The 60,948-nt window shown below is 34.6% G+C and overlaps 2 protein-coding genes and 1 long non-coding RNA gene across 6 annotated transcripts; all 3 read right to left on the reverse strand.

Moving 5' to 3' along the window:
• Positions 1-4,464: 4,464 nt before the first annotated feature.
• On the reverse strand, positions 4,465-15,386 carry LOC127879581 (uncharacterized). Of its 2 annotated transcripts, XM_052426528.1 has the most exons (6): positions 15,259-15,386; positions 9,877-10,025; positions 8,852-8,923; positions 8,177-8,428; positions 6,655-6,752; positions 4,465-4,659 (listed from the first exon to the last, which is right to left on the reverse strand). In XM_052426528.1, the coding sequence occupies exons 1-5, from the start codon at positions 15,302-15,304 to the stop codon at positions 6,657-6,659; spliced, it is 615 nt and encodes a 204-aa protein (XP_052282488.1). In that variant the 5' UTR covers positions 15,305-15,386; the 3' UTR covers positions 4,465-4,659; positions 6,655-6,656. The 2 variants fall into 2 exon arrangements, with proteins under 2 accessions (XP_052282488.1, XP_052282489.1); XM_052426529.1 differs by lacking the exons at positions 4,465-4,659; positions 6,655-6,752 and adding an exon at positions 7,133-7,908.
• Positions 15,387-28,090: 12,704 nt separating this feature from the next.
• On the reverse strand, positions 28,091-42,915 carry LOC127879657 (uncharacterized). 2 transcript variants are annotated; one of them, XR_008049189.1, is made up of 5 exons: positions 42,702-42,915; positions 38,912-39,059; positions 32,432-32,503; positions 31,963-32,228; positions 28,091-31,357 (listed from the first exon to the last, which is right to left on the reverse strand). It is a non-coding gene; the product is annotated as an uncharacterized LOC127879657 (long non-coding RNA). The 2 variants fall into 2 exon arrangements; XR_008049190.1 differs by having other exon boundaries at positions 32,055-32,228; positions 42,702-42,910.
• Positions 42,916-50,845: 7,930 nt separating this feature from the next.
• On the reverse strand, positions 50,846-57,132 carry LOC127879139 (uncharacterized). 2 transcript variants are annotated; one of them, XM_052425807.1, is made up of 5 exons: positions 56,975-57,132; positions 54,332-54,480; positions 52,515-52,586; positions 52,067-52,327; positions 50,846-51,557 (listed from the first exon to the last, which is right to left on the reverse strand). In XM_052425807.1, the coding sequence occupies exons 1-5, from the start codon at positions 57,093-57,095 to the stop codon at positions 51,435-51,437; spliced, it is 726 nt and encodes a 241-aa protein (XP_052281767.1). In that variant the 5' UTR covers positions 57,096-57,132; the 3' UTR covers positions 50,846-51,434. The 2 variants fall into 2 exon arrangements, with proteins under 2 accessions (XP_052281767.1, XP_052281766.1); XM_052425806.1 differs by having other exon boundaries at positions 50,846-51,563.
• Positions 57,133-60,948: the final 3,816 nt, after the last annotated feature.

Raw genomic sequence — 60,948 nt, forward strand, 5'->3', positions numbered from 1 at the left:
AAACACGTTAAAATATGGGAATTTTGGTTTATTTAAATAGATCATTTGTTGTAAGAGTGTGAATTTTAATAAAGTAGTGTCGAACTTTCATAATATGTGATCTTAAATGAACTTTAACACAGATTTGCATATTTTAATAATTCTCATAAAATATTTTTAATAACGAATTTAAAATGTTTGTAACATTATTAACTTGTTATAATATCAAGAAAATGGTAGAATCAAAATATAGATCATTCCCAACGTTTCAAACCCGGAATCTCAGGAAGAAAAGCCAAAGCGATACCATTGCGCCATGCATGCAATAATTTTTATCGCGAATTATACTCGCGATATTAATTACACATGTACATGACTGTTCAACGTGTCGAGGAATGGTTATTTTCATAATTTTTAAGTTAACGAATTTGAGGCAAATTATATTCCAAAAAGTGTGCACGAGAAAATCTAGTGTGTTTGGCGGTTTTTCATCATTCAGAATTGGGCATTCGAACTGTGAAGATATAGTCAAATTTGATTTCTTAAGTACGCGGCCGCGTGGTGCTTTTTTGCTTGGTTAAAAAACAAACACGAAGTAAAGAAAATATCAGATGTGGGGATTTTAATCCCGTACAATCACACTTAAAGGATATTTTATCTGAACTAACCAGTTTGAAGTAAAAATTAATGGTAATTCTCGTTCAATTTCTTCCGAAATGAAACAAACAAAAACAACTGAAGTTTGACAATGACATAAAATGGAGTTTTGAAAAAAAAATAGAGTTCAGTTCAGATTTAACAATGACATGACGTTAATCACGGGCACCACTTTTGCGATGCATTAATAAAAGAGCCAATGCAACTTCCAAAATACTCCATAACTCCGATAACTAAATTCTCATCATAGTCAAAATATTTATTCTACAAGAAATCTGTTTATGCATAAAGATAATTCACAAAATAATTAAAATATGTTACTTCTGCTTGAAACGACGAGTTTTGCCCCATAGTACAAATGCTTTGTTCACTAAAAGAAAAAGGTAACGAATTTTAATTATGCAAAAATATGTCGTTTGTTACCACTAACATCTTAAAAACGTTCGGTCTTTATTCGGTAACCTTTTTTATTTTACTCACGTTACTTTCCAGTTGTATAGTATATGCAATGAAAAATATATTGAAAATCTCTTCGCAACACATGTTTGTTCATCTTTATAGTTACATATTTACTTCACTTTTTCGGTAATTGCATTGTGATCGAACACCCAACATGGAACACCACACCAAAACTGTATGATCGGCATCGAAAATTAAAACAGAAAAACATGTGCTTTTCAACGGAAAAAAGGGAGACTTCTTCAGGACATCAGATGGCGTCTGTCAGGGCTAAATGCTCTCCCCCGTCCTGTTCGACATTTTTCTTGAGAAGATAATGCAGGAGACTATCCATGACCACCACATTTCTATCTCCATCGGTGGAGGACCCATCTCCAACTTGACCCCATGGGAGGCACCAGCAGTGAACTTCAAGATCTCACCAACAGACTCTGTGAAAGAGCGGGAGCATACGGGATGGAGGTCAGCACGGAGAAGTCAAAGATCATGGTGAACATTACGACCAACACCAGTGCAGACATCACCACCAAGAAAAGCTTTACAAATCCCTCGTAGGCTCCATCCTTCTCTACGGCAGCGAGATCTGGACCCTTCATGCGGACAAAGAAGGCAGGATACAGACAATTAAACATAAATGTCTCCGAAGACTGGTTCACAACTATTACACGGAGCACAAGACAAACGAGTACGTCCGGACATGACTGCAACACGTGTTGGTCGATAACAGCCCCTACTGGCGACCGTCAAACGACGAAAGGAGGCTTTAGTTTGAACAAGTCGCCAGGCAGGACTCTCTGTGCAAGACTGTTCTCCAGGGCACGCTTGAGGAAGGTCGAGGCCGTCAGAAAAGCTGGATGGACAATGTAAACGAGTGGACATCCCTTCCCATGGATGAATTACTCTCAGCAACACACAACACACAATAGACCTGACTGGAGGAGGATTTATGTATCGTTGTCAGTCATTCCCCCAACGGCCAAACCGGTCAAGGGATTGATGATGATATAGATGCTGCTGCTGCTGATGATGATGATGAAACATGTGCATTGATGCCATCGCCTATCATTAGCCCCATCTCTTTTGGAAGAATGCAAAATTATCTTTTAGATCGAAAATAATTCAATGGTTCTGTGCATGCAACAACTTACACATGTTAAAAGCAATGGTTTGAAAGCGTTAGCGATTTCGTTGGGTGGAAATGTGCTCGTCACACCATACATCAAGTTATAAAGGACATCACGTTTCCTAATTGGTTGTTATATGTGTCTTTACCTTTATGGATGAATAAATCTTCGCTAAGTCGTTCTATATTGCCCAATTTAAGAAAAGAGAAATAATGAGAAATATGATTATAAAAACATATACAACCTACTCAACATGTAGCATTACCCGTGAAATTTCACGACATCCGGTCCTTAGTGCCACATCGGAACTGGCATTGGCTTATTTATTGATGCATCGAAAAAATAGGTGGCGCTCGTTATAAAAAGCCGTGAGTGATATTTTTGGTAAAACAATCTTTATGGGCGATAGAAAACGGCCAACCGGAATTGCATCCGGTTCCGGATATAAGATTTCTTTCGGGTTTGCATGCGGAGAGTCAACCAACTTCCTGAGAAACTGCCCACATGTCAAAGCCTTTAGCAGCGTCGCAGAAACTTGAAATTACCGAAAGTGAATCCTCGTTGCTAGGCGAAGAATCCAACAAAGTAAAAGTATAGATGTTATACAAATTGGTTATAAAATTCAACTTTATACAGAGCCTTACAAAATATTTTGTAAGAATAATAAGTCTGCTTTTAATGATTTGTTAGTTAGAAGTTTAATTGAAAAATATGTCGAGGCCCCATTTGTTATAAATCGGTTAACCGGTTCGGTTCTTAGTACCGTAAAAAACGTATGGTATTGGATTTACGAAAAGTAAACAATCATTTATGGTAGCATTCAGTTTGAAGATTACTAAAATTGTTTTGGAATTTTATTTTATTTTTAAGAAAAGAAAAAAATGGTTCAATCCTGACAAAAATATGGTCTGATGCATTGGTTTCTTTTATGTTGATGTCTAAAGAGCATACAGAATGTTTTAATTTTGTTTATGTCAACTTGCGACATTAATGTGACCGTGTGTTGTTTACATGGTTTGCTTAAAGAATACTTAATGCTTGCGATAAAACGAAAGCTGCTTGTTTGTATATTTCTCTAAAATTAGAGGTTTCGGGAGGTGATGAAGGCACAATGACACCGGTTTTGAGCTATGGGTCCTCAAACGTTCACGTTCCAAATAAAGAAACAAGAAAGATGAGCAGTTGGGTTACGAATCACGCTCGCTGTTAAACCTAAATCGTTTATTCCTACCGATTATTGAATGGGGTGTGCGTGAAGTCATGTACACTTCTTTAAACTGGTTGTAATGGATGAATCTTGGAAATACTGCAGCTTCTTCAAACAAAACGAATGCTTTACTTTGTTAACTTTTAATATTAAAGTTTAGCCTTACCGTCTGATTTATATGAATAATAGTGCACTATTCGAATGTAACATACGGTCATTCTTAGTTATACATAAATAAATGTCCTACATAATTTACTTACTGTCGTTTCAGTTCTTTCGACATATGAAAAGGATGTCGCAACGTTACCGGGCTTCTCCGGGATTTGAGTTCCGGTAAACCAGATTTCGATTGGTTTGCGTCAGATTATAACGCTTACCTACTACACTTTTACTCTAGGTTTTGTAACCCTTCTTGTTCGGGGCTGATGCATTTTTAGAAGATTGAGGAACTTACTTTGGTTTATGTGTTCCTCATGCAGCTGTTATTCACATTAGTGTGCTTTGTCGACTGACAAGCAGTTAAGTGCAAACATGGAAAATTAATGTTTGGAAATACTGATTTGAATTTTCGAATGATTGCGCCCAATATTGATTGTCGTATATAAACATGAAAATACAAAAGTGGTATCACCATGAATATTGTGTTATGAAATCATGATAGTATTTGCTTTACATATTTTATGTAGAAGGCTGAGTCGCCAGGGATCCAGACACAAGCCCCCCAGGACAAACCCCCCCCCCCCCAATGAAAAAATGAACATTTGGACAATACCCCCCCAGTAGAAATGACAGGTAGGATATAAGCCCCCCAGTGCTTATTTTGCATCTGGAAATTTGCCCCCCCCCCAGTGCTTATTTTAGAAGTGGACATTTGCCCCCCAGTGCCTTATTTTCAATGACATTGACTCGATTGAGCAGATAATCATGTCCAATTATCACCACCTGATTACTCAAAACCTTTGAGATGATAAACCATTTCTCCAATTACCACCACTAAAAGGCTTAAAGAATGGAAGGGATAAATAAGAATATACGGTGTTAAAAAATGATCTTTATTTTGCAATTAAAAATACAATAGCAATTACAGTTGTACATACTTTAAAGCAGTTTATCACTTGGGTTCCCACGATTGTTGGCGACACTGGATTTGATCTCTTCTCTGACTTTCATACCTTCTATGGCTAAGTGGTCAGCATCATGACTGTGTGTTGTGGATGATGTGACCATAGTAACCTGACAATATTAAAACAATTATTTAATATTGTAACTAATGATAATAGCAATGAAACATTTAATTTATTATATATAAAATAATTTTGTACAGTTTTGTATAACTGTTTGGAATTAATTATGTAAAGCTTACAAATACTACATTTACCTTTACTTCAAATAATTACATTTGTGAAGTTATGCAATACTGTCTGGAATTAATTTTGTAAATTGCTATTTTCAAAGTTATGATAGCAAAGATAACAAATAGTATTTTATTATTATACTTATATCAAGATCAGTTGTCAAGGTTCCTTTACATGAAGCGCTTCTGAGCTTGGAACATTCCCAATGTATTGATTCTTTACGAGACTTCTTTTTGGTGTAAGAGTACCCATCCTTCAGTAATTTCACAGACCCTTTATTACTCTTAATAATTTCCATGATAAAATGTATCATTTGAAATGTTATTGTTCCTTATATACTAAATTTTTGTTAAATATCACTCAAACAATGTAACTACAAAAATAATTGCCTTTAAATGTTGTTATATGTGTTTACTTTAATTATCATTATTTGTACTAAATTATGATAATTATTATTGATAATCCTTTTGATTGATTAACTAAAGAAGCCTTTAATTTTCATCAACAAGTATATGATCAAAGCCACATGTCACACCTTTAACAAGCTGATAATCCCTTTGATTGATTAAATAAAGAACAATTAAAATTCTTTAAGATGTTTGTTTTACCTAAGATTAGGCAATTAAAGTGAGTTTCCTGACCTTTTTTATTTCAAATTATAATGATCCAAGTTTCTATGATTATATATTTATGAGATATGAAGCAATACTGAATCCAAATATAGAGATATACTAGTCTAATAGAAACAACATATGATATTAGCACTGGGGGCAAATGTCCTACTTCTAAAAAAATGCACTGGGGGGCAAATTTCCAGATGCAAAATAAGCACTGGGGGGCTTATATCCTACCTGTCATTTCTACTGGGGGGGGGGGGTATTGTCCAAATGTTCATTTTTTCATTGGGGGGGGGGTTTGTCCTGGGGGCTTATGCCGTGCAAAAATGGAAAATAGATGTTTAGAAATACGGATATGAAATTTCGACTGATTTCGCTCAAGATTGATTGTCGCATATTAACCCAAAAATCTAAAAGCTGGTATCATCTTGTATATATAGGATTTGGCACGAGTTGTCATATTATACCATATTTTATTGAACGAGTTCAGGTATTTTGTTAGTAAGCGAGCCTTTGGCGAGCTTACTAACGAATTTCCTGGACGAGTTTAATAAAATATGGTATGATATGACAACGAGTGTCAGATCTTTTTTATCATATGCTTTTAAATGAGCAAATTAAATAAATATTTACGCAAACACAATGATAAATCCCGAATGTTGTTTACATTTCGTGACGTCATTTGACGTTGCAACGTCATTTCAGCAAAATAACAAAATGCGATTGGTCATTTACGAAAACTAAGCCAATGAAAACGTTTAAAAATGTTGTATTACATATGTGTATTAAAAAAAATAAATATGTAATGGTTGTATAACATGGGAAACAGGGTACTAGCAAGTGATTAAAAGTGTTATGCACCCATTGTATTATTTGCTTGAAAATTTGAGTTAGAAGGCGGTATAGCAAATTTTTGATGATTGTCATTGAGGTATCGCAAGAATGACACGGATACTTGTGTTTGTAGTTTATAAGTTTGGTCATATGACAGTCATACAGCATTGTTGCTGAAACAAGTTAATGATAGTAAGTTAATATTATTGACACACAACTCGGAATCGGCAACGGCTGTATTTAATATATATCGTACGATGATATATAATGTATGTATTATAGTGGTTGGACAGTTGTTAAATGTTATTAGTATTGATATAAAATGTGTTCATTGTGGCATTGGAAATTTTATATAAAAATTGGATAGTTATATGTTTATTTTGATATGTGTATGGTGTTGTTCATTAAGAAAATGTATATACGTTCATTTTTGCAGATCCACAGGGAAGAGGTTAACTGCCTTCTGAATGTGTTTGCGGAGAAGTGTCCTTGCTCCCAGACCTTCTACTCCAGTCGCGCGCTGAAAAGCACGGACACAAAATATCACAGCGTTTTCATGCGTTTTCATTGTGTAATGAGTTGGGGAATGGGGACACTTAAACGCTAAGACTATATTGGTTGCTATTTAGTTGGCATCTTTGATTCAAACATTTAATACGTCATCTCCTGTTATTGAAAATTGTTCAGATTAAGCACCCATTAAATAGCACGCTTTAAAAAAATATATTATTATAATAACATGGTTTTGCTGGTCTAATATTAAAATAATAAGATACTACATTTGGTATATGCCTCCCGCATCTAGATACATGTTGTGATAAATTAAATGTCATATGTCTGACGCATAAAATCACACCAACGTTACTCATAAGCTATTCAGTTTATTTAAATAAAATAAAAAGATCACCAATTCAACAAAATAAAATGGGTTGATTTCGTAATTGGATTCATTAGTATAGATAAACTCAAATTAAAATCGCATAATTGACGTCGTAACTGTGAACAAGGAAACCATTGAGATTTCAGGAACATTAGGATTCATATATCATCAATATTATGCGACTTTATAAATAAAACGGGTACAATGACTTTAATAAAACGAGAGATACACATAGATCAACATCACGCCTATTCAATTTGTTCCGGTGATATATAAGCAAGATTATCGAACCTGAATTCCAGAGGAATATTTCGAAATGATATCAAAAATAGAAAAGATATACAGTAAGATAATTACGCCTCTCAAAGCAATTTATACTTAACTTATGAGACTCTCACATCAGTTTACGTCAAGCAATACGAGTTGCGCCCATTTGCGAATTCATATTCAAGGTTCGAGTACGCTGAATATCGATTTATATTTCAGTGGTAAAGTAATTTCAGTGGTAAAGTAATTTCAGTGGTAAAGCAATTAAGTAAAGCCAGAAAAAAAAACAAATAAATAACATTGAATTCTTAAAACAAACTACCAATGGCAGACGGGGGAAAATTATGTCCATGCAAATTGTCATTCAGCACACAATGCCAAGTAGTTATAAATGATTCCCTCGTTGCTTCTCAGCGGCGAATGACCGCACGTGCTCTCCGGGCTGAACAGGTACCGAATATTGAGGCGGATAAAATTTTACTCTGGCTTCCGGCACGCTGACTTAAATGCTCTCCTCCGCAGGTTCCACCTGATCAATTTTTGTTTGAAAGAATTAAGTACTCACCATGTAACAAAACGCTAACACGTGGGAATACATAATAATTATAAACATTCGTTTTCGAAGAGGTTTTCATATTACAACTAAGGGTAATCTATTGAAAGATATAAACATGCACGAACAGACGGACTCTTCAAATTAATTAACAAGACATTTTGGTTTGAGATACGCTAAGCTCAAACAAAACAGTCATTGTTTAACTCATGCATTACATTAAAGCAAATTAAGAATACGTTACCGTCGCTGTCGCCATTTCGAGGTCCTGTCTGAGACTGTACATGAAGCAGCAGCCGTACTTGTACAGTACACAGAACGTGTACAGGTTCACCACCGTGAAAACGAGGGACGTAACAAGGTAGACGATTAACAGAATGAAAACGACGGCTGGAGTGTGGTAGTAGATGGAGTGGATGAACATAAAGATAAATAGAGGGTTCAGAGTGCAGTTCAGTACGAAGAGCCAAACATACAGAGCCAACTTTCCGTAAATCTGCAAAACATTATATAAAGGGTATTATCGAAACTCATGTGCCTTTTTTATTTTATGGCGCCGTGTAATTTTTTTCTCCGACATAGTTTGAATAATCTTTTAAATTAAGCAACGAAAATACATGCCTTTGGTTTTACGTGTGAAATTTCTAATTGAAATAAGATAATAAGTCATAACCTCATAATTTTGCATAATCCGTGAAAAATATCAGTCGTCTATAGTGTGTTATTTTTTCAGAGAAATATTACAAAACCATGAAGATTAATAACTTGCAAGACGGCCTGATACGTTTATAGAACGCTTTACAACAAATAAGACAATCACGTATTCTGATTTAAGAAGGGCAGTTGCTAATGTAAATTATAAGTGCATTATCTACAAGGAAAAATGATATAAAATACATAGATAAAGAATGAGAATTACCCGACAAGGCTTGTTGCCGATTTCTGGTTTCTGGGAGAAAACGCAGGGCAGATGCATGGGGTGACAAAGGGCCTATGGAAAAATAAATAAAATTTATACGTTGTGTGCGTTTCTTATCTACGTGTGTGTTTTGTCTAGTCCTTTTGTAATATGTCTTACTGTTTGGCGATGGGTCCCAGGCCATAAATAAAGAACAGCAATGTATACTAAGGCTTCGTCTGCTGCTTTTACAGCTGAAAGTTCCATTGTGCATATTTGTCAGCAACAAATTATACTTTGTTGAATTAGCAACGAAACAATTAAAATATATTTCGGAATATGGGTCATGCATAATTGGACATTTCAGTAAGAGCGATGTATTGTATTGAAATGTTCAACCAATTATTCGATTTCGTTAATATTGTTTATGGCCATAATCGTTGTCATGCGATACTTTGAAAAAAAAAATATGATGTTTAACATTTCGAAAACAAAAGAAAAAAAATGAGTATTGCATATTGTTGGTATTGTTTTTTGAAGCATTTGATTAAGATTGCATTCAGGTCAGAGTTCCGTTACTAAAATTGTGTTCACTTAAATTACTCGTTTTTCGTACTTTTGTTTCAAATTTGCCGTAATTATTTATATAGTTTCTAATCTAAGCCCTATTGAGTTTATTTTAATTATTATTTAATCTGTGGTTACGTCAAGTAAATCTCACTTTGGCAAGTGTTAATCAATGTTCACAATCGTTTATAGGCCATTTATTCATGTGACGACGCGTCAACCGCGGCATTATATATTATATCTGCCAAACGGGGACCAATATGCTTTTTGCATGCACTTGGTAACTTGTTATTGTAAGAATAAGTAAAAGATGGCAGTAAATGTATTGTTATTTTGAAATGAGAGACAACATACTTCCGCTCAGTTTTAAAGTTTAAATGATTACTCGTTTTGTTTTATTTGTTAAAATAAGTGACACAATCTTATGGGTGCACGTCTAACATATAGAAGAAAGATCTCATCAACTTAAGAATTCTTACCGCCAAGGTGTTAATCACCAGTACTATTCCCAACCAGTCCATCCCTTTGAAGTACAGACTCAATCCCCCCGCAACTATGTCCAAGATCATAATGAACCGCACTATCCACGATATTGCCGTCACATTAGTCAGAGCCCTGTTGGCGACCCCTGCAATATAACTCGGCGCCTTACTTGTATATAAATGGCTCTCTAAATTAATATTTATCATACCACCGAATTGATATCTGCCTGATATAACGTTGCCTGATATATTTGTTTATATCATACAGGTCAACAGAAAGTTCTTATATCAGTCATATGTGGTGGATGGTCATATTTCTCGGAATCAACTATAAAGTAATCATTTTTAGTAAAAATTTGATACCAAGATGTAATATATTTTAAACACAAAATGCAACACAAATAGCAAAAACATTTTAAACAAATATTTAGCGCTTTTAGTTTTGTTTATATTATTTCTATAAATTCGGGGACGTAGAGGTATTATAAACAGAAAACACAGGTTACTGCCTGATCTTTTTGAAGCAAGCCTCGCCGTTATATTAATCTAAGCCTTGCCTGATATATTACAAAACGATTAGGCAGTAACATTTTATTCTCTATATATTATACATACCAGCATAGTTAGTAATAGTTTTGATAACTATGTACCGATGATGTATTCGATTGTCAACTGCTCAGGATCCGCCTAGCAAACGTTGTAATATTTCAGGGCGCCATAATTATATTTGATTTACACGCATATTAATATAAGCATACTTGACAAAAAATCATAGCTATAATTGTGTTCCCATATCGGTCGCCGACAATAATTTAATGTGAGGCGGGGTCCACATGGTTAAATTTGTTTACCTATATAAACATTAACATATAAACGTAACTATATTTATCGACAAACCAGTGCATATCATATCCCATGCTGCTTAAAACGCCTGCGCGCGAGTCAACAAAAGCAAAATTCCCTTCTATACCCTTTCAAATTCCCGAGTTCCGTCGGAGGTGCCTCCCATGATCAATAGAATCGAGAGAGAGGCTGTCGATGTGAAAGCTTGAACTGCCATGATTGATAGCCTAACTGTGATGGACGTCATTATGTCGTAAATTTAAAAACATCAACAAATATTTAAGACTACAATTGTATTGTTACAGTTAATTTACAAAAGCTATTATAAGGGAGTTTGGTTACAAATGGTAGGGTAAGTTTTGGCAAAACAAGCGTAAACTTTATGTCAGTGTTTATGTTCTATCAGAGATAAGAGCTGATAGAGAATACTTGGTACACGCTACATTTGCAAAAAAGTGTGTGATACAAAAGGAACTCCGTACACGTTTATTTATAATTGCGTATTGTACAGTTTAGTTGTATTCCTTAATTATTCCATTCAAATAATGCTATACTTCTTTTGTTTCATTTTGCACTGTCTTACAAAAAATACATTGACATTAAATGTGTTCCTTACTTCTTCTTTTCTCTTCCGATTAAGTCATGGGAGGTAGATAGTACCTAGGACAGAGTCATTTTGGGCCACCTAAAATGTGTCATGTGCAGACGACTAGTTGTGGCGTTCAACAAGGATTTCCTGTCTTCTGTTGCTGAGAAAACTTGTAATTCACTTCAGTAGGTCATTGCGGATCACATAGTGGTCAAGCTTAGCTGAGAGTCGCTTACGGGGTTACATAAATTGAATCAATGTCGGCCAACCTTAGGCAATATCTTGTTAGGTTAGTGCAAGCTGACTTTCGCTGGAACGTCGTTTTCTGAAATTAAGCTGACTGTCTAAAAATATGTCATGGCGCTCCAGTTGTTTCATGTGGACGATATGCTCCTTGGTCTTTAAACAGACTGAGTTTAGGGAAACATGTAATGGCCTGTAATTTGCAGGAGGTGTGCGGTAACAACCATTGCTTGAAGATTTGAATGACCACATCGTGTTTTAAGTTACCGGGTACTCAACATTGCGTTAGGAAGGCTTGAAACAATATAGTGAGTGCAGTTTCAATCTCACATGTACATTCCGTCACGAATCTTGGTGTCAGTTCTTCTGGTTCGTGTGCCTTATGGGGGTTGAGGTCTGGCAAGAACTTTCTGGTTGAAGTGATGTGGAATGAATCTCCTATGAAGTATTTGTCTTAATCTATTGTTGGAGTGTTGCTGATGCTTTAGTTTATGTCATAACAACAATACCTATGACAAATTATGTAAAAAAACATTGTGTTGTTTCTCAATATAATTATCTTAAGAAAATTGTTTTAGGAGAGTTGTATATTGTTCTTGACAGTTTTGCTTTTGGTCAAATGTGGAAACACTCAGTAAACTTTTTTATGGTAACAAACAGGAATCATATATAAGACGTCAAATCTATCCATAGGTAAATAATTAAAAAAAACTACATGTTACCTCGAACATTGAAAGGTACGGAAATATTTTTGTATTAATAAATGCTTATAATACTACTATAAAACCCCCATTGGTTCGGCATTATATGCCACAACTTCTTCCTCTCAAATCACTTTTGACAAAAATGGTTTAATTGCGTGTCTGTTGTGTGACTCTTGTTTGTGTATATACTAAAAATTATCTAGCAATATAAACATATTAATTGATTCTGGTACAAACATTGTTACAATTAATTACAATATATTCATATATATTGAATAAAGTTCAATAGACTCAACAGTATGCTTACTTTATTCCGAACTAGACGCCACATGTTTACGTAGTTTACGTAAGTCATAATTAAGACAGTTACTCCTGAATAACTTCACAAATTGTGATGATGCCATGTTGGTTACGTAATTGCAACTTATCACTTTAATTGCAGGACCCAATTGTACACATTTTGGTCAGTGAGCGTTCGTGTATTCATATCAAATTATGATAGTATACAATAGTATATAAACAGTGTTTGACATCAAAACGTTGACTAAGGGTCTCATTTTAAGAACACTAGTCTTAATTGCATTGTTTCTCATTAGATACGTTAAACTTAAATAATGACGTTATTTTTTAATGTATGACTAAATGTTGTTTTTAAAAAGTATTTTAAATGCTTATTAAAATATCGCAAATGTACAATGACCATAAATGCAGATGTTGTAACCAATATATAACAGTTAGAGCTGCAAAGAGCCTCGTTTTGGAATAATGTACATATTTTTGCTTTGTTATGACTTCTTTAATTTGGTCTTTGAAAATATTCTTATGCGAAAAATCAATATGTGTGCTTATTATTTGTGTCAACCTTTAATCTTTTAAAAGTATTCATGGGCCATGCACTAGCCCGGGTAGCCCCAACAATTTTCTGTAAACCATAACGCCTTAATTTCAATTTCAAACATTTAATCGTATACCACGATTTGCATATGACACCACAGTAGAACACTGAATTAAATTTAAACTCTGATTAAAGATTGTTTATAATACCAATATAATGCCACCGAGCACTGATGTATTTTGATCAAAATTATCTCGTTGGCGAATAACCGGGCGGCCGAGGTAAATTTGACTAGCCACATTGCAGCCATGTGTAGTACTTGTGTACTGACAAAGATGCGTCACGAGAAAATCGCAGGTTACTTTGTAGTCGCCAAATTGTAATTTTCGCTGTCCAATGGTTCCGAGAATTTTTATGAGGACGGGGTTAACTGGCGACTATTATTTTTGTTTGACGTCGGTCAATGAAGTAAGCGTTAACCGCAGATGGCAGTTTTACCATTTACGTAATACAAAACGGTAACTAATACAGTACATTAAAGACAATGTCGGGCATTATCCTCACACATTTTAACTTTTAATTATAGTTACTTATGAAACAGCAAATGGTGAGCAATTGAATCATTATTGTGAGTAAGTTGTGAAAACAACAACCAATAAGAATCTACGCTGTAGCAATTTAATTTCAGTACATGTATATTTCGCTATATTTTGTATAGCAATTTGCTATATTTTGCGATATGATTTGTTAAAATTTGCTGATCCATTCGTACGCATCTAAAAAACGTGTTTTTCTAAGAGTTCGAAATTGTTGCTGTCGTCTGTTAAGTTTCACGCTTGAAAAGCGTGTTTGTTGCAACAGACCAGGTGCTGTAACTTAATATAGACGTGCAATTCAGTACATTGAGTATTTTAAGATGAAAAAAAATCGGAATAAAAGCACATTTTAAGAAAGTATTGACCCAATGAAACTATAGAAAAATGTATTGATCTTTGTGCATTATCGAGGATAAAGTTAGTTACATTTTGTGTATAAATATTGTTAATCGTCATGGTTAAATTAGTTCCACTGTACATGGAATAGCAATGGAAATACAGTTCGTGGTTCGAATGATGACAATATAGCGTTTGTAGTTATTGTGTTGAGTTTTGCCATCATGAGATAGAGCTGATTAGAATAAGATAGGCCTGAAAATTTTGTTCACCAGAATCACACGTGTTTATTTGTAAAATGTTATTACCCAGATGTCTGTCACAGTCGGAAATTGGGTGGATTTATCAGAAAAAAAAAGTAAAGAGAGAGAGGTAAGATACCAAGCATTTATAAAAAATCAGATGCTTAAGCATCACCAAACTAGGGATACTAAGAAAGTAAACAAAAGCAGATCACATCGAGTAGTATTAAAACTGAATGGTGACGCATACGAAAACTGGAGAAGGTGCTAGACAGATGTTGACCTAAAATATGCCCACTTAGCCTAAAACACTTTCTTGGAATCTCTTGAAATGTTGTTAAAACATGTTTTTAACAGCAAATATCAGTATACATGGTATCTTCTAGTCAAATATTAATAAGTAAATAAAGGTAATTTGAAGAAATGTTAATATTTGGAAAGAGATGTTACACTGGAATCAGCTATACACAATTTACAAAACATAAAAGCATGGGATAATGTGTATTAATAGGCATGTATTTATATATATTATTACATTTATATAAGTCTGTAAGTCACATACATACATACATGCATGCATATATACATCATTGAACGTCTAATTCACTTAACATATTCATGCTTCAGTCGAAAGCGAAAAAGAAGCACCGCCAATAAGTTCAATTTATGCATTTATTTATAAATGTGCAAAATGCATAATTGTTTATAATTTTAAATTATAGACCACTGTGATTAAGACCTTTAAGATGTGTATCAGGCAGCTGCTTTGTAACATACAGTCATGTTTCATGAAGGTACTTAACAGTGGGAATTTAAAGGTCTAAAGAAGTAATCAGTGTAACATTGCACTGACATAGTGTTTCCTAAGCAAACGCTTATCGATTTATTACGCTTCAAGCTTATATTTACGAGAGAATTATATATGCACATATATTTTACAGCAGTAACTTGTTCTATTTCCGTTTTAACAACGATGTAAGAAAACACATACCTTCAGATGACATAGTTCCTCTGTTTCTTTCATAATTAATATTCATTGTACCTTACAGTTTACTTTTTTCAGATGAATTTCCTTATCAGAGTTAACGGCTTCAGCAGAGAACGATGCGTTCAATAGACGTTGTTAAAGCTATTTATAGAAAAAACTTTAAGGTGAACGTACACTTATTTTCAACTTGCATTTATTTTAAACTCAACACTATGACTTAAAAATACCTTTTTAACTGTTGGGAGCTAAGAACGCTGGTAGGTAACTTTTATCTTAACTACTCGATTTTATTTATTTAGAAAGATAATTTTGTTCCCGTTTTACATTTAAAAAGAGCATATGTGCATATTTGTGTTCTTTATTTGGTGAATGGTCCCATACATGGCATTTTTGCGAACTCAGATAACGCTTGAAAATTAAATTACATAATAGAAAATTTGAAATTCCGCAAAGTTAATATTATTTTTGCATACGCATAACGTTAGCAAAATATAGTTTTCGTACAGTGACATAAAGGAATGGAAAGACGACACAAATACTTTGACATGTCTTCCTCACTGAATGTGTAGCAAGTATTTTTGTGTTGAAGCACTAATTCAATAATGTTGTTCCTATGAATAATGCTTGTTTTTTTCACATGTGTAACAACAATAACTAATTCTATATACGGCAATGACACCCTTTTTATAACGTTAAAAAACAAGTCAGTAGAGCTTAACTTTTTTATATTTAGCATTGATTTTCTATATTAATTCAATGTTTGATATAATAAGAATTGTCTGACTTTTGTTTACTCATATTGCTCGTATCCCATATAGGCTTACTTTATTATAACCTGAGCACTGTCCAGTCACAGTACAAATGCACGCCCCAATTTTGTAGTTTCCAAGTATCGAATTATATTCAGAATGGCGTTTGTTTATTTTACATATTCTTCTCAAACTACTATTTAGTGTACTTGAAGGTTAAATGTTTTAGGCTCCCTTTTAAATTTATGTAAAAAATCAAAAAAATCAATGCTTTCATGATAATGTTTCGCAAAATGTTTGCAAAAAAGTCATAGAAATGATGTACAGAAAGCAAGAATCCATTATTCTGGCATAACGTTGAGGTATAAAAAAATAATCAAGAAATAATTACTCAGGAGAGAAGTTTGTGTTTGTCATTTAATTCATTCAGATTACCAATGCTTGTCCATAACATGACAATTCATACAATATTAGACATAGACGTGATTAGATCTGCGCTCACACTAATTGAAAGGTCCATTAAAAGCTTTTGACGTTAAACACCGATTTAAATTTCACTATTAGAATGACCAATGCTTGAGCACTCATACTCGCTCATGTCTTCTAAACTATTTAAAGGAATTTTAAGGAGACATGATCAAAGCGACACTAAAGATATAGCATCTGTATGTAGTTTTTATTTGTCCAACTTTTGAGTGGATATAATAGCACCGGCTGTTTTAATTAAAGCATCACCTGATGTAGGCAGGGAGGATATTCTGCTAATTTGATATCACTAGCTTAATAGGGGATTTTGATCAGCTGTTTTGGGGATCTGTATATTAAAAAAAACAACAACGAAATAAAACTCGCTAAAAATTGCGCTTGTATTGTTTTGTCTATTCTATTAATACAGTGTCATCAAAGGCATTTCGTGAACACTTTATCTTTATTTGTGATTTTGGTGAATTAAAATCTCTTAACAATAGTTGGGAAATAGTTTACGAACTTTTCATTGCAAATCTCTTCTATAATGTTTGCTGCGAACAATTATAATTGTAATATACCTGTTTTACGTGAACTTGAATGAACACTCACGCCATAGTTTACGTATTTACTTATACAAGGAATGAAATTTAATTCAAACAATAATGAGTTTTATGGTATGAATTAACTTAAAGTCTATCACACAAGCCACTCGACTGATACAAACTCATGGAACAATTGACTAGCGTTATATTCCGTATGTATCCATAACTGTAGGGAAGTCACGTCAGAACGATTCATTTCATCGTGCCTCAGAAACTTACGGATCAGATGTTCCATTGTATATATAACCATTGAGTAGTAAAATAGTAATTAAATTGAAAAATGTATTATCTTATTTGCTTATTACTTTTAATTGTGATGCTAGCAGGTTAGTTTATATGTACACTTATATTTCTATTTAATAATGTTGAGTCAAGTGTGAGTTAAGGAGCTATTTAAAACCGTTGTAAACGTCAAAAGTTGACGTTGCAATACGTTTACCCCAGTGTTGTTCATATCGTTTGCGTTTGTTATGTACGATCGTGTCTTGTCTAGTGCATTAGTATTGTGTCTCAATTTTGACAATCGGCTCCTTGTCATTAATTAAGGAACATATGTAAAGTAAAGATTTTATCTACTTCTAGTGCAGCTAAGCTTCTTTTTATGCTAATTGAATTCGTATTATGTGCTATATATTGTGACGTCTATGACATTAAGTTACAATTTGTATTTGTAAAACAACTAGAATTTTAGGAAAACGTGTTTAAATGTTTTTATTTTTGTAACTGAACGAGTTCCTTTATTGAATGATTTTGCTTTATTTTTCGCAAGCACTTTTTATAGTTTGCCAGCTTTTGACTTTCATTACTTTCATGCAATATCATGCAATAAAATGTGTCATGTTTCAGTTCAAAACCGGTACGAGAATAAGTACCTTTCATTATCAAAAGTTACTCTGTGCTAGTAATGAACAATCATTGAACATATCAACTATCTATGGCGATATGTGTTCGATAAGGTTGTTCATTATACAATCAAATAATAAAATATGCATACACCAACTTTTGTTTACATGTGTATACAGAAATTCCAACTACTTTAACATATAACATATATAACGTACACACAAAGACATCTGTTCTTCGTATAAGCAATCGACATGTTAAATCAAATGAAAATACAATGAAAACAACAGATTTAATCTTTTTGCGTTTGTTTTTCCTTTTTATAATCAGCAATTGAATCTATTAAATTACGGAATATTCAAATTAACGTCAGCGGTATTAAATCAAGCTTAACATCGTGTTTTACATTTAGTTATCATTTGCTGATTTATATCATTTGTCTCGGCTACTGCTAAAGTAGAACATGTAAGCGATATTACTTGTTTTTAAATCCATTCATCAGTTCGATATTTTAAGGAGCATTTAGGTGACAATGGACACTCAAGTGGATTGTCTGTTTACTAGGTCGGTCTTATTTGAAACGGGTTGATTATTATTTGACATAAGGCTGCTGATATCATGCACGGTTATGTGGAAATAGTTGACTGCAATAATACATTCTGTAAGCATTTTTGTATTGTATTTCCTTACTTAATAGAAATTTTGCATTTAATACATGTATATTTAATATGTATGTATACCTACATCAAATAACTGAAACATTTCTCGTATTTAACCGTTGTATCCACGTATAATGTCTAACAAACATGAGATGAAGCTTGATAATGCAGCCTCTTCGACTATACTTCATTCGTTAAATTTTCAAGAAAAGAACCGTTTTTAATTATTCCCAATTTGTAAAATTATGTGGATTGAAAGTAGCCTTATCCAGGGGGGCACGCGTATACGGGAGCTTACCGCGTTTAAGTGAGACAGTTGTTGCAAAACTTCAAAGATGGCGTCGTGTAAGTGTTTTTCGTGAAGTAATAGCGGATATTTTCACCCGGTAAGCCAGTTTATATTTATATTTCTTTTAAATGAATAAGCCCTTTCGGCTCTACGGTGTTTGTGCTCCCTTCGGTTTTTTGTTTCAAAACCGTAGACGTCGGAATGAAAAAGTTATTGAAGCAAAACCGTCGACAAATGTGTTGTTTAATTTCTTAACCTTCGAGATGTTGGATGTTCGAATATAATTTGCTCTCATAATAAACAATATTTGTGCATGTGTACAGTAAAATATAACATAAATCACGAATATTTTATTATCTCGACGCGTTGTTATGTCTATTTATTCATTTAATGCCGAATTATAACGGTTTAACCCCTATTTTTGGAACTAAACTTCCTTTTAAGCACATTTTGGGACCTGACTTCCAAATGATTAACAGCTCTTTTCTATGTTACAAGGTTTTATGCGAAATAACTTTCGTGAATGAATTCCGCATTGGTGCGAATGTCTTGGAAAACATTTTCCCTTGAAGAAATCAAGAGTTTTCTTTTTTCTATTAATTGTTTTATTGTTAATTTGTATTATTATATGTTTTATCGCGTACTTAACGCTAACATTTAGTGTGTGTAATATAAGACATTCGACGGTATTAAAAACACAGTGTAATTCTTACCCGTTTATTTTAACACATATGGACATACTTATGTTTGAATATGCATCCAACGGAATACTATGCTTACTATTTCCAGATATCTAGACGCCAGTTATATATGTTGAGGATGCCAAGATTAAAAAAGACGGCGTAACGAAGTGTGTACCGCTCTTGAATGCGATAGGTACATGAAAACCCACCAATCAAACAAAAAAGATTACGTCGAATTACCTTGTCAAACAATCACATATACGTGCAATAAAAGTGTAATGAAAAACAGAAGAGGGTAAAGCCGGTTTGATACTAGTATAAGGTTGATGTAACCAAATACTGCCATTGTTGCGATTCGGAATACATGAAGCAATTTGGAATACCTGACATCTGCTTAGAAGATGCATATCGGTGGATGTTTTTTTTTATGATACTTAAATATGAATTGTTTATTTAATACAATGACATTTGACGCGTTTTACCATAACGATACTGATACATGTATGTGACTTTGATGTGACACATTTTGGACGACCTTCTTTTAAACCAGTTCTGAGTTGGTCACTATATTATAATCGCAAAAAGTGAATTTGTAGTGGATAGAAAGATTTGTGCAAATGCAATACACGATATGATTTCAGTAGAAGTGATCATTATAATTTTTATACATGTATGTTTTTTCTCTTTTATACCTATGTGAATACATATTATTTATGACTGTTGTATTGAGGGAATAAAGTATTGGTTCACTTAGAAAGATGATTTCGTTTGTTCCTAACATTGCCTTCTAATCGTAAGTAATGTTAATATGTCAAATGCATAACGAATTAAATCCGACCCAAATTTTTTTTATCATGTATGTAAGTGCTGAATACAATTGAAAATGTATGCAGAGACATCGTAGGAAGAAATGACGTAACACAGATAATGGTTTATTTTCATAACAAAGTGAGAAACTAGCATCATGACATATACGGAATAAAACGTGTAAGTAAGTAGCACTCATAGCAATTATTTGTCAGACGTGTCTATGTAGACTTTATAAATAAAACAAAAACACTACAAACATCAGCTGTACATGTTTTGTTATGTTTGTGTTTTTTATTTGCTGTTTTAGTCCGGCTCTGTTGAAGGATTCTTTCTTGCATATGCTACATTTAAACTCATGTGGTCCATGAATGGGGCATGATATCTCAATCCTCCCCTGATGTAAAATTCCTCATTACATATACTGCAACGAAAGATGCACTTATTTTCGCCCTTTAACCTGCATCATCTGAAAAGACAGTAAAAGAATGGTTAAAAAAAGTTCATAGCAGAATAAGGTCGACACGTCATAAAATACATGAAATTAATTATAATATTACTGAAAGATAAACGTTATATTATCTCGTACATCAGCCACCACACAACCCATCTTCTTGAAAATAGGTGAATTGATTCAATTGTTCGGCAGGTTTTTCGAACAGCATTATTATTATTCTACAGTAAGTAACGTGATTAAGAAAACACTTATATTGCACCACGTAACATGCTATAAACTATAATATTGAAGTACACATATACACTTTATTTAAGATGGGTAGGTATATCATGTCAAGCTCTTTTACATATGAAAGAGCTGTTTGTCATTTGGAAGTCAAGTCCCAAAATGTGCTTAAAAGGAAGTCAGTTCCAAATAAGGGGGTTAAACCAATAATGTTTGCCAATAAATTAATTATCAGTGATAAAACGACGTCGGTAAAATGAAATAATCATGATTTTATTTATATTTTACTGTTCACGTGTGTCAATACTGTGTATTATAAGAGAAAATGATATTTGTACATCCAATTTCTCGAACGTCCCGTAAGTAGACAACAGATTTGTGGACGGTTTTCCTTCAATAACTTTTTTATCCCGACGTCTACGATCTTGAAACAAAAAACCGAGGGCAGCACACACACAAGAGAGCCGAAACGGCGTATTCATTTAAAATAATTATAAATACAAAGGGGCTTACCGGGTGAAAATATCCTCCCTTCCTTTAAGAAAATCCAACAAACGACGCCATCTTTGAAGTTTTGCAACAACTTTCTCACTTAAACGCGGTAAGCTCCCGTATACGCGTGCCCCCCTGCTTATCGGTGACGGAAAACCACTCACCGCGATTTAATTTCAATTTAATATAATTTATTTGTTACAATTTGCCCAGTCGATTTACGCTGGGTTTCTTTGTGCGGCTTTGGAGGGACATCTTGTTAAAAAAAATCACAGTGTAGGACACTCACAAAACCGTATGATCTCGATTGAAAGAGATTAATAAAGATAAAGTGCTTCTGTAAAGTCTTAAACCGGCATTGGTTATGAAGTGATATAAACTTCGGCCTTTCATTTTACTGCAGTAAATCAAAAATTATCCTTACTTTGACATACTAGACGAAAGTTATGTATATAACATTATCTTCGACGTCCTGTCTGAGCCTGTACATGAAGCAGCAGCCATTCTTGTACATATTCACCACGGTCAACATGAGGCACGTAACCATGGCAACGATGAACAGAAAGATGGCGACTGGAGGTTCTTCGAATTCCATGTAGCCGCCCAAGATGTGGAAGTAGAAGAAAGCTCCGTAAAATAAGTGCGTCAGTGCGCAGTTTAATACGAAGAGCCAAACATACAGGACGTACTTTTCGAAAATCTGCGAATTAACTTTTATGCATTTTATAAAAAGATAATCATCTACTTGTATGACGCCGTTTAATGTTTTGATTGGACTAAAATAGAATAGTCGACTAAATTAAGCAGCGGACACACATTTCTATGAGTATACCGATACAATTAAGAAAGAAGGGTCATGTCTTCTGTTTTTGCAGTTATCCGCGAACACTATCGGGCGTCTAAAGTTATGTTCCAGATAAACTTTGCAATACCAATAAGATTTATAATTTGCTATTGATTGAATCCTATACAATAAATTGGAGAAATACGTATTATGTTACAGGTAGGGCGGTTTCTTGCATAAATATATTATCAGTGCATTTTGTACAGTTAAACCAGTTCAGGCATAAACGTTGTTTACCGGCAGCCATTGTATGACTGAAATATAGTTGAATACGGTGAAAAATCAAAATAAATAGAATATGTATATAAGTAATGTGTTATACCCGACAAGACTTGTCGCCGGTGTCTGGTGTCTGGGAGAACCGGCAGGGCAGAAGCAGGGGATGAAAGAGCGCCTAATGAGAAATTAAATTACATATTAAATACGCAATATTTTTTAAACACACGTATAAATATAATTTATATTTTGTGTGTGTTGTCTAATTTCTTATCCTCTCTAGTTGAATTGTTTTGGTCTCACTGTTTAACAATTGGTTCCTTTCCAAAAATAACGATCCCGTTGTATGCTGAGGTTTTTATCTTGCTATTGCAGCAGAAGATAAAATTTGTTTTAATCAAATTCAAAATATATTCTTTGTTTCTCACGCATAATTAAAAACTTCAGAGGAATATAATAAAGTCATGCGTGTTTATATGTCAGAGACTCAGAATGGTTAGTAAACGAACTTTTTCTTAGAAGCATTGATTAGTGTTGCCATTGAGGAGAGCGTGTTGTTAATTAAATTGAAGTTCATGACTCCTTGCTCGAATAACGCCTTCATTAATTGGTGCATCTTTAGTCTCTCATCTATATTTTCAGTTGTATTATGTTTTATTTATCGTTTCAATTCCAAGTGTTACTTGTTTTAATTATCGCATTGTTCAGTGATTTGTGGTTTAATTTCGTTCATGAATGTTTACAATAAGACTAAGTTTGGAGGCAAATACACAATATTGTTGGTCAGTTTGAAATATTACTCGTTTGATTTATTATTTTGAAATCAGTGACATCATCACATAAGTCACACGATCTGCTAGGTTCACATCAAACATATACATTCAATATTTCTTACCGCACACCCGTTCACCAACAGTGCTATTCCAGTTGAGAATCCCACACTGTAGTGCATGCTCAAAACCCCCGCTGTACATTACACAGGGCCCGCCTGGCGACCGCTGTAATATTACAGGAAGCCATGCTTATATTTACGTGACACTCATGAGGCACATTAATAAAAGCATCATTTACAACAATATTCATCGGGATTAATACATAGGGCCCGCCTTTTTTAAGACTTATAAATACACACATAAAAATATAATCATATTACCTAATAGTAAACATAACACAATTTGATTGGTTGAGACAGTGATCGGCGAACGAGCATGTGTCTTACTATCAGATAATTATCGATGACCCTTTAAGCAAATATTGTATGATACTAGATTGTAATATATTCACTATCTCGTATTTATATGCCACATTTTTTTTGACAGGACTTGTCATTTGACCGATGAAATAAAAGAAGACACCGCACTACTATTTCACACTTAAAATGTACACGTGTAAAAAATTAGAATTGTAGCACATGTTCAAAAACTATTAGTATTCATACTACTTGAGTTAAAGTAAAAAAAGTTTCTTTCATGAACAAATTGGACAAATAGTCATAACTTTTCTGTTATTGTCGACCTGATCGTTCTGAGTTTCCAGACAACGACGCAGTAAGGTAAAACCAGGAAAAGCTGTGCATAATATCGATTTAGATTTTCGACTGTTTTTGACCGCAGTCGAACTTCAAATAACAGTTTTCAATATACATGACGTTACCCATGTTGATTTGGTAATGTTCATTCTTTGCATAGTTCCTAGTAATTAGAAATTATATTCTGAATCCAAATTCAAAGTTTAAGAAACATGTACCGAATAATGAAGGATTCTCGGACTTTACAAGTCTCTATGTTTTGTTTAAACCAATAACAAATTTCACTTTTACACAATTATTGCTAAAGCAGATTAATTGTGTATATATTTACACATCAATGTAGTTAATTAGGTGTTACACTTGGAATAAAGAAAATTCAAGCACATAAGAGACGTTATCTCCATGGAAATACAGAAAATATACCAATCTCTTATCCAGTCAGATTAATGTTTTTGTTTTAAATACATAATGGAAAAAGGAAAATAAAAACTTTAAGTATTGACATTTTTTGTGATGTATCCTTTATCGAAAACTTAAAAAAATATTTTAGTTTCAATACACTAGATTTTAGTTCCAGAATCAATTGCAAGGATTCGCACGTTTTCAACAAATTAATGTACAATAACCATAATCCAGTCGAAAATTGTAGATGTTGCATAAACTAATGAAAAATTCATATTTATATGCACCTATCATAAACTGATTACTACTACCAATAGCATGTAGTACACCATTTGCAAATTAAACAAATCGAGCCAGAAATATTTGATATTGCTCAGTTGGTATTGGTCACCTAGGCGTTAATATTATAGAATGCATAATTTTCGTATGTAAAAGCCCACTGTTTAACACGTTTGTCTAAATATGGGGAAATGATGGATAGGCCATTATCAATTGATATCGTGGCAACAATATGTTTACATGGTACCTACACAGACTGTTGGTAAAATGTAAATGACAAGGTCAATTTTGACTTTAGAAATAAATGGTCTTGATCGCTGTTATGATTTATTTTTGTAAAGGGTATTGGGCGCATTTATTTATAACAATGCAATATTTTGAAGAGCATAACATAAATAAAATCAATAACAACAAAACGTTGGGTAAGGACGTTTGATCGCCACTTGAATCGAACCCATGACCTCTCTTTGAAAAACGTATGCATTCTCTGTACACCACAGAAGCATTCAATATTGGCAATTGCGTATGAAAACCGGTATTTGAATTAGATTTAAATCAAATTATCGTAGTTTCACACCCACCCTCGGCGACCGTTTGGGGTGACGGAAATGTAAAAAGAACAACATGGCGATATTACAATGTAATATTTTGAAGAGCATTAAATAAATGAAATAACTAACAACATAACGTTGAATAAAGACGTTTGACCGCCACTGGAATCGAACCCATGACCTCTCTATGAAAAACGTATGCATTTTCTGTACACCACAAAACATTCAATATTGTCAATTGCGTATAAGAACCGGTATCTGGTTTAGTTTTTAATCCAATTATCGTAGTTTTTACACACACCCCCGGCGACCGTTTAGGGTAAAGGAAATGTAAAATAACAACATGGCGATATTACACGAAGATCATACCAGGTTTAAAACCGTAAATCAGAGGAAGAACAGATACATTCAGGACGTACAACCAAACATTATAATATGCATAATACTAATAAAATTTTACCAAAGAAACAAGAATAACCATACCTTCAGTTGTCATATTTCCTCTGTATTCCTTAATAAGTTATAGCCCAGTACCAAACAGCTTAATGTATCGGTTGCACTTTCTTATCAGAGTTATCGGCGACAGCAGAGAATGATAAAAGTGTTGTTAATTTTGCGTTTAAATGGTCTTATACATGGCGATATGTATTTTTCAAACCCAGATAACGAATGCTTGTTCGTTTAAATTACAAACACAAAGTTGGATAAACCTCGGCGTTAAAAAATTTAGTAAACGATTATCATTAGCTGGAAATACAAAAAGAAAACTTCGACAAGTCTACCTCACTTAATTTGTGTTAGTCGTTTTGTAGCAATAGTGCAATATTGTTTTAATATATATAACTGAAGCTTAATATGCAAATATGTAGCAACAATAATTACATTTAGAAATTGTTTCGCATAATTGATATTTAGATCTTGTTCGCTATAATGCATGTCATGTGGTTTCGTCAATGTGGCCGGAGACTCATTAGTTTGTTGACAGTAGATGCATGCTTGTAAATAGGTTCGGTCCGTTTAAATTACAAGATTTCATGGTTAAGAGATGTTTGTTTTCGTGTCGGTGCAGATAAAAAAACGCCCGTTTATGCATTTCAACAAATAAGTTTGACCCATCAAGTTGACATGTTTATGTAACGATACATGTATATAAGCAATGCTTTTTGGACCTTAAAAATAGTATTTAACCCATAGGAGATACGCTAGAGGTTTATCTTCAGCACCCCAGGCGGGGTGGGGTCCTGTCTGGGTGGATTTACACGAATTTTGTCATGTCTTGGAAACGTTATTAGTTACTTGGAGAATCACATGGACTTCAAAATATTGCATTAACAACTAATTTAAAGACTTATATGGACTTGGAAACATTATGTTAAAAACTGAATAAAAATGCAAAGAACTATTCATCGAGTTTATTTGTTTATGTGTTGTTATGGTACACATATTTAACGTTTTCCAGATCAGTATAGTTATTCAATATCGACTATTCCACCGTGTCGCTTAAACAATATTATCGAATTACTGAAGTAAGTCACCTATGGCAAGCATTTAAAATGAGCAGTGTAAATAATATGTTGATTCGATAACCTGTAGTAATTAATTATGAATAGAACGAATAAAAACGCCCATTTACCAACCCATACATTATTTAAGAATAAGGATTAAACTTTACTCTATAAAACAATTTGTTATAAATCTCGAGAATACAATTATAATATCGAAGACAGCAAATCAAACTTAGAAAGGACCTTTTTTAAACAAAAAAATATGCATACATTTTTTCAAAGTGTTCATTATATATGTGTCATTTGCTTGTTTTGTTATGTAGAACACCGAATAAGCTAGCATGGGTTATTTTTGTGGTCGTCTTGTCCGACAAAGCTATTTCTTGTCACGAGTCGTATAGATGAATTGACTAAAATTAAAAAAAAACTTTACAAAACATTGATTATAATGTTTATAATATTTTCCACACACAATTTATATGTCTTGCTTTAACATTTTATTGATTATTCCGGGACCGTTTTTGATGTTCCCGTATAATGGTTCATGAATGAATTTTAATTCCATCCTTTTCCAGTTAACTGGTACACCCATCTTAATACGTTTTTATTGGTACACGCAGGAACAACACTTCTATATGTATTGGTCAAGTAGCTCAAAACCTTTTGTCTTGATAACAAAAATATGTATTGATGTTTACTTTGTTCGTATTTATATGGAAGTGGTTTGATAACGTTTCATTCATTGAGCCTAAGAAGGTAACGGTTCTTGTTAAGGGTTAAATAGCTCATTTTATTTGGGTTTAATTGAAATGTTGTAGTGAGAAAAGGTAGGTAGGTACACAGCTTGAAATAGTATAAGTCAGAAGTTCGTGGAGGTCGATGTCAAACTGAGGATCGCTCATACGGATGAATGAGGAATGGTCATAAGTCTTGACAAGTACGGTAGCCGACAGTGCTCATGGTATGTGGAATAAAACACATATAAACAAAGAAATACCAGTTGACAGCTATTATATAATAAGGTCAAGGCAAGTGAGATAAGTTTATATAGGCGGATAGGAAAGTAATATACGCAACCACTGTGTAAGTGTTAAAGATTTGTAGCAAGTGATGTTGGAACAGAACGAATCGGTAGAATCTTCTTTTCCTGTCATAAAAGTAAATAGTTCGTTCATAGCATGGATCACACATAAAGAGGAAAGGGCAATAAAACAAAAATAAAAATAAAAGCAATCGCACGAAGGCACACATATAATCGCAAGTACGACAGTGGTATGTCAAGAGCTAACTTACATTTAAAAAGTTCCGTTTTCCAAACCTAAATTGTATGCAGTAAAACAACAAACCATTGAAAAACTGCAAGTGTTATATGTAGAATAATTACAATGTTTTCAGATCCAATAATAATCGAGTAAAACACTTTGACATATATACAGATAAACTCCAAAATACACAAAAGCAGTACACAGGCAAATTAGTTTAAGTAAAACTAAAAGTATACATCACATTGAAGCGTAACAACACAATACGTCTTAAACACATTACCAACGCTGACGCCACTTTGTCATTTAGGCGTAGCGTTACTGTACGCTTAACATAACCAGATCAACCGTGAAGCCATTTTATCAATCTATGTTAGTTACTGCACGCTTAAATAAACCTTTCTTTCGTATACGCGAGTAAGTCATTTAAGCGTTAAGAAATAACATTATTGTGTCATTTGATAGTTACCTTAGAATACAGTTAAAAAACATTACCGACTCTGATGTCAGTCTGATGATCAAACTTTACCCTACACTGTGTAATAAACATCTTGAAAGTTTGATGCCAGTATGCCATTAAAGCATTATGTTTCAAAACCTTGCTAAAATGATACCGGCGCTGAAGACAGTTAATTATTCAAACGTCATGTTACAATACGTTTTTAACATGTAACCAACGCGAGCGCCAGTGTTGCATTTAAGCGTTTCGTTTAAATGCGTTTTAAATACGCTACCGACACTTAGGCAAATGTATCATTTATGTGTATCCTTATAAACATTATTAAGTCGTAACCGACGCAGCCGCAATTGTTTCATTCAAGCGTTCTGTTAACGTACGCTATACAATACGTGAAAGGCCCTGGTGACCTTGTTACATTTAAGCTTTATGTTTTTTTATAACGTTACCATCGCTGCCGCATGAGTCTGTAAAAGAAGCAGCAGCCGTTCTTGTGAAGGATACAGAACGAGTACAGTGGCCTATATCTGCCTATGAAAAGTCATCTATGTACTTAATTATGATCTAACGTCTTCGTATTTACCTACGAAAATTGATTTTAACTGATGATCGAAGGGGCTCATGAAGTATTCAATATCAATCGTGTGTCGTTTCCGGAGCCCATTTTACGCTTTCGAGTTGCTGGCATAGGCAATGTATCAAAGATCAAAGATCTCGTTCGACTGGTCCTTCGACGCGGTTCAAACGCAAAATTCAGTCCTGAACGGTGTTTCTAAAGTTGATTACGCGAACATGGAATCAGATATCTTTTGAATCCCTGCATTAAAAAAAAAGTTATATGAGAACAGTCGGACACCCTGTCGAATTTAAATACCAATATATCGTTTAAATTGTGTGTTTCTATTTGTTTTGCTATCAAACTTAGATTTCAACGAAGCTTCATATGGATTATTTTGTGCGATTTTGTCCACTCCATGAACTAATCTCATATTCTTTTAGAACAAGTCAAATATCGGGAATCATAAGTCACAATTATATTAACATTACAAATGACTGCTCCATCGTACCGTCCTTGTGGAATAAAAATGCGAGAAGTATAAATTTCACTTTTAAAGAAAAAAACAACGTTAAATTACACAAGCATGTGTTTTTAACACATGCGTGTTGGTTTTTGATTCACTATATCTTTATTCTGTTAAATTTGGAATCATAAACGGAATTGCCATTGTATATGTTTGATTCTTAAATATTTAATCACCTAAGCTGGTTTTATTGGTAATTCAATTTTACAGTAGATATCTACTGCCCCTTTAATATTTTTATTTTTTATTTTACAGTACTGCTCCTGGATTTTTTTCACGTCATCGTGTCATCGCTTCTCAATTGCGTCATACGATACACTTTCACTGTTCTTGGCTACATGGATTTTTGTGACGTATATATAAGGGGCGGTCGGATTAGTGGAAACAAACACTATTTTGGCATTATCGAAACTATTTTGGCATTTATCTAATAATTGCGCCATATTTGAATTAATTAATGTCTTCATTCATTCATAAATTTATTCAATCATTCATTCATCAATTAATTTATTCAAGTATTTATGTCTTGAACGCAGGTGTAAGTTTTAATCTAACTGTATTTCTTTCTGGTCTTATTTTACATCAAAAACCTGTTGATTATTTTTTTAAGATTCACGTATGTTGTATACCAGTTACACCGTAAGCCCGATTTCCTTAAAATCTCTTCTCTTTTGCACATTCATGGGCACAATACCTATATTTTGTCACCGATAATCGATTTAAAACAATGCTTTCATTATTTTACGATAACATGTGTATCGTTTCATTGAAATGTCGCATCATTTTGCAAAACGGATAATTGTATAATGGCTTTATTGAACTGCGTTATCATTACTTTTAATAAACACCGTTTTATGTTAAGTGTGATTTCGTTGCAGGTAAATACAAATCAAATTCAAACAACAACCATGAGTCATAATAATAAATCAAACACAATTCATCGATTGCTTAACGGTGCACAAGGCAAGTTAAAACAAATTTATATGTTTTAAGCCACAGCAATATCTTTGTTTTCACAACATGATATATGATTTTAATAAAATGCTTAAAATCAAGTATTTTTTCTTGATGTCGATGTAGATATTTGTTTGTATTCAGTTAATTGTCAAGATACGTATTTTAACTTCGTTAGAATAAATTCTTAAAATATTGGCAATATTCGTTGTCATAGTTTGAAATGGATACTGTAAAAATACATTTAAAAAAAACGCACACATGTCATTGCTAAGATCACACAATCTTTATCGTACTCATTGATTTGTTTTAGTTCTTGGGTATTTCTTCAAGTCATGTCGCGTACCCGGCAACAAACACGTTAAGACGTGCCTAGTTTTTTTTCTATGTAACACGTAATGACGTTCCTGTGTAATGCGTTGTGCTTAATGTTATTTTGAGTGTTGTCCTTTGAAAATTCAAAAGCCAAACCCACCTTGTTCTAAATAATAGACAAACTCACTTTGTTTGAGAAAACTTGGAGAACTATAAGCACTTTGTTCTCGAAAAGGTTCAATCACCTTGTCCTGAACAACCCAAAGATCAATACCTTGTGCTAGACAAGGCTGTCGCGATTATTTCCAACATAGAAATCGGACCCGGCTTCAAGGTTTCCGACGTCAACTGAATTCGAAGGTGGCAAGATCCTTGAGGTTTCGTCAGGTGCACCCCCAGCAGTCAACCCTGTGGACCCATAACCGTTCTCAATCTGGGGTTAGAAAGCATGGATATATTATCGTAACACGTTCATCGAGGATTTCAACAAATTGAATGCAAAGTGTATTTGCTCGTTGAAATTATGTGTTAATAGAAAATTTGCATGTTTTTTTTCTGTAATAAAACTCATGCAAAAGAAGTTCTGCGTTGTGACACGATTATGCATATAGCAACTTGGTGTAAACGAGACTAAAATGACAAAGGTAAAACTTCAAACCGTATGCGCATTTGAATGTTTTATTGTAAACAGATAAAACAATTATTTGGACAGACGGATAGACAGACGGACATATGTCCATTATGATTCGAGCATTATCCAAGTGCAAATGAACTTTGAAGCGGGCTTTGATTTTCTAAAATGTCAATAATCGGAACCGACAATTTTAAAACGACATGAAAAGTACGCGAGTTTTATGCTTGGTAGTAAGTACGAGTTACTGAAAGTCCAACAATTGTTTCAATCTGGTCGTTTCTATGTTTATTTTGTTAAGAATGAGAAGTAGATCTTTAATTGCAAGCCATCTCTTATAGAAATATTCTTAAACATGTAATTTACATATTAAGGTTTTATTTTAAATGTGTAAAAATAAATATTACCGACACATTTGCATGCTCAATATCATTGTTGAGGCTATCATGAAGCAGAGACCGTGTTTATGTAGGATACAAAATGTGTACTGGTTAATCACCGTGAAAACGAGGCACGGAGCGAAGACGACGTAGGCCAAAATAGTGAAATCTTCGGAATCGGACAGAAGTGCGATAGTAGTTGAAAACATGGCAATCAGCGAAAGTAAAAGGCACGTCGCCATAGCTATGCTCAGTATAAAGAGCCAGACGTACAGAATAAACTTCAAACCAATCTGAAAAACAGTTGGATCGTAAATAAAGATCGACAAAAGGATACGTCAACACAAGAAACATAAACAACTTGTTGCAAATTATAATTCTTTGGATATAAACCGGTATGAAGTTAACAGTAAAACAAGGATTAAAAATGTTAAGTCAAAATGGAGAACACAAATCACATAAGTTTGTTAGGAATAGAAATAAGGCAAAATGTTACCAATGTTTTTCGGTCATTTGGTGACGGTCGAATCGAGTATGCACATGGCAATAGTAATGGTTGTGTCAGTCCCTATAAAAAGACGAAGACGTAAGCGTTAAGTCATGTACAGATACTTGTGTACAACATTACAGTATTACACACACAAAGCGATGTACAAAATTGATTTTCAAATCAGAAAATCAATACTTAATGACAAATATTGGTATAATAAATGTTTGGTCGCTCAAGAACAAACTACCTTATCCAACGCAAGCGGATTTAAAGAGTCAGATAGAACCTTTATCTTGCCTTTACTTTCGTCTTGGAGTTACACTACGCTCCGGGTACCATAAAAACTGTATGTTTGCAGAAAATCACTCTTTCGCTTTGGAACACGAAGAGGTCTATGTCGCATTGCTTTGATTACTGTAAAAATAAACCCTCCCAATCTCCACAAACCTAATGTACTTGGATACTAGCCAATGTTTTTATATAGTTTCAGTGAAATGCGCACAGATCAGGAAAACAGGGTCCCGTCAAGGATTCTTCCTTATTACCATTGGATAGAGTACACGGAATCAACAAGTTGTCAGAGAATGTCTATCTCAAAGCTGTGAATACAATGCATTCGCCATGAACTTTCAATCATCAATTCGGGAAAAAAATTGTGTTTTATGTGACTATTTTTAATCAAAACTTCTGCAGGATGAGACCTAACATCCGGTGGTTCAAAGACAATAGCCGCTGAGGCTGCCAAAATGGTACAGGTTTCCACACTTTTTCCCATGTTTCAGGCACATATACAATGTAACATGGTTAGTGGTTTTCCTTGGCGACTTGCCACAATTGCAGAATATTTTTACCTTGTTATATTACACCTTTTTAATATTGCTGCGCCGTATTGAAATAAATCGGCAATATTTTATTACCACACGACCTTCCGGTGTCGGGGCATTATATAAAAAAAATAAAGTTATATGTTTAATACCGTTCTATGGTATCTTTAATTTCATGTGCATGTACACCTGCCTTGACAAATGGTCTGCCAAACCTAAGGAATAAAATATAGTAAAACTTCTGCATCTTGTATTGTCAATTTACTACGACGTCATGACATAATGTCATGCGTAAATATAATATTTATCGGGAGAGGGGTCCAATAAGGTTCGCCTTTCAGCCCATTCCTATGTCAATGTCATGTAACTTGTGAATATGATACTATGTCGTAATAAATAAGTTTAAACCAATATAGTAAAACTTCTGTGTTGGATAATCATGCAGAATGGTGCTTGCAAAATGTTTTCCGTCGAAACGAATTGTGTTGATTCATGTAACATGATCATTGTATCACACACAAACATAGTTAAGTCACATGAAATAGAAATGTATGTCATCGGCATTTTTGTAGAAATAAATTAAGCGTGCGAGCGAATAAGTAATGTACACGCTATTCTTAATTTTGACTTTTGAAGGAAGCAATTCAGTTATTATTGAGCAATTAAAATTAAACAAGGACATCAGTGAAACTGATTACTGCTCCATTGTTAATACGCTTAACCAATGTATGAGTTAATATTGTGTAAACAAATCATTATTCAATGGGAAATGACTTGACAATGATGCACATGTCTGCTCTGTAGAGATACTTCATGTATAGTTTAATCTAATTAGAATCAAGACTGTCTGAGATCCCACTTAGAAACGAAACATTTGACACACGGATGGACGCGAAAACTGAAAGAGAAAATGGCGGAAAGACAGATATCGCTTATGATTGAAATGATTATTGGGAAAGTTAGTTTCAGATCCACGCAAACTCAATTCAATAGATATACTTTTATTTCCTCCATTCATGAAGAGCATAACATATAATACAGATTATAAACAATTAAATACAATCGAGTATATACACACACACACACACACATATATATATATATATATATATATATATATATATATATATATATATATATATATATATATATATAATTATTTGGTCAATGACATAATAAAGTCAATATATATAAACATAACAATTTAAATATACACTACTGATATAAGAATACCTAGAATAATGCCGCATGATTAAACACCAATGCGCACGTTTATAAAGACCGAGTTTTAGTTTAAATACTATGATACTACTATGTATTCGCATAGAATATGTCTTAACGCGAAAAAGAAAGTAAAGACATAATTAGCGAACATATGTGATTAGCAATATATGGAATTTTTACACATGACCAACTAAACACAAATCACAGGTGTTGCCTTCCATAGAAGACTGTTATAGTGAAACGTTTACAGTCAAAGTAGTTCCTCATGGGAATATCATATGTGTCATTCACTACATATATACAATCAAATACGCATACAGATATTTGCTATATTTGCAATATAGTAAAAGATCACATTAAAAAAAAGAACAACATAAAACATCTGGACATGTTTCTGATCATTGGCAGCACCATCATTGTACTAATGTAGCAATTTGCAAATTGAGACGGCAATATCAAGGTGCAAAAAATGCTTCTGAGATGTTTCAGAGCCCAACTTTAATATGCTCACACATTGCTCAAAGGCACTGATCTGGATGAAGCGTTTAAAGTCATCAATCCCACAAGTCTCAAGAATAAGTGTCCACAATTTCTCACGTTCGGCTTCAATAGCAGTACAATAACACAACTTGTGGATAATCGGGCTGCCCGTTCTGAGATTACACAGTTTGCAGATCTGCTTGAACTGATTTGATATTAATAAGCCGATTCCATTCATTAGGGTTTTGCACAAAGCTAAGAGTTTCTTATTGTCCTTTGCGATTAACCATAAAGGGGAGTAACCGTTAGTTTCAATTACATGCGCCGTTACGCCCCATGGGTCTCTATCTTTTAAACGTTTTACCATGTCTTTGTTAATACGCGTCACGATATTGCATTCGATGATTTGCTTCCACTGTCCTTTGGAAGGGAATATTCCGTGTTCAACATATGAATTTAGATAGTTGGTAAGAATGTATCTTTGTAATAGTTTGTACACGTCAGGAATAAAGCCGAAACATTGACGGTCTAAAGCAAGGAATCGTATAAGTCTGTTGTTGAATAGATCTTTTGCAAGATACTGTGGATTTAATCTGCAAGTTTGTCCTAGTTATTTGAGTTTTTGACACTCAAGTATGTAAACTTTTGGTATAGCATTCATTGTTATTAAACAGAAATCCGTAGAAATGCATTTCTGGTATCCTTGCATGTGTTTTAAACAGAAGTTTTGAGTAATTTGCAATTTTAATAGATCACTTGATGAATTCTTATTCCAAAGCTCACTGCCGTAGATAGCCTTATGTAATACTGCTGAATTGAATATCGTACTCATAGTGATAGGGCTTAGTCTCTCAGGTCCCATGCCTTTAGCGCATACGCTTATATACGTCCCTCTTAGCTTCAAACACGCTTCTTGAATGCAGTTGCCTGTTGACAAGCATGAGTTACATTCAATGCCAAGATGAATGTAACTGTCATTTACATGAATAGTTTCTGTTCCGAGGTAAAATTCCTTTTGATTGATAAAATTCTTATTGTTATATATCACAACAGAACATTTGTTTGCATTATATAAAAATCGCCACTTATTGGCGTAGCTGGTGCAAATTCGGAGCATATTGTCAAGTCCAGCTCGTGAGTATGACACCAGAACCATATCATCGGCAACAGTTGGTGCGGACATGTTTATGTCATATAAGCACACTACATTCCCAATCTCTTCCAGCTCTGAAATGAGACCGTTGATATATACCAGGTAGAATAGCGGCGAGCTCTTTCCGCCCTGGCGGTTCCCTGGCGAACCGGAAGTGGCTCTGATAGCAGTCCCTGGTAACGCACGCGGCTTGTAACATTCTGGTACATATTACGAAAAGCCACTAACGAGTTAGCGTCGATGTCTGGCGTATGGGCGTCATCACCGGAAGTGAGAGAGGACAGCTTGTAAAATAAGCCATCATGCCACACCCTGTCAAACGCTTGGCGTGCATCCAGAAAACACATGTACACAGGTGATGAGTGCTCCCTAGAGTAGTTTAGGCATTCCCGTAGAGAGAAACTTGTCGTGATGCATCCAAGTCCGTCTTGGAACCTTCCTTGTAACCTCCTTATTGAGGTCATTACATTGCCTTTTTCGTCCACCTTTATGCAACGTAATAATGTCACCTTCTTTCATTCTATCGGGGATTAGTCCGGATCGTAACATAACAGTATATAACTGTGATAAGGGGTAAGCGATTATGTCTTTACCATATAGTAAGGGTTCGTGGGTGATATTATCGGGACCACATGCTTTCCCCTTCGATAAAGTTTTAATAAGTTTTAATATGTATATTTCGATCATATTATAATTTGTAGGAGTTTTAGACCCTATTTTTTTAAATAGCCACATTTTAATCAGACATTAAGATGTATATAACATGTTGTTGATTGCTGGTCAGCATGTGTAATTGTTTGCTGGATAGTAAATTTGTGCCTAATAATTTAGTATTTGCTTTTAATTAATCTGAATTAATGCCATAGCTGCTTTTTTAAGAGACAGACCGATAAAGAATCCTCATTTAAATAAACCAACATACCTTATCTATAAGATCACAATGGCTTATAATTTTATTCCGTTGTAAACCTTTACAGTTCCAGAATCGCTCCTTTAGTTATTTCCGGAAGTCAAATGTGTAAGTTTTGTTAAGTAAAATGGTTTGTGTGATGCCAAGCGCTTTGAAGAAGCGCTTTTTAAAACGAAAAGCAAACAAATAAATTAAATGAATGATACAGAAGTTTTGTCTATGCCCAGTATCTTGTTAATATCTAACAATCTGAAATACTTTGGTACGAGACATATTGGCAAGAAAATTATGCATACGTAAATATGACTAACAGATGTGTATGCTTGAGAGCAAAAAAAAAAGGTGTTTGTGTTATCAGAGTTAAATGTTTTTTTATTAGCAAAAAGTTAACTAACATTACCAAATATTGTAATTGTCTCGTGTTTGACTCACTCGTTGGAATGTATAAAAATTAAATATAAAATGTAACGGCCATGACTTGATTTTGGAATAATTTCCTGATGCTTCATGTCGGTGTTTTATAGTGCAGTGAATACCTCCAATTAAAGGTGAAAGCTCTAAACCAAATCGGTAGTTAATGTTTTGAGCAAATCAAGCTTTTAAAACAAGTTTTTATTGTTTGATGAAAATAATGATAACACATACGATAATACATTGAATTCAACAACTACATTCGAAACTTACATTATGCGATTAGTTGCAACGGGACTTGAGTATCAGACGGGTTATAATATATAAAATTGTGTTGGAAGAAAGTTATTAGTTTATAAATTAGGACATGCCTTTTATCTCACAAAAGATACGGCCAAATAAAGAGAGAATCATTACACAATGGCGGTTTAGACGTATTTCTTAAACATATAATGCTAATATATTGAATACAGTTCCCCACAAAATAATGACGGTCATTGAATTCCGTTGTTCAATATATGTTTAAACATGGGATAAAGAATTAATCGATGCGTTTATGTGAATTTAAATTAAAGAAAACATTATCGCGAAAATAGTTGACACGTGGCAAAAAAAAAAAAATCAAGTTTCATAGGTATGTCTAAACGTTTTTAAAATACTGATACGTGTGTGCGGTCGACGCCCATACAACTGGCAAATGATAATAAAAATATGTATTTCAAATTGAGAAAATCCAATAGTAATTAGCTTCATAATAAGTAATTTCTATCATAGTTTAAACAATGGGAATTAATTTAAGTATACATGTATAATACATGTATAAACACCATTCATTTGTGAAATTGCGATTTAGCCATATTGGAGATCAATTTGAAGCTTCGTTTTGAAAACCGTTTATTTCGGATTCACGATAGTAAAAGTAATTTATATATTTAATGGACCTTTTCACGTTTTGGTAAATTGACAAAATTTAAATAAGTTCTTTCCGATTTGCAAATTTTCGATTTAGTTATGATAATTGTGAGGAAACAATAATACCGAACATTTACCATGCTCCAATATAGTCATTATATGCATCTTTTGACGATTAAAAAACCTGAAAATTATAAAGCGTTGCAACGCGAAACGATTGAATAATTTGGAGAGTTCTTTTGGGGTCGTTTTATTTTTGAAACTACGAGGATTGCTTATATATAGTATGAGATACATCTTTCATTGTATGCGGAAGGATGGTCGAGGGGTCTAAGTGGTATACTTTTTACTCCCATGACTCCAGGACTCAGTGGTTCGAGGCCTGTTGACGGTTACTTTTTTCTCTTTTATTAATTTTATTCTTGATTTTTTACTGGAGCATTTTAAAGCAAATGTTTACATGTATCAATAGAAAGCATTTAATGACAATCTTCAAAACATGCCAAAATCTGTGAAAAGGCCTCTTTAAAGCAGCACACGTTGTCGATATATGATAAAAATTGCCAACTCACCACGGATCCAAAAATCAAAAGCCCGACGTTGACGTCATATGCACCGCCGAAGATCAGTGAGACGATTCCGGCAAAAGGTATCCGAAAGTGACTAATCGTATAAACCAAGTGGCCAAACGCACATTGGACAATGTTGTCTTTGCTTCCACTGCAAGTCCAAAAAGGTCCATTTCAAGTTTTACGCATATATCTATGCCAATATGATGACTTAAACGGGTCTGGCCATAGATTAATCGACTGACAATTGTTTTGTTTGCCACATGTCCCCCCGCCCCACCCCCACCCCCGCCCCGTCCCAATTAAAACAAACCTCAATAGAAACGACGGAAATAAAACTAATGACATAGAAATAGACCTACTATACAAATGGTTTGCTACGAAGTTTAAGTACACAGATAAAATTAGCACGCGTTCGTCACGCAAAACGGTGTTATAATTCTGCATGTTTCTGTCATATTTCTTTTCGTTCACAATGCTAGGTATTTGCAGTTGTAAATCTCGCTTAAATACAAGACAGTCTTTGCCAAGTTTAGGTGCTCTAACCACAAATTAAATAGTGAAGTTGGTAGGCAGATGCATGTTGCATATAATTTGAGAATACGTCATGTTTGTTTAAACGAGAAAATGCATCTATTATTGATTGTAAATACCATGCATTTCTTCAATGTAGTAAATTTGACGGTGTCCGTAGAAAAATTCTATATAACTGGTATATGAGTGGAAATACTGTACATGACTTATAAATTGATAAGCAAAACAGATAATGACATACTATTTTTAAAATTATGTTTGCATATGCATCATCTTATCAACAACAGTATATGTATTTTATATGTGAGATGATGTTTTCTACAAACGTTTGTTATGTTTTGTGTAAAATACTCTGTATTTTGGGTCAACGGCCTTTATTGAGTTGATAAACTGAGCTGAGTTGAGTTTAGCTAATAACACACGGAGCGCTCAAGTAAAGCACTGACCGCACTATAATTATTCTCTATGGCATACAATTTGACAAATGACATTTTCCAAAAATGAATTATTGCTTTTCACATCGCAGCTTTAAATTAATAAAAAAAACACATATTCGAGTTAAATGAGAATTTGTTTAAAAGCAAATTTCAAAAAATCGTGTGCACTGTTTAGCAATCTATGTGCGCTAAAGAGATAACCTTCTCCAAATAACACAATTATACCCATTTGTAGACTTGCTCAAATTATAGAACATAGATCTGATTTGCATTCACCCATGAATTGTCGTTGTAATGCAAGATTCTTATTACTAAATTAAAGCATATTCATGAAATAAAATGGTTTATACTACATGCCGGAATGGCCGTTCGGTTTAGCATGTGTATTTTTTTCAGATGACCCGAGTTCGAATCCCAGGTTAGGTCGCGTTCTTCCTTTCTATATATACTTATACATAATGGTAATAAAACTTTATATAACTCATATATTGAATAGTTTTCCCACGCTGTGTTCCATTCAGAATCGATAAAAGCGAGACAAATTTGTATGTTTGAATTAAAACGCATAATGAAGTTTATCGTCGCAATCACACTCGGTGTTCTCTAGGTTCAATGCATATCTTGAAATCATTTTTCTCCTCAACTAATTTTTCTGTTTTAAATGCTTTCTAGACCTTCGATGCGCATTGTGCATTATTACTTGTTTCGATGTATTATTGCTGACATAATGTACATTAAAGTGATTCGCTGACATTTGTAAACGATATCCTATCAGATAAAAGATAAAAATAATGTTTGACATAGTCCAACGATAAACAGATATTATATTATTTTCACCCTTCAATCAACTACACCTCCTTGTTAAGTTTTATTAGCCGTATCTCTTGACAAGAGCTTTATCATAGAGTAATTGGGCTTTTCATGATAGTAGAGACGATACTTACTGAATATAAAATTGTTTATTAAATTGTTTACTCGGCTTCTTTAAACCACATGTGCACATATGTAATCTTTTTAAAATGCAATTAAACATATTCACTGACAAATTCTTAATGTTTGTAATACTATAAAGTAACAATAATAGTATAGAAAACGAATTAAAATATTATCTTCGCCAGGATTCGAACCCGGGATAACTTAAAGCAATAGAAAATGCGCTACCATTGCGCCACGAATCCCATGTTATATACGAGCGAAAAATAATCTCTATATTAATACTCGACGTTTTGTTTTCCAAATTAACGAGGAGATGCACTACAAACGCTTTATTATTTTAACGATTTCGAAGGATGATTATAAGCTTATTAACAAATATTTAAAACATTTTTTTTTGCCAATCACGGTATTTAACTTGTTTAAACGCTTACATTCTTTTAAAAACGGGAGGTATTATAGTTTCACCCTTTGCGGCGGGCGGTGGGCGGCGGGCCGGCGGGCGGCGTCCACAGCAGTGTCCGCTCTCTAATACAAAAATATATTTTATCCGATCTTCACCAAACTTGGTCAGAAGTTTATCTAGACAATATCTAGGACAAGTGCGAATATGGGTCATGCCGGGTCAAAAACTAGGTCACTGGGTCACTTAGTGCATTTCAAGGATTTAGCATGGTGTCCGCTCTCTAATTGAAGTAGTTTTCATCGGATCTTCACCAAATTTGGTCAGAAGTTGTGTCTAGATAATATCTAGGTCAAGTTTAAATGTGGGTTATGCCGGGTCAAAAACTAGGCCACGAGGTCACTTAAAGCATTTAAGCATTTAACAAGGTGTCCGCTCTCTACTTGACGTAGTTTTCATCCGATCTTCACCAAATTTTGTCAGAAGTTGTATCTTGACATTATCTAGGTTAAGTTCGAATATGGGTAATGCCGGTTCAAAAACTAGGACACAGGGTCACTTAGTGCATTTCAAGCATTTAGCATGGTGTCCGCTCTCTAAATGAAATAGTTTACACCCGATCTTCATCAATTTTGATCAGAAAGTGTTTCTTAATGATATCAAATTTAAATATGGGTCATGCCAGGTCAAAAACTAGGTCACGAGGTCACTAAGTGCATTTCAAGCATTTAGCATGGTGTCTGCTCTCTACTTGACGTAGTTTTCACCCGATCTTCACCAAATTTGGTGAGAAGTTGTGTCTAGATGATATCTAGGTCAAGTTCAAATATGGGTAATGCCGGGTCAAAAAATAGGTGACAGGGTCACTTAGTGCGTTTAGAACAATCACCATTGCTGTCCAAAACCTTCAAACGGGCGTATCTTGTGACAGTTTGGCACTCTAGTTTTAATATATGACTCTTTTTTTTTAATGTTTATTTTATCAAACTGTGAACAAGTCCCTTAAATATAAAATACAATTTTATTAGCAAATACTTTGAAAAAAAAATGCGCCGATCATTAAAATGCAAATTAGTAGCTATACTGCTACATTAATGAGACCGCTAACTTAACGTTACGTAACTTGATAGCGGCTAGCGTATCACCTTACCAGACTGCGCGCATATTAAAATAAACAGCAAAGAAAACTTAAATAATATTTTTACACTAAGATGCGGCATATTGCGTAAGATCCATTTTCGCACGACGCCGCTAAAATTTTGGGTAGGTTAATTGCGTTTACTTAATATGTCAGTATAAAACTAAATATATAGCACTATTAGAGATGAGGTCACCGCGTCGAAACGGTCAGTCAACATAGCGTGCATTTTGATTGTTCATCATTATGAAATTGTATAATAATTTAGACTTGACAGTACTAAAACGTATGTATTCTCTATATTGTGATTCTATTTAATTTTAAAAATACAGTAAAAAAAACTCTTACCTTGCGGTGTCATGCTTACTCCGTGTTGATATTGTTAACCTAATGTACCTGACACACTAATTAAATGTTTACCGATATAGCTGATGTTATCGTCTATACTCTATACAGTATGATACATAGCTCAAGGTTTTCGTTCGCATGAAATCGTTTTAGCTCGAAATGTTCCGTACTTCGGGCCCACAAACTTGTTACATGATGTACTCCTTAAAGGTATATTAAATACCACAGCTCGACAGAACAGTGCAAAATTTGTAAGTCAGTTTATGTTGGAGACATTTAATATAACTAAATTTACGGTGAGTAAAAACATAAGAATGGCTCTAACCCCAAATTCTTATTCCGTAAGCAAATTATTATTTCGTTAATTGATGGCACCTGCTGTCAAGCATTACAAAATGCGACTTTTTAAGTTTGCATAAACAACTGACTTTTCGAATTTTAAAATATTGTATGTTTCTGCGATGGTCGAATAATCGAATATATGAACTTGAGAGTCGGGAAAACAATCGAATAATGTTCAAGGACTCACTTATGAAGTATAATATCACAAGACTTTTCCGACACATTTTTGGAAGGTAGGCGCTTAGCTTTTTCAGTAAATTTGTCTGTACCTGCCCAAATTAGAAAATTTGAAAATAGATAGAAATGTTTTACAAAAGGTTAAACAGACTAAATGTTAAAAACAATCGTTAACGTATTGTGTATTATTTTTAATGGACCATTATCACACAGGCCGTGATGGTCCGGACCGGCTTGACCTAAATTTCACAATGAACGATTTCGGTCAATGACTTTGAAATGGCGTCGTTTGACCGGTTTATGTATACATTGATCAATGTCATTTTAATTTTACCTACTGCAAATACATCAAGGTTATGTAAATAACAAATATACTTGTTATTTTCAGCAAATTAACATAAAATAGTGTTTCTTACATAATATTCTCAGTATTTTGACGAAAATGGTCCTCGAGTAGCCTGCGGCTGCCAACTTTTTGCAATAATCCACCTCCCAGCTACAGATACCACTAAGGATGAAGACATACAAAAAAGCGCCTTTGTGTGTACATTTCGACAGAACAAAATGATGAGAATGGCATTTGGGTTTAATAATTTCGCCAGTACTTTTCAACGAGTAATCATGCTGGTTCTTCAAGGTCTTCAGTGGGAAACATGCCTTGTATACATAGACAACAACGTGGTCTGTGCGTCTGAACTGGAGCAACATATGCAACGACTAGAGGAGGTACTGACACGCATCAAAGAAGCCGGACTGAAATTGAAGCTGGATAAATGCAACCTGCTACAAGAGAAAGTGGGTGGTCTTGCTGGGTCACATAGTTAGCAGCAAGCGGGCACGCTCCGAAAGCTCAAACATAACCAAAATAGTAGAGTGGCCCAGGCCTACTTCACCAAACAGGTCAAGCAGTTTGTGGCCACCGGGTCATATTACACGTGCTTTGTAAAAGATCTGGCCAAGATTGCAAGGACCCTGATGAACTTGACACAGTCAGACAGTACCTTCCATTGGACAATAGAATGCGAGACAGCATCTAATGCATTAACGTAAGCCTTAATTGGTCCGTATATGATGGGCTTTCCATTGAACGAAGCAGCCAGCTTTTACCTCGATACGGACGCCTCCGGGGTCGGACTCGGTGCGTCGCTCTCTCAAATGCAAGATGGTCGAGAGCGCGTGATAGCCAACGCCAGCAGGGCAATAAACAAGGCTGTACGGAAATACTGTATCACAGAACACGAACTCGTAGCAGTGGTTTACTTCATTCAGTTCTTCCACCAGTACCTGTTTGGCACTTTGTAGTAAGAACCGACCTCCAGGCACTCATAAGGTTGTTCAGTGTGAAAGAACCTAGCAGCAAGATCGCGAGATGGATCGATATATTGCCGAGTTACGATTTTACCATAGAGTACAGAGCAAGTAAAAGGGTGGGGCATTGTGAAGAATTGTCCAGATGTACCAATCCCAAAGACTGCAATTTTTCATATGTATCTGCGAAGCGTATAAGAAGCCGTCATGAAAGCATACATTATGAGCTATATTGGATGTGCTTGCACTGGACTTCACAGGTCCCTTTCCTATAACAGAAAGAAAAAACAGGTATGTCTTAGTTCTTACAGACATTTTTTTCTAAATATGTGGAAGTTCCGGTACAACTATACAAGTTTTGGTGTGAAACAAAGAACGATCTATTGAAACATACCACCAAATGCGCGGGCTATGTGAGGGCCATGTGAGGGCAGTTGGCAGAGGCAAAACATTGACCTTAACCAGATACTGATCAAGTCCAACGCTCCTTGCTTTGTGTCAGCCAATGATATAACGCCAAGAGAAGAAGAAGACGACACGTTCATGGACCCAGAGGAACCAGCACTTCCAACATGGTTCCAGGATGTCAGGCCGTTGAAGAGAAAGGATGACTTCTCTCCTCTACCATCAACCATGCCACTACCTTTAAGTCCCTTGGATAAAGATCAGAGGTACGTGTTACCCAGATCAATTGGAAAATCTCAGGAAACGTTCCCTAACCTGCCTGTCAACTGCTCTACTAAACCCAACACCATACACGGACCCTATTTTGGATCCAATGCTGGCACTGGTTCAGGGCATGAAGACACCACATTCATCGCCTATGGCCTCTGCAGCCACACCTCTGTAGAACGAACCAGTGGGCATTTACCCTACAGAACAGGATAAGGCGGATCCACTTCTAAATGAGGTTATATCAACTTCCGAAAAGCCTCTCAAACAGAGGGAGGACAGTCCAACGCAGTACTGGAGGCTTTCCATAGAGCACCTGAGACAGCTGCTTAAGCCTGTAAAGCCACCGTCAGGAACACCGAGAGAATAATGGATAAGCTACTTCGTTTGGAACGCAGAGTGACTTTCATCGAGAGAGCTATTGACAGTCGACGGCAAGACAAGGAAAACATGAGGCCGTGCAAAATGTAACTGTCCTTGAAAATTAGTAGCCTTCTGCTTGACTTGCAGGGGCCCAGTAAGTGCTGGTTTTCCACGCGGGTACTTGGTGGGTATTCGTCGAGGCCGCTGTGAAGCGGGCCCACGAAGTTCCAGCCTGATGCTATCTTGGTATGCGCTGATCACGGCGTAGGTGGTCAGTCCGTACTGTGCATTGGTCGTTTATGGGGTATGGAACGGGTATTTTCCCCTCCATGTGTGGACTCTTCTTGAAGATCTTTACCTGTGAAAATATGTATGGACACAACATGGACTGTTAAAGTGATATTATGGGCATCTAACAGTTTATAGGTGTCTATCGCAACCGTTGTTATTTTTAGTGTTTTCACTTCATATACCCTTATATTTGTTAATGCACCATCAACATACTAAAACAATATATCGGAAAGAAAAAAAAATGCATTTGAATATAAACCGTACTTTCGTTTAATAACTGATCATGCATGTACGATGTGAACCTAAATTTAGTTTTAGTGCAGATTCGTTTATACAACACAAATACACAATTTTGTTTCATGGGTCATTTCGGCTTATAGGTTCGGGTGTGCCATGTAAAATATCGAATATAAAATATATTTTTAATAAACAACTGGTAGGAAGATGAGTTGCAGATAATTGGTCAGTAACCACATTTTAACTTACTCTTTTGACCTATTAATTATTTTCAGCTCAATTCAACAGTGAAAAATGCCCATAATATCACTTTAATTTACAAACTATTACAAAGTACGAGGACAACTTAAAATGAATTTGATAAGATTTCTGTGATACATAAGAGTGTTTGATTTCATTTAATAATATTGTATTTAACCTCAAGATACACTTGTGTGTGTCTGAGTTCGCTGTGGAAGGTGACATTTTTAAAGTGAACAGTGATATTGTGATTGATCTCAATTATTATCTATTGTTTGTTCTTGATAACCGTTTAAAAGTTATATCATTGTTGGTGAATCATTATTTGTTAAGGCTGCAGGAGCTGAGCCTACCTGAAGAACGGGGTAATGATGCGCCCCACTTTTTGCTCTAGGATATTCTTTATAGTAATAAATTACACTACTTAAGTGGTAAATGAACACTTACATTTTAATATAAACATTCCAATAGTTGTGATGTTCACCAGTGAGGGAATTTCATACAAATACATTGCCTGCATATTTATTATATCTATACAGAATGCATTTTGTAATTAAAACCATCCTCACTGTGTTTTAAGTTTCCATAAATCATAATTATTTTATTGTCGCTTAACACTTGTAACGAGCGAAGCAGTTATTTGTATAATGGTGTCCTGTTAGGCTAACTCTCCATATTCTTGTAATATGTAAACCCTTATAACTCACCACAGAGTTTTAATAGTTATTTTCCTCTATGCCATTGTCATATCTCATAAGTTATACTTACAAGCGCTCATGGTTAGTCCGCATCTGAGCTTTGTTTACATTTGCAACGGCGACCATCTTGGATTCTTAGAACTCGTCTTTTGTTGACAAAGGTCGATTTGCCTAAGTTGGCCGTTCGGTCGAAGGTCAGGTCGACCGAGTGCTCGACCAATGATGATCAACGTTGTGCCAGAACAATGCCGGTTCGAGCCTCCACGAAAAAAAGGTCGAGTTTTGACAGCTTAAGCTTGCAAGTTGTACTTAGTAAACAAATACAATCTAGTAACGTGGTGATAACAAGTCGATCATATAAGGTGCCAGTCAGTGGATGAGCTGCAGAACAGTTGAGACGCCGAACCAGTTTGCTTTAGATAAGGTTTTCTTCTTTCTACCTTATATTATTTTTACTTGACAGTTAAATGAGTTCATCTTCAAGAATTGTCTCGTTTTTGATGACATCCTGTGGTGAATCATCCGAGACATAGATTCTTTATATTTATGTTGAGAAGTCGGTTAACGTTTTATTTTTCTGAACAAAATAACGGTTCAGCTCCATAAACAATATACATATATATTCCAGAGTTTTATAATCTTCCGCTGTTGTTATACTGGCAATCAACGTTACACAGAGTAAACCTTTAAACATATGACGATTTTAATTGTTTGTGTAACGTCATTAGTACGTCATAGTTAGTTAAGACGGTGTAGTACAAAACGGACTTTAGGACAGGAGTACGTTAAACAGTCAGGGGATATAAATATTGAATGAAAGTATGTATGTAATCAATAAATGACAAAGGAAGGCATATGCTCTAACAAATATTCAATAGAAGATTGATGCATCCATTTGCATTGGACCATGATGCCATATTGGGTAATTACATGAGTATTTGCTAAAATATGTTAATTAAACTGCATATTAAAACAATAAAACGATCATTTTTACAAAAATAAATGAAAACGAATTGAAAACATTGCAATTCCGCATCTTAAATTGAAAACGCTTACACGGCTTCAGAACTCTTTCGAATCCCTACATTGGACATGTTATATTTGCACAGGCGGACACCCTTTAGAGTTAGTATATAAATACAACGTCCAATGTGTGTGATTTTTTGTGTCGCTATCAAAAACTGATTTCAACGAGTTGTATCTGGAATAATGTTGTTTGTTATTTACGCCAGTCAATTCAAGAATACCATATTCATTAATATCATGAGCATATATATTTTTAACAACACCCAATAGAACTATATCTAGACGTTTCAACAGAAAGCACAATAGATCAATCTGACGATGGACTACTCTATCGTGAAGTTCTAGCTGGATAAAAAACGATACTCATGAATTGCACGTTTAAAGCCAAAAAAAAAACTGTTCGTTTCTAATAACATGTCAACAAAACAGGAAGTTGGTCAATCAAACAATATATTTGTTTTAACTTTGTTTAAAACAGTGTTGAATTAAATACACGAATAAGAATGATACAAATTATTTAACTAGTGTAATACAATTAAAAAAAAACGTTGTGAGGTATTCTTAAGGCATTCTCTATGTGTTAACATCGGATGTAGCGAACATGATCAATATATCAATCAAAAAAGGAACCGTCGGAGAAGGGTGATGCTCACCAAAGGTTTTTTTGTCACAATATAATAAAATTGCACTAAATATTCAAATAAAAGGAAACGTCTTGAGTGCACAGTAGTTGGGGGGACAATAATTTTTTAAAAAAATTTTCAAAGGGCCATAACTCTGTGAAAAATCATCCAACCAGAACCCGCTGATAATATGCACATCTCCTCTTGGTAGTGAAGCTTCCCATAAAGTTTCATTGAATTCCAGTCATTAGTTGCTGAGAAATAGCCCGGACAAGAATTGCACTATATGTACAGTTAATGGAACATTTCAAAGGGCCATAACTCTGTGAAAATTCATCCGACCAGAACCCGCTGATAATATGCACATCTCCTCTTTTAAGTGAAGCTTCCCATAAAGTTTCATTGAATTTCGGTCATTAGTTGCTGAGAAATAGCACGGACAAGAATTGCACTATATGTATAGGTAATGGAAAATTTCAAAGGGTCATAACTCTGTGAAAATTCATCCGACCAGAACCCGCTGATAATATGCACATCTCCTCTTGGTGGTGAAGCTTTCCATAAAGTTTCATTGAATTCTGGTCATTAGTTGCTGAGAAATAGCCCGGACAAGAATTGCACTATATGTACAGTTAATGGAAAATTTCAAAGGGCCATTACTCTGTGAAAAATCATCTGACCAGAACCCGCTGATAATATGCACATCTCCTCTTTTGGTGAAGCTTCCCATAAAGTTTCATTGAAATCCGGTCATTAGTTGCTGAGAAATAGCTCGGACAAAAATTGTGCACGGACGGACACACGGACACACAGACACACGGACGCACGGACACACGGACGGACAGACGAAGCGGCGACTATATGCTCCCCCCAAAATAAAGTTTGGGGGAGCATAAAAAAGGCAAATACGATTTAGGGAGCCACCAAAAACCTTAGGGTCGGTCGAATTAGTATAAACTAACAATTGTAAAGCTATTTAGAAACTATTTTGGTAGCAATACAATAACAAACTTCAACAACTTGTAGTGTATCATACATCAGGTCTTAATATAATATCAATGAAGTATATTTACCATTAATAGCACCAATAAACAGCGTTATACACTTATCTAAACAAAAATAAATTTCATATAGAGCTTCAAGAAACAAAGCGTACGTCGCGTGTTGCCCAATTATTTTACACGTAATTTAATCAAAATGTATAAAGATTTGGAATATGATGATATTTTGACATAAAATAATAGCGCAGATTTTATTTATAAGATGTTATAAACATATTGGCAGAATGCCTACCTTCCAAAAATATACTGACTAAAATAAAAAAATAGTATAGTTTCATCAATGCATAATCATCAATTAAAGTAGATATAAACTTAGTATTAAGACTTGAAAGGGTCAGTGGTAGCCAAAGAAAGTTTGCTCAATAATATGATCATTATATTCACTTTCTCTAATTTTTTAATCTTATTTTCATTAATTTATGATACAAATAATTAATTCATTGATACATTCATTTGAGTAATTAATTAAATGATTAATTAATTCATTCATTAATTTGCTTATTCATTTATCTGTTCATTTGTTTATTTAATATTTATTTAATGCAATTATAAATTAAAATTTAATTGAATCATTTATTGTCTTTTTATACAACATAGACCTGTGAATAAACACTGTTCCAATTCTTGAAACCATATATATTTAATAGATGAATGGGCACTAACCAAACTTTTTTTCACATATAACCAAATTATAACAATTATCATATAATAACATTATATACTAGAAATATAAATATACTACCAACACATTTTATAAGTGAAAAATTTCACTGTAAATTTTGAAAATCATTTTGTAATTGTTTATCTTTTTTATCACCACATACGACGTGTAAAATGAATTAAATAAATACAAGACATTCGGATATCAGTCGTCAGAAAGCGAAGGTTTGAAACGCAGAAGCGGCAATTTTTCGTTATAATTTCTTTCATTTGATTTCTCTGGTTATATCTTTTCTTTCCGCTAAAATTACGACGTTGAATGTCATATAGCAAACAACTTCCATATATGAGAGCAATTTTGATTTTAACCCAGTTTCGCAACCAGCTTGAACGTCATTGTGATGGTCTCTTTGAAACACCCTACACATTTAGCAGAACGTAGAATATAGCAGTATAGTAACGTTTAATAATTAATTTATATATTTTGTAGCATTGATAAACAAAGCAAAGCAATCAACAACACTGAGTCATAGACTCTTTCATATTACACGAATCACAATTTACCGATTGTTTATAAGCTAGAAATATACAAAGCCAATTTAAAAACAAATGCGTATGTTGGGGCCACATACACATCTTTATTTTTGCAACATAAAATATAAATTTAATACTTAAACATATGTTGTTTGTTTATGCCTATGTTGATATAGATTTTTATTTAGTTGTATAATTGCGTATTTTAACTTTATTAAAATGGATGCTGTCAAAACTATACATGCATCTAATAAACTTGTTCAAGAACATAATTAAATATTTTGGTTATGACCGTAAGGTATGTTGGGTAACAAGTAATAAACGCATAGTTTTCCCCTAGTTACACTTTATAACGTGTCTGTGAATTATTTGCGCTTAAAAGGCGTAATGAGCATTGTCAAATAAATGTACAAACACCCCAAACACTTTGTTCAAGAAAATCGACAAATATCATTGTGTCCAAAAAAATCTCGTGTTTTAAACAAGTCCCTCGCGATCATTTCAAACATAGCAATCAGACCCGTCTCCCGGATTGCTGACTGCAACTGAATACGGAGGTGGCAAGATCATTGAAGTGTCGTCAGGTGGAGTACTAGCAGTTATCCGAGCGGACCCAAAACTGATCTGAACCTAGGGCCAGAGAGCATAAATACAATTGCGTAACACTGCCCTTGATAATATTAAATAATAACATGGAAAGTGTATTTGGTCTTTGAAGAAATGTTACATTGATAATATGTTTGTAATTTTAACTGTAGCAAGATGTAATTAAAAATCATACAAAAAAGTTCTGTGATGTGAACAGTTCATGAATTATGCGCAACTTCAAATAATAAAAAATAATGCTTGCAAATAAGATTGTTGAAGTTTAAACGCATAAGTGTGTGTCTTCGGACAGACGGATAGGCAGACGGACAGGAGACCATTGTGATTCGAGACTTATCCCAATGCAACTGTACCTCGAAGCGGAACAATATTGTATAAAAATGTCAATATTCGGAAATGTAGTTTCTCTGTTTCAAATGTTAAGAATAAGCAGTAGATATTTAATTCCAAGGTTTTACATATTGAAATATTCCTGTTATTGTTATTAACATGAAGCTTGGTCTTATATGTGTATAGATAAATCTCACCGGCACATTCGCGTGTTCAACATCCTTGTTGAGGCTGTACAAAAAGCAGAGGCCGTTCTTGTGCAGGATACAAAACGTGTACATGTTAATCATCGTGAGAATGAAACATGTGACGAAGACAACGATGGCCAGAAAGATAGAAAGTTGGGGAGTATACATTCTTTCATCCGTAAATATGTATTCCAGCGAAAGTAAAACACACGGTACCACAGCTAAGTTCAGAATAAAGAGCCAGACGTACAGGATATACTTCATACAAATCTGCAAAACAGTAATATCGCACATACAGAAAGGTAAACTGATACATTAACACAAGAATCATACACAATTTGCTGTAAAAAAATCTTTGGATACAATCCATTGTGAATGATGGATTTCGCAATAGAAAAATTTGAAAACTTTACTCAAACTCTATTTGTTAGATGTAAAAAATAAATCAAAATGTTACCGATGTTTGTTGGTAATTTGGCGACGGTTGATTCGAGTACACACATGCCATTAATAATGGCTGTGTGAGTCCCTATTAAACAAAAGACGAAAACGTATGAGTTTTTTATATTTAAAGGGACCACTGTGCGACATTACAGAATTCGGTTATTACAAATACATATATTTAACACCGGTTAACTTGGCCTATGAGTCACCTTTACACTGTTAGTTATAAATAAAATTGAACAAAAAGTTGATATTCAATTCAGAAAACCATGTTATTCAAAATATGTATAGATTTTTACATTGACTAGTGCTAAACAAGTAAGATTGATTTTGGCGGGGCTCTTTTGTTACTAAACAAGTAATAATATTCTTTTCAAGTAAGTTTATTTGTGGACACGATTACTCGTGATCAACTTCTAATAGAATTGCCATTTTTTAATGGTTATAACAAATGGTAACATAATTACAGTGGCATAATTACGTGTAGGCTTTGTAGGCCCGGGCATATAACTATTTCTCCAAAGGCAAAAATATAAAATCCCAAACCTGACATTTAAATCTAAAGGCCTTAGGGATAAGGGTCTACAGAGTTAGACACTTTTGAGGATACCTATAAAACGACCATACAACTATTTTGTTTTTCTTTTAAATAGTTTGCTTTGACACAAAGAGGAACACGCTTAATTTGTATATCAAAAACGTGCCATCAATGTAAACATTTTCATGGACTGCAAATAAAACATATGTGCATTTGTTGCAAGGAAAACCAAGGAACTACCACTGTTTTATTATTTCATCCTCTTAATTACTAGAGTTCTTACGTGAAGTACTACCGAGTTAACTTACAAAAAATGTGCAATTCAAATCTCCATCAAATCACATTCAATTGCAAATTGACTTGGCATTCTTCATCTTGTCTGATAAATAAAAGTACAGAAAAATGAAAGAGTCGGACATGAGATTTGTTAACTAGCAACTTTTTCTTCTTTTTGGTTTCAACAAACGAATAAAACATGGTAGAGGGAATACTGCAGAAGACAGAAAAAATGTTGGCTTCACCCACAGAATACTCCATCAGCAATATCAGTGGCACTACCGACATTGCACGATAATTCGACAGGTAGTCGGGGCTAGCAAAGTCATTGGCCTGTTTGGAAATTAAAGGACTGAATGCAAAATTGTTATTTAAGATTACATGCAATATATGTAAGATGTGACGCAAGACGCTGTCTAACAGCAATACCCGGTACGATCGATTTATTTATTTTCAAATGATCAGGGCCTCAATCAATTAAAAATGAATATAACTATATATCCCACTTCTTAAGAAAACGTACTAAGCTTGCTTTCAGCATGTCCAAAGTCCCCTCACCTACAAATATTTCCATACGTTTTCATCCGTGAAAGCGGAAACCAATTGTAACAAAATATTTTGTTTGAAATTGTTAAAAAATCCGATGACCAAGACTTAAATTTGGTGTGACCTTATCAAATAACACTTGTTTTTACATCATTGGTAATATTACGGTAAAGGAAAAATATACAGTCATATGCAAAATACAGATCATCGAGATAGTAATGGGCTGCATAATAAGTAGTTAATATCGTATTTTCATATATAAGATTTAAGTTATGTTTGCATGTATGTAAACACAATTCATTTGTGAAAATACGAATTACCCATATTGAAACACAATTCGCAGTTGCATTATTATGACCGTACATGTGAGATTCACGATAGTAAAGATCATTTATATAGAAAATGAAGCAGTAAACTGTAAACTTCGGACAACGACGTTACATTTTGGTTAATAGAAATTACCAACTCACTGCGGATCCAGAAATCAAGAAGCCGATCCTGAAGAAAGTTTCAACGTCAACGCATAGTGATACGATACCGGCCAAAATGTTTACGCATGAGAGTACTCGTACTAATCCGGTTGCTAAACGTACACACAACAACGTTCTCTTGGCTTCCACTGCAATTTCAGAGAGGTCCATAAACAGTTTTAAGATTTATCTTTCAAGCTGTTGACTTAAAAGGGAGCTATGGATAAAGTGACCAGGTGCACTTTTTTCTATATTTTCCACATACGGTACTCCGAAAATAAAACAAACTCAATAGAAACGACATTAATAAAGCTACGGACATACACAAAGAATACCTACTATGAAATTGGTTTGTTTGTTAAGGTCAATTATTCAATGAGACAGAGAAAAATAGCATGCGTTTGTTACGAAAAGCGTTGTTATAATGTTGAATGTTTCTGTCTTATCTAATTTCGATCAAAAAGCTTATAAAACACGGAACGCTTACATAAAGTAATCAAATCGCTAAATGCGCTCCAGTTGCTTTCTATGGCATAAAACTTTACACAAATCATTTTGGAAAAATATATTATTGCTTTTCACATCGCACTTACAAATTAAAAAAACAACACATTCTGATTTAATGAGAATTTAGACACAAATATCAAACATTCGTGTGCACTATTTAGCACCCTATTGGTGCTTAAATGATAATTGTATCCAAATAACACAAACAAACAAATGTTTAGACTTTCTAAAACTACACATCAATTGAAATCCCCATTAATGGATATGTCGTCGTAATATTAGATTCCTATTTCTTTACAAATTCAATTTCATGAAATTACATGGTAAATACTACAAAGCGGAATGGCCGTTCGGTTTAAGACGTATATTTTTTGCCGATGACCCAAGTTCAAATATCAGGGCAGGGACGTATTTCTTATTTCGATATATAATTATATAAATATATTCTGGTAATATAATATATTTTTCCCTACTGTTTGACATAAACAATCGATTATGAAAAGCTATTTTCAATCAAATCCTGTCTTATCTTGTTTCAACACATAACTTGCAAACATTTTTCTCTTGACTGGTATTTTCCGATTAAATTCTTTCTAAACCGTCGATGAATTATTCTGCGTATTGTGCATGATTATTAATTGTGATTTATTATTGCTGACACAATCTACATTTAGTTGAGTCACTGACATTTTGTAAACGATATAGTATCAGATAAAAGATAAAAATAATATTTGCGTTCAAATATCAGGGCAGGGAGTTTTTTTTTATTTCGATATAAAATTATATAAATATATTATGTTAATATCATATATTTTTCCCAGCTGTGGACATAAAAATCGATCAACAAAAGCTACACATATTATTCTTCATGAAGTTAACTCATAATGAAGTTTATCTTTGCAATCAAATCCTGTCTTATCTTGTTTCAACACATACCTTGCAAACATGTTGCTCATGAACTGGTATTTTCTGATTTAAATTCTTTCTAAACCGTCAATGAATAATTCTTTGCATTGTGCATGATTATTAATTTTGATTTATTATTGCTTACATAATCTACATTAAATTGATTTACTGACATATTGTAAACGATATGGTATCAGATAAAAGATAAACATAATTTTTGAAATAATCCTATGATATAAACAGATATCATTATTTTCACCCTTAAATCACCTACACTTCCTTGTTAAGTTTTATCAGCCATATCTCTTGATCAATGGCTTTATCATATAATCATTTTGATTTTCATAATAACAAAGACGATTATTACTTATTATAATATGAAATTGTTTATTCGGTTTCTTCTTTAAACCTCCACACGTAAAATCATAGCAACTATACGTTAAATTTCGTTTTTGAAAACTTTAAAGGGACTTGTTCACATATGATATTTTTCAAAGGTCTTTAAATATGTTCACTTACAAATCTATAATGTTTTAAAAGTATTAAGAAACTACAATATATGTAACAAAAAAAAAAATTCGAACACGTGACCACTGAAAGCAAAAGTCAATGCGCTGCCGTTGCGCCACGCAGCCCATGGTATGCACAAGAAAAGCCTAACCGCAATATTTATATATCTATAAATGCGTTACTTTGATCAATGATTAACCACGATTCGGCTGGCATCCAACAAATTATGAAAACGGCCAAATGAAAAAATGTACAATAATGAAAGCCAGACAAATTATCAAGAATGACATGTTTGTTCACTTCTACTTCTATATGAGCCGCGTCATAAGAAAATAAGTCTTATGCCGAAATTTTCAGGAGCTACAATGCGTAACTTAATTGCGGACAGCGCATCCACATACCAGACTGCGCGCATATAAAATAAAAAGAAAAGAAAACTTCTGAAATAACGCTACGATGTGGCATATTGCATAAGACCCTTTTCGCATGACGCAACGCATAGTTTAGATAAGTGATAAAATGCGTATACTTCAGTACAACACATAACATAAAACACTGAAGTCGCCGCCTCGGAACGGGCAGTTAACATAGCGGTGATATAGATTTGCCATTATTTTGAAATTGTATACTAATTTTGATTTTACAGAGTACTAAAACGTATTTTTTTCTACATTTTGATTCTATTTAATTTTTAGGCAAACAGTTAAACATAACTCTTACCTAGTGGTATCATGCTTGCACTGTGGTGATGTTTACAATTAATGTATCTGACACACTTACAACTTGTTTTACTGATAGAGCTGATATAATCATGTATACTCAATACACAATCATACATCATATCGCACAGTTTGCGTTCGAATGCAATCGTTTTTGCTCGAAAGGTTACGTACTTCGGAATCACTATGGAAGTAGATGTTGGCGGCAACAATTTGCATGACTTAATTTGCGCTAAGTCACCGATTGTAATTATTGTGGCCGCGATAGGATATATGTATGACGGTAGGTTTTTAGTTGTTTGCTTGCGAACAACTGATGTCAGTACCAAATATTTCAAGCCAGTTCGCTGTTAACTACGCTAAGCCGGATACCCGTCATGTCTGCCGCATCCGCGCGAGAAAGAGTTGTATAATTTATGCAAGAGGTTTGAGTTCTTCAACTATATTCATTCACAAATAGAAACATTATGTGAATATTGTGTTAAATGGAATATTTTTGAACGGGGTGTATATAGAAAAGAATCAATAAACAATGTTTGTATTATACGTGTCGCGGTAGAGATTGTTTATGAACGATTAAAATAGTCCACTATCTGCTGCGTCTTAATGACGTAGTTTTTTTGCTCAGCACAGGTCATTCATTATCTGAGGCTATTAATAGATGCGGCTGCCGATAAACAAGGGAGAGTCCAATTGCACGGGTGATAACAACGCAATAGTATAAGGTTACGCTTGTTTATATTCACAGTTCTCAATTTATAAAACGTTGAACACGAGTTTAACAATAACTACATGAATACGATAAACAACAACACAAATGCTTCATAATCGCTAAAACCGATTATAAAAAACAATTAAATATAACAAGAGTTATCTTTTAAAAAGTTAGTCGGCGTAAATGCTAGTACTCCTTAAAGGTATATTAAATACCACACAGCTCGATTGAACAGTGCAAAATGTATGTCGGTAGATGTTGGAGACATTTTATACAACGTTATTTACGGTGAGTGAAAACATAAGAAGGGCTCACATCCCAAATTCTTATCTCGTAAGCAAGTTATCATTTCGTTGATGGCAGCTACTGTCAAGCACTTAAAATGCGACTTTAAATTTTACAAGTATGCATACACAATTGACTTTTCGAATTTTGAAATACATTTTATTTCTGCGATTGTCGAATAATCGAATATATAAAGTGGAGAGTCGAGATAACAATCGAATAATTTTCAAGGACTTATTCATGAAGTATAATGTCACATTCTATAAGACTTTTCCGACACATTTTCGGAAGGTAGGCGCTAAGGTTTTCAGTAAATTTGTCTGTACCTGCCCAAATAAGATATCCACTTTGAAAATAGATATAACTGTTTTACAAAAGGTTCAAAAGAGTAAATGTTAAAAACAATCCTTTCCGTCCTTTTTATTACTTTAAATGGACCATTAACACACAGGCCGTTATGGTCCGGACCGGCTTGACCTAAATTTCAAAATGAACGATTTCGGTCCAGGACTTTGAAATTGCGTCGTTTGACCGGTTTAGGTATACACTAATAATTTCATTTAAATTGTACCTACTGCAAATACATCAATGTTATGTAAATAACAAATACACTTGTAATTTTCAGCAAATTAACACATATTGTTTCTAACATAATATTCTCAGTATTGTAGCGAACATTTAACGAAAATGGTCCTCGAGTAGCCTGCGTCTGCCAACTTTTTGCAATAATCCAACTCCCAGCTATAAATGTCACTAAATGATGAAGACATACCAAAAAGCGCCTTTGCATGTAAATTTGGAGAGCATGAAATGATGCGAATGGCATTTGGGCTTAATTTTTCGGCCAGTACTTTTCAAAGAGTATCGAGCTGGTTCTTCAAGGTCTTCAGTGGGAAACATGCCTTGTATACATAGACGACATCGTGGTCTATGCTTCTGACCTGGAGCAACGTACGCAACGACTAGAAGAGGTACTGACACGCATCAAAGAAGCCGGACTGAAATTGAAGCCGGATAAATGCAACCTGCTACAAGAGCAAGTGGTCGTCCTGGGTCACATAGTTGTCAGCAAGGGGATACGCTCAAAAAGCCCAAACATAACCAAAATAGAATAGTGGCCCAGGCCTACTACACCCAACAGGTAAAGCAGTTTGTGGCCACCGGGTCACATTGCAGGCGCTTTGTAAAAGATTTTGCCAAGATTGCAAGGCCCCTGATGAACTTGATCAAGGCTGACAGTACATTCAATTGTGCAATAGAAAGCGAGGAGGCATTTAATGCGTCCAAGCAAGCCTTAATTGGCCCTGATGTGATGGGCTATCGATTGAACGAAGCAAGCAGCTTTCACCTCGACACAGACACCTCCGGGATAGGATACGGCGCGGGGCTCTCTCAAATGCAAGATGGTCGGGAGCGCGTGATAGCGGAGTAAAGAGCTGGGAGAAGGATTGGGCATTGTGACGCATTGTCCAGATGTACCAATCCCAAAGACTGCAATTACCCAGATGTACAAACGATGGAACCACACAAGTGTGGACCTTGCAAGAAATGCCTTACGCGATCCGAAACAATGGCCCTGGACATAATGGTAAGTGTCAACTTTGGGGACCAAAAGCGCGCAGTCCATGACAATGTCAATGATGAGGAAGATGACACGAGGATTGAGCCGGCAAGAGACTTTTCAAATGTTTGTCGAAACATACCCGGCACAACGAGAGACCAAACGGTACCCGAAAGCAGACAGCCATGGGCAGGTATCTTCAGCACAGCAGAAATGAGTCAGAAACAGCACGGGGATGCATAGATAAGACCAATCCTTAAAGCGAAGTTAGCAGGAGTCAAACCTAAGCAAGATGATATGCTCAACAAGAGTCCAGAAACCCGACACTACTGGATCATGGGACACCTTGGAAATACACTCTGGTAAGTTGTAAAGGTTTCAGAAAACATATACCGGTGATGATTGTCTACAGCTAGTGGTCCGACAAGCGCTATGTACAGCTGTGATGAAACAGTCACATGACCCAGTAACTGCCGGACACATAGGCGTCAAGAGAAACAAATATCGAATCCTGGATATTTAATTCTGGTTCGGGCTGAAAAGTGATGTATTGTTATATGCCCACCATTGCGATATCTGCGAAGCTGATAAGAAGCCGTCATGAAAGTCAAAAGCAACACTGGGACACATCAAGGTATGAGCTATATCGGATGTGCTTGCACTGGACTTCGCAGTTCCCTTTTCTATAACAGAAAGAAAAAAAACAGGTATGTCTTGGTTCTTACAGACGTTTTTTCTAAATATGTAGGAGTAGCATATGGAAAAGCATTATTTCAAAATCGTAAGCAGATGGTGTACACCACTTTCGATACATAGTGACCAGGGCTCAGCATTTAAAAGTAAGTTAATAATGATGTTATGTGAACGCCTTGAAATCAAGAAAACCGGAACAAGTGCCAGAAACCCAAAAGGGAATGGACAGGTAGAAAGATTTAATCAGTCATTATTGAGAATGATTAGGTATTACATAGCAGACAAACACGACGAATTGGACATGCACTTTAAATCTCTAGCAGGAGCGTACAGATCGATACCACACGATAGCACTAAGTTATCGCCAAATATGTTAATGATCAGGAGAGCGGTGAGACAGTCGAGCAGTGTAATCTTTTGGCATGTGAACCTCGCACAAAACAATGATATTTAGGAAGTGGGTTCTGTAATGGAGACTTTGGCGAGGCTCCAACGGATGCATGACTTGGTCGGAAACAAATACAAAAGGTCGCAGAAAGAAGCCAAGAGAAACACGATGCCAAGATGTCTTACCTGCAATACCAGGTGGGCGACTTAGTGTGGTTCCTGCATGAGGGCCGGCAGGTAGGTATAAGTCCAAAGTTAGAGAAAGCGAATAATGGTCCGTTTCCAGTGGTAGAAAAGAGGAGATCCCTATTCAATTTTACTATTATGATGGGTA

This window comes from Dreissena polymorpha, chromosome 4, assembly GCF_020536995.1.
Source record: "Dreissena polymorpha isolate Duluth1 chromosome 4, UMN_Dpol_1.0, whole genome shotgun sequence".
In the NCBI taxonomy this organism is placed as follows: domain Eukaryota; kingdom Metazoa; phylum Mollusca; class Bivalvia; order Myida; family Dreissenidae; genus Dreissena; species Dreissena polymorpha.

Coding starts and splice junctions, on each gene's coding strand:
- LOC127879581 (XM_052426528.1), bottom strand. CDS start 15,304: ATGAATATTAATTATGAAAGAAACAGAGGAACTATGTCATCTGAAG. Junction 8,429..8,851: donor TCGGCAACAAGCCTTGTCGG/GTAATTCTCATT, acceptor AATGTTTTGCAG/ATTTACGGAAAGTTGGCTCT. Junction 6,753..8,176: donor TCGAAATGGCGACAGCGACG/GTAACGTATTCT, acceptor CGTGCTTTTCAG/CGCGCGACTGGAGTAGAAGG.
- LOC127879139 (XM_052425806.1), bottom strand. CDS start 57,095: ATGATGTATGATTGTGTATTGAGTATACATGATTATATCAGCTCTATC. Junction 54,481..56,974: donor TGCAAGCATGATACCACTAG/GTAAGAGTTATG, acceptor CTGAAATTGCAG/TGGAAGCCAAGAGAACGTTG. Junction 51,564..52,066: donor TTGAACACGCGAATGTGCCG/GTGAGATTTATC, acceptor CTCTGGCCCTAG/GTTCAGATCAGTTTTGGGTC.